The sequence below is a fragment of the Corylus avellana genome, chromosome ca7 (assembly GCF_901000735.1).
Source record: "Corylus avellana chromosome ca7, CavTom2PMs-1.0".
NCBI lineage: Eukaryota > Viridiplantae > Streptophyta > Magnoliopsida > Fagales > Betulaceae > Corylus > Corylus avellana.
The window spans coordinates 1,312,322-1,364,020 of record NC_081547.1 but is presented as its reverse complement, the minus strand read 5'-3'; the positions used below and the strand labels follow the sequence as shown (position 1 = coordinate 1,364,020).

Here is a 51,699-nt window from a genome sequence, read left to right as displayed (position 1 = left end):
ATAATATTTTGAGCAATTCATCTCTTAATCAGACAATAAATTTTATAAAAACGTTATTATATTTAATATTGTTCGACCTTTCAAAACAACAAATTACTGAAAAGTGAAAATATAATTTTTCATTACGACAAGGTTTGAGAATAATATGATATGCACAAGTACCAAAGAGGACATGAAATCGTGCTTATCTGTGTGTACAGCCGTACATTGGATTCGAAATCTAATTTTATTTATTTATTTATTATTTCTTCAAGGTTGAGTCGCTTTTTGTAAGTTATTTTCAGAGGAGAAGTATTATTTATTTAATAGCGAAGAACTTATTGATCATATTCCAAATTGAAATATAAAAAATGGCACCTATGTCTATTTATTAGTCGGTGCTTTTTGAACTGTAATTTTCTCCTTCAGGTCATTTTAGCTAGCTAGTTTGTAACTTCACGGTCATGAAAAGCCAACATGATTTCTGCTCCATCTTTTAATTTAGTCCCATGCTAATTGACTCACACGTGTGAGTCCATCCATTTACATAGACATATATGTAAAGAAGCCTGGTTAATTTCGAGTTGAGTCGGCAACTCTCATTAATACTTGTTGGCTTAAAGATATTAATTTGTGTTTGTATGTCAGATTGAGTCATATATATATATATATATATATATATAAAAGTAAATTATAATTCAATCAATTTAATTAAACGAATTAAACCCATAAATTATAACTTGTTAATTTCGTATTAAAATTTTGCCGGGTTCACATACGCTGTGTCAAAATTGCTGTATATTAGGTTTAACCATCTATATAAGATTATATAAATTCAGCTTAGATTATAAATAGGCATTGATAATGGTTTTCAAATTCCAATTGTTTGATTTCCCCCCATTTTGTCTTGTTTTTCATTTGATATATTTTCCCTGCTTTCCTTGCATTGCTTTTATAGATTAAAGAAAACAAAAATGCAGAGAAACCGTACAAGGCCTGACAGAAGAAGTTGGGTGGGAAGTGAAGCAAAGAAAAATGGGGAAGAAAAGCATTTAAAACATACATTCCCCAAAGTCTTTGACTGATGACACGGTTTGTTTGGTGTGGTGTGGTGCACTGCACATCTTGGACCCAGTGTTCCCTTTTCAGTCTCTTACAATGATCGGAAGTTTCCCACTTGTGTGAGGCAAGGTGATGACGTCACCTACATCACTGGAATGCAAATCCCATTCAACATTTACTTTGGAAAAAATTGCATGTTTTTTAAATGAGATTGCTGTACTCTTTCTTTCTTTCTTTTTTTTTTTTTTTTCTTTTTCTCTCATCTTTTCAATTTTTAAAATAATTATTAAATTTACCATGCTCATGTATTATACCACATTAACTTCACACATTCAATGATAATTTTAAAAATTAGAAGAAGGAGAAAGATTCACGAAGAAAAAAATCATTTACCTTTTTAAATTTTGTGAATGAATTATAGTTGTGGGTTTTCAAAAAAGGCTTATGCTTTATGTTAGCTTGTTTTATATAGGATAACTTTAATTCAACCTATTTAATTGAATAGGTTAGACTTTTTAACCATAATTTACTAATTTTGTATTAAATTCGTGCTAATTTGCAGATTGTGTCAAAAGTTATCGGCTTTTATGTTGCGTGTTGGATTTGGATTGTGCAAGGCATAGTTAATGCTATATATATATATATATATATAAAAAGCCCTAATCAACTATTTTTGTGTTGAATTTGTGTCGGATTTACGTTGCTAGTACTACGGAAAGGTGAAAACAACTTTTGTGTTTTTATGAATGTTTTGTATGTTGAGTTGTTTATTAATACTTTTTATTTTGATTAAAAATAAAAATAAAAAGCTTTATCATGACACTCCACCTAAATAACTTTATCATACATTTTAACTGCCCCTTGAATTATTGGACCTGGTTATTGGTATAGAATATGAAATGAGCCAGAGTCCAGAAACTGACAGAACTTGCAGGGCCCAGTTACAGCCATGCCCACAGCCGCCATTGGATTTCTTTTTCCAGAGAAGAAGAGTCCATGATGGCCAATGGCCAAATGGCCATAGACCAAGATTCAAGTTTTCTTCTTGTAAATTATCAATAAGTATGATCCACTAAAATTATCCAAAAACAAAACATAAACAGGAAAAAGAAAAGAAAAGAAAAGAAAAACACATGTTTGGATATTTCATCGTGTAAGAAATTATAAAGCATATAATTTAGAGAGGCAGGCAAAGATGAACGATAGAAGAAGATTATTCGATTGGTTTTAGCATCCTGACAATCCCGTCGGCATTTGCATGTGCTTGATCATTGCAAGGACGACGAAATTGTTAATAATTGAAGCTGGATTTCAACACGTCTTTGTTGTATAATATTCTTTTGCAAAGCAGCCTTCTTTACATCTCTTATGAGTCTTACCTATAACCATATAATATTCCTTCACTTTAATTTGCTGTCTCCATACCTACTTTTATCATCACCCTTTGAGTAATTTCTACCGACAATTCTCAATTGAATTTGTAACTTTTTTAATAACTCCACTTTTTAAATAATTATTTTTTACAATCTCATTTAAAATCACATTTTCAATCCACAAGATCCTAATGTTAAATATACTCCTATTAGTAAATTACAAAAACAAAGTCAAACCTTTCACATCTCAACTTGATTTGATTGAAAACGATTTGAGAACAACAAAAAACTTTTAGTCTACATGATACTAAATCCCATCTCTCTACCCTTTTTATGCTAACAAAACACACTCACCTATGGGGGTTGTTTGCCAATAGATTAAAAAAACCCTTCATACTATTCATCTCAAATTCAACTTTCAACATTCTTACTTTTTACATTACATCAATCACATTTTATTACTATTTAAATAAATAAAAAATCACTACAAAATCTTTTTTTTTTTTTTTTTTTTTTCACTTTTCCATATTACTTTTTCACACATCAATCAAATATTGCTATAGTTTCACGCCACTTTCTTTTTCCAAGCCATGGGCAAACAGAGCCATAAACACATCTCGTAAACTGCATCCTATTTGCTCAAAAATAAAGCACAAGCCAAATCGGATTGAAATTCTTGCAATTAGGCATGCAATTGATGGGGTCAAACAGTTTGAACACCTGCTCTAACAAGTAAGAAAAACTTCTTACAATTACTAGAGAGATTGAATTATTCTTATAAGAAAAATGCTTGGGTATTATAGATTTTATTACAAAACTTCGTACAAATTCACATAACAGTCCACGTAACATTAATTGCGTCAGCCACACAATCCTAACCCTCTCTTCCATTCTGCAAAAACTTGTAAAAAACTTTGACCAAGTGGCTTAACAAAACACATTCATCCCCTGCAAATTTCAGTAACCCTTTCTCCACCCTTCATATGACAGATGCATTTTACAAAATCTACATATTCGTAAGTCAAATCTGCTCTTTCCTTGTGCAGATTTAAGCATCATACAAGTATTTTCCCTCCCGCCAAAAGGATTTTGCCCCCTACTCTCCACTATCAACAAGCCTCACAGGCAGCCTACGTACAATGCTAATTGTATCATCACAAAAACATCATTCTAAAGGTGTCGACAACATTGTTTCCAATTGCAAAGAATGAGTACTGCAATTATTGGAAGTACTACAAATCCATTCTCTAAGTTGCTTACTTGTAAAAGAAACTATTCTGAAAGCATACTAAATACCAAAAATAGACTGCATTACAATAAGAAAGAGTCTCTTACAAAAAGTTTGCATCAAGAAACATTGATTAAAACCATCTTTCAACTTGATGAAGCCTTTGAAGCTTTACCGTACATGCGTCTTGCAATTAGATCTGGCAGCTCTCGAATGAGAGAATAATAATGAAGACAGAAAACTTGAAAGCACGATCCTTAGGATGAAGATGTTTAAAAGACCACAACACAGGCATACATTAGAGAGAGATTTTGTCAGGCAACTTAAGAAAAAGCGTACAAGTCCAAATTTTAGATTTCAAAAACATCGAATTGACAATCACGAAATGAAGTCATCAAGCCGCTAATGTATATACAGGACAGAACATCGACCGCTGTAGAAATCCATCATCAGTTTAAGTTTGAGAGGTAAAAACAAATTACCAACAAAGAAGAGCAACGATGACAAAGATGCCAATCAGCAAAAGAAGATTCTTCAAAACAACATCAGCATGCTGTCCTCGACTGACTGGTGGGGGGAACCTGTGTGCATGGCCCCCATGAAACGTATTAAACCCACTGGGAAAACCAGAAGTCTGCCCATACACAGTAGCATCTGGGAAGCCTTGAAACTGAATATTTAGCAAGGAAGGAATCAGACCACCAAAAGCAGAAGCCAGAGTGAAGTTACCAATCCTAGCTGTCGCCATTGGCGCAAAACCCCCTCTAAATCCAAAGCCATGATTGCTAAAGTTAAACTGATTTGCTTCTGGGGGAGGAGGAGCAGCAGTTTCGGGCCGTTGCCCTGCCGGACGGTTAGGAACGTCAATACCTGGATACGACTTTGATCGTGGGTCACTCTGTGTTTTGCCCCTTCCATATAGAGGAACCAATTTCTCCTCTTGTATGACGGCCTTGCAAACTGGGCATTCCTGGCAATGAGAGTGATGGTGGAGCCATCTATATAGACACGGCCAACAGAAGAGGTGACCGCAAAGTGTAACAATTGGGTCTTGAGCTAAATCAAAGCAGATATTGCATTCAAAATCGCCCACATCGTTGGCGTTATTGCCCAAGCAAGACGGGTTTTGCTGTGGCACGCTCGTTGTTGATCCCCCAAATCCACTTGCCATCTCTCAAGCTCCCAGAAACTCCAAAATGAATGCCTGTAATATCAGACAAATCCATAATCAACACCGCAAGAAAAATAAAAAAATACCAACTCCATCGGTATAAGATAAAAATTTCTCAAAAGCTAATATACAAGAACAAACCAAAACGTGATTATATATATATCATGAAAGCTAATACATACATAAAAGAATGATCGCTAAAAAAAATCATAAAAATATAGACTTTATATTAAAATGAGCCCAGGGGGATCAATATGTCTATTGTTGTTTCTGGAACGAGCTAAAAATCAGAAACGTCTCCTAATCAAACCAATACCCTAGATTTCTTCACGTCCCTCAAATAACAATCAGATCAAAGTAAATAAGCAATCAAGTTATATGTAAGAGACCGAAAAAATATTTTATATAATACCCAATTTGAAAAATCCTCAAAATTAAGGGTCCCAGATGAATAAGAAGAATCAGGATAAACATGTAAGCTTAACCAACGAAATTCAGAAACTCAACGAACAAAAAAAAAAAACAACGAAGTTCCCAGATTTAGATTCGAATAGTACTGACCTTTCTGATTGATATGTAAACGAATTGGCTTCTCCTCGGAGATCGAATTTGGAACAATGGCGGTAGTCTCGGAAAACCTAATAAGCCCGTGGAAAATTCCAGGCTTTTCCGATTTTTCCCAAGTCAGACGGTCAGAGTCATCGCTATGAAGTCTTTCTATGGGCTATAGTGCCGACGAAATGCTTGGGCTATGAAAGAGCCCATATGAATTTCACATTGGGCTTTTGGGTCGTATTCGATAATATTAGTTCTTTGACTACATGAATGGTCCAAAACGGCAAAAGTACAAGTCACCCTTGTAGGTCAATGATTGATACCTTTTTTTTTTTAAAAAAAAAAATAATTTGGACCATATAATTTTCCTTTAAAAGTCACTGGGAAAGTGGGATGATTCAATTTTGGTGTCAGTCTATTATTTGGCTCTCAATTGGAGGGCTGCTCAAATTTCCAAGTCGTATTGACTCAAAGTCCCACGGCCATGATTATCTCCTCACAATTACAAATGTCATCAGCATCCAACAGTTTTGGTTGTTTCTCTTGTGCTTCTCAGTTTGTTTAGAGTTCCAATTTCTCTTTGTGCTTCTCAGGTTGTTTAGAGTTCCAATTTTCTGCCAATTTTAAGATACCCCATTGAAAAAGGAGCCTAGTTGGTCATTTTATGGACCTGCACTATTTTAGTGATTTGTAAATTGTGCTTTAATTGAAATTTACGAGGCAAAGATCATCAAGGTGAGAACATGTATAATGATAGCAAAAGCACCAAGAAGAGGACCCCATATCCTTCGTAAAAATCTAGCTTTTATCTGGTCCAACTATGTCCACTCTCTCACCTATATCTTTACAAGGAAGATGCTCTTCCTCCAATTCCATACTTATGTGCCGACACTCACAAGTCAAATTACACCTCCTTTTTCCACCTAGAAAACAAGAGGGTGTTACTCACCCACATTTCCAACCAAAGAATTGTCCATTGCGTGTACCATCACAAACTTGGAAATGGAGCTTCTTCAAGGACCACCCAAGTATCTAAGCCAAGGAGTTTTAGAATATTTCATTCATTTTTTTGGTAAATATTTTCGTCAAAATTTGAGTCCATATGAAAGAAAAGAAAAAAAAAAAAGAATGTTAAAATACTATATATATATATTTTTACATGTCTACACAAGGGTAGAGGGAAGGGGGATTTGAACTAGTGACCTCTATTTTATGAGGTGTGGTCCACAGTCGATTTGAGCTATTCCTTAAAAAATATCAAAAAATAGACTTTAATTTAATACGAGGAATGGCTTTGTCCTAATAAATATAAACCTAATCCATTATGATAATGATGCTTGACTATATATATTGAGAATAACTTGTATACTAAGGTTGCACAAAAGTTCACTTTTGTGCCAACCATTCATCATCTGACATCTCAGCATGAAACACATTACCAAAATAAAATCAAACTACCTGATTATATCGAGTTTACATTTAAAAAAAATTAAATAAATAAAAAAAAAGTTTTGCAATGGAGAGGCCTAGGCCATCATGTGTGGCTGCGAGCCACCCCCTGTGGCTTGGGGGTGGCCGCAAGCCACTCCCTGAGGCCTGAATCTCTCCCCTCTCTCTCTCTTCGTCGGAACTCTCTCTTTGGGCAGGGATGACTTGTGCAGCCACCCCCACTGCCCACTTGTGGTGGCTGCCCTGTAGCCACCACTTCTAATTTACTTCTAATTTGTTTTTTTTTTTTTTTAAGTTAATTTTTAAAGTTTCTATTTCCTCAAACCTGGTATAAGTTGGTGCAATAGGTTTTTTTCTTCTAAAATTAAGTCTGATAAAATTGGCTTAGGTGTCACATTTTAATTGGTACATCTCATTGTTTGGGACTTGATTGCACCAAACAATTTGATTTGGGAAACACTTAAAAAATTATTTTCTATCTATATCACCTAGACCACTTTTTGGTCTTAAATAGGAATCAAACGAACCGACTTGAATGGGTATGGTGTGACAGTCAGAGTCTGGTGGGGTGTGGTCCTGAGGGGACATTCATTGGAATGGTTTATTATATTGGGGTTCCGTTGAATTTTGCTGGATTTTTATTTTTATATTCAGAGTTGAGATGAAGTGTAAATGTCACCCAGCTAAGCCTCTCGTTTAAAATGTATTCTCTTGAACCTTTGAAATAAGGCCCATCCCACATTACTTTTTTTACAAAAATATAAAAATATAAAAAGGCCGACCCGCAAATCCCAAGCGTTTTCTAATTGGATTTATAAACCTTTTCTGGATGCAGATTCAATTTTATAATACAGACCACTTCAATATGCTCTTTCAACATTCCATGCACATAATAATATAATATATAATTTACAAGCGAGTCAACAATTGGCCTCTTTTTTTTTTTCTTTTTTTTTTAAAAAATAAAATAAATAAAAAATTCCGTGTGCTGTTAATTTAAAACAAGCAATTAACAATCCTCCCCAACTCTACCTTTGAGTTCCCACTTAATTCATCTTGGGGTCTCTCCTCTTTCTTAGAAGCTTCTTAGGGTACGGGAAGTGTCCCTAATTATTGGGCCATCTCTCTTGCATTTTTATCTTCCTTGGTGGTCGGTACGCCTCATTTATACTCATGTACCAGCAATGCCCATCTCGACCAATCATTAGGTACAACATGTTTGATTATGATTGTATTCAAGACGTATTAGATTTATTCAATTCTACATGTTAATTTAGTATTGAGTTTCTATTAAATTAAAATTCTTATAAGAAATTAGAAGTCCCAGCAGCAACAATATCCAATATCCCAACAAGAACAATGGTATATAACTCATTGAGAAGTGAGGATTGCTAGGTGTTCTAAGAATTATTTTCAAAATTCTTCCCAAATGATGTAGCAAACATTATTTTTCCTTAAAATATCATCAAAAGAGAGAATGAAAAATTACAGGGCACGGCACGGACGAGGGTCATTTGACTGATTTGGTAACCTATTGGTAGCACAAGTTGCACGTGTGAAATATCTAACATATCGTAAGTTATAAAACCAACCTGTTTCAAAAAAAAAAAAAAAAAAAAAAAAGTTATAAAACCAACCCCACGCATCTCCCTCCACGTGGCCCACCAGTCACTCTCCTCCTCTAATTTTAATCCTCATGCCAACGCCCTCCTCCTCCCCCCTCAACGCAGAACGCGAATGACTCATCGCCAAGAAGACGAAACGCAGCCCCCGCCCCCGCTCCCGCCCGCCTCCACCGTCCAATCACTCCACCGTATCCACGACTGGATCAACCACCGGTTATGATCAGCCAGACCCTGACCTACTGGCTCTCAGAGCACCCTGCCATCGTGGGGTTCCGGTGGAGCCACGCACAGTCGTGGGGTTCCACCTGGTCCTTCCTCTTCACCTCCATCGCGTTCTACCTGATCCTCTCGACGCTGCTCCACCTCTTCCTCGCCGTTCTTCTCCGGCCTGGCCGTGCCGTACCGCTCGGTCCCATCCCGGCCCTTCACAGCCTCGCCATGGCCCTCATCTCCGCCACCATCTCCACCGGAATCCTTCTCTCCGCCGCAGCCGAGATCCGAGACACCCGATGGTTCTGGCGCGGCTCCAAGACTCCCTTGCAATGGCTCCTCTGCTTCCCCCTCGGCACCCGACCCTCGGGGCGGGTCTTCTTCTGGTCCTACCTCTTCTACCTCACCCGCTTCCTCCACATGCTCCGGACAATTTTCGCCGTCTTACGACGTCGTAGGCTCGCCTTCTTCCAGCTCTTCAATCACTCCATCCTCACCTGCATGGCCTTCCTGTGGCTCGAGTTTTCGCAGTCGTTTCAAGTCCTGGCCATCGTCTTAACGACGTCGGTTTACTCCGTGGTGTATGGGTACCGGTTCTGGACCGCCATCGGGCTGCCCGGCGCGTGCTTTCCCTTCGTTGTCAGCTGCCAGATGGTTCTGCTGGGTTGCAATCTGGTGTGCCACATTGGCGTCCTGTTGCTACATTTCTTCAAAGGTGGGTGCAACGGGATTGGCGCGTGGGTGTTCAATTCTGTCCTCAACGGGGCTCTTCTGTTGCTCTTCTTGAAATTCTACGTGACAATGCACTTGAGGAAGAGAACGAGCGGGTCCAAGGTTGCGTCAACGGTGAACAAGTGTAAAGATGAGTAAAAATCCCACCTTGTTTCTAAGGAGGGACGATGAATCAATAATGCTTTTATAAACTGTGAATTAAAATACTTTTTATGCAATTTTTTTGAGTTAATTACCTAGATTGCAGAGTAGTGTGATCATATATATATAGGGTTTATACTAGCAAATTGAAATCCAAGTGACTTCTTCGATTCTGCATATTTCTCTTTTTGTTTTCAACATTTTGTGAGAAATTTGTCTCTGCCCCTTTGGCTTGGTGGGATTTTGATTGATTACCTAGTAATACTATCCTGCTTCAGATATTTATAGACTTTTAATATGATATGAGCTATGAGCAGGACAATGGACATGGATGACCTCCACGCTTTTGGATTGGTAAACCACTTTTTTAATTATTTATTATTAATTTACTACATATACCAATCTAAAAAGGTCTGTCAAAGGGGGTCTTTCCTTTCCCATTACAAATTAACAAGGGGAGGAGACATGGGAATGCATTTTCTAGCCCAATTTGCCACATGATGAACACAAATTAATGTGTTTTGCACTTTTGTTTGCTTTCCTATCCTATTCCTATCCATATAGAGAGAGAAAAGAGGGATGGTGGTAAAAGGCTATGTGGCTATAATACACCCCATGATTTTGCTTTTGACTTTAGAGAATAAAGGTGCTTTTGCTTAGCACTGCAAAAAGCGTGTGTTCAAGAGTCATATATCATCCTGCAACCATTTCATTTGAGAAGACAAATTTGGTTCTTCCTTGGGTTGGGTTGGGTAAAGATGAAGCCAAAAAAATAATCATTGTAAAATGTACTGTTGCTATCTATTTGTTTCTAATATTTGGCTGCAGAGGATCTAAACAAAGTGGAAGAAGAATATCCTCCACAGAACCCACCTAGTTGTGCTAGCTAATCAGCAGAGTAATGTTTTGAGTGCGCCAAAATGAGCGGTCAAATTCATTTTCTTCTTTTCTGTTGATATATAAAATTCAGCTTATACAAAAAATGACACACATTTGACAATGAAAGCTGATGATAACGATGGTCTATTGGTCTTTAACTCTTAGGCCCATTTTACTACCCAAGTTTTCCTGGTAAAAGGAAGGGAGGATTGGGATTTGCTGTAAATTTTTTTTCTCTTCTTGAATTTTATGAAATTTGGACCAAAAAAAAAAATAGGAGAGGAGGTGCAGGGTTCGGTTGCACCTTGAACTACTCAGGTCGCCTGGCCAGGACTCCTCCCCTGGGCCTCATTCCGAAGTAAAAACCTTCACCTGAAGCCCAAAAGAGGAAGCATCTTCGCCCAAAACCCTTTTCTTGTTTCTCAAATCTCAAATGTTTGGGCCCAACATGTTTTGGTAGTTGCTGGGATGGAGTAATGTTATCTTAAACTAGGACTGTTATCAATCCTCATCAACTAATTGGAATCCATCCGTCATCTTTTTACAACATTCTATTTCATAAAAAAATCATACCCTCTATTGCCTTCTTAATTAATATATATCATTTTTCGCTATTTTTACATAATATTATTTTAACCATTCCTCTACCTCTTTTTATTCCATCAAACCTTCAGGGGATTGCTCTTAAATTAATCATTATTCATTACATCATGCCACACCATAGGCAAATAACAAAATACATAACACAACTTGTTATTTAAGATATAAAGAAAAGATTGACTAGAGAAGGAGAAAAAAGAGTCCATAAGAAAGCCCAACGAGTGATATGCTAATCTTCATTAGCTAAACAGAGAAAAAGAAGTGAATTTTTAAGCGGCAGACGAAAAAATGTAAACAACCAAAATAATCCAACTCATTTTCTCTAGGTGTAGGCATTACTCAACTAAGAAGGGTTCTTGTCAAATGTTCACGTGCTGTAGCCCATGCTTGAGTAATAGTCTGCAATATTAGAAAAGAAAGATAAAAGGGTTTAGATTAGAAACATATAAAATGTGCCAAAATGGAGTTGTTTGTACAAATAAATAACAAGTGTGCAATATTAGAAAATGGCTATATTAGAAAAGAAAGCCATCTTCTTGCAGTTCTTTGTACAAATAATTAAAAGTCCGCCAAAATGGAGTTATTTTCAGTTGGTTGATATCACTTAGGTATCTCCTATATTTGGATGGATTAAGATCAACTACACTGTTTACTAGTGGGGAAAGAGGCCGAACAGTCAACAGAAAGATAGATAGCTGCATTACTTGCTCAGACAATGGTGCTTCAGCATCCATGCTATGGGTAGCCACTTTTCCTGCAATAATGCTGGCATCTGTTTCAAGTACGATCCTGCCAAAGAGAGAAACTTGCCTTAATAAATATCTTCCTTTACCATCACAATATTGTGGTAAATAGAGTGATGAACCAAACAACAAACTGAGCAAACAAATTTGCAGCTAAAATCCTCCACGGAAGAGGAAGCATGGTGGTGTATGTTGTGAATTCCACCGAGTATTTTGATAGCAAGACAATAATTAATGCAGTATGGTGAATAAAGTCTATTCCTCTCTGTTACCCATATCCTTTTGATCTACCAGACCAATCTCACATTCATTATTTTATTTTTGTTAGTACTGATATCAAATTCATTGTTGGAAAGTTGAAAGACAGAACATGCAAAGATTGATTAAGTGCTTTTATGCTTGAGTATGTGAAATTAAGAAGTATGTTAGATACCCTCCATCAACAATCTCATCAAGGCATAAAAGAATGAGATCCAAGTTCTCAAGTGCCTCCCTTTTGTCAACATTGCTCCTACAACAAGGACATGCAAGAGAAGCATAAGTTAATAAATCTCTTTATTAAAATCACAAAAAAAAAAGAAGGCAAAATTTATGATAAAACTACCTCAAGAGAAGGGCAACTGCATCAAAGAATCCCTGAAGAACTGTGGCTAAGATGAGTTCATTTTCTTCGTCACCTCCAGTCACAAAGAAGTGAAGGTCCTGGACAAACTTGTAGATAACAATGTTGTTCTCGAACATAGATATCTCCGCTGTAGATCATAATACAGCAGTATATTCAGGTCTCATGATATAACATGCCATGTAACATATTACCGGGCTTTAAGAGGAGAGTTCTAGGGCAAATATATTATTTTGTTTCTGCCTAGTGCCAGCAAAAGGAAACTTTATTTTCTGGTAGAGCAAACTTGATGAAAGACATAGCAGATAACTAGTATTGTAAACTAAAGGAATATGTTTGGCCTTTTTAAATTGTATATTCACAAGAATATGCGCTTTAGTGGCTTCAGGCCTGAGGATGGGTAGAATAACTGAGAAATGCAGAGAGGTCATCATTGTTTTACTAATCCTCTTGATGCTGATAAAAGATGGTTATATCATTATTCTCAAAGCTTTGGTGCAAGTAGAAATAAGATATCCAAACCTGTAATATAATTTTGATGCAGCAGTTTTATAAGGCTAACTGTTGTTAGTACACAAAAAGCATATAGAAACAATGCCCTTGAAAGTTAGAGATGTTTTTCAATTCAATGGGAAAACTGCTGATCACCAATTTAGCCAAGATTATTTAATAAGAAAGTCATTAGCTTACCCCCTTTACCTGCAAGTGGGTCGTAGAGAACATTCTAAAAAGAACAATGATATTGGTCATTTTTACGGTTTAAAAAAAATGCTAGACAGTTGATTTGCCAGGTAGATGTGCATTATGTAGAGCATAAAACGTGTTAATTGCAAGATGCTGTGGTTTAAACTCAACAAAGACGATTTTTGAGGTCTAAGGCAGCTATACAAAATCTTGTCATTAAAGAGTGGACAAAGGTTTTGCATGAAGAAGTATAGCTTGCGGCACTGAACAACTCAAACCTGTTCCAGGGCTCAATATACCATTGCAGGCATGAATTTACAAGCAATACATGCTTGTTTTGGTTGTACATTTATGTGAGGCACCATTTTTTCTGAAATATATAGGAGGACACTTTCTGATTCAGTTCAAAGACAAAAACTGCATTATAGATGAGCATAAGAAAACAGTTTCTAATGTGAGAAAATAGCAAAAAATTGGCTGTAAATGCAAAATATAAATGAGTGTGTGTGCTTGCCAACATATATAACTAATCGTTTTTTTTTTTTTGAAAAAAAAAAAAGAAAAAAGAAAAAAAGAGAAAAAGCAGTTTTGCTATTTAATGTTGAGAGTTTTATTGACAAATAAATTATCAGCCAGGGATATGGCACTACATATCCTTGACAAAATTCGCCAACCTTTGAAAGATGACAAGAGTAGAAACCATATTCCAATCCAAAAAGTGTTGGTTATATGATATATATTGCATCATACCTTCTACCCGAGCATTGGACTTCAGAGTCTTAGTAAACACAGATTTCTCAAAAGCTAATTTTGAACTATTTGTAGGCCAATCATCTGAGTAATACTTGACTGCTACACGCTTCCCTTCGGAATCTAGAAGAAGAATGTTTTTTACTGAAGGGCACAAATGCTGTAAAACACAGAAAAAAACTAGATTAATAGAGTAATACATCCCTTCACATTGCAGAGGGCATGCTCAAAACATCTCACACAACCAAGAAGTGACCTCACACTTCCCCGCAACTATAGTGGTTCTAGACAGCACACCAAGCAGGCTGCTACAACACTTCATGCAATTCTTATGCATTTGTCCACCTAATACACCCAGATGTGATTCCCATCATCCAATTACTACTACTACCCACTTGACAGAATCACACGATCTGACCTAAATCAACCACATCATTTTTAAACGTCCTAACTAGGGTCATGATGTCCTACACATTAATAAAAATCCCAAAATGGCCAACATTTCTAAGGTCTAACAAGTGTTTCCTTGGGTCAGGTAATATAACAAACAATTCATAAACATTCAATATCATCATAAAATACTAATAAGTTATAGATCCAAACGTATTAACACAAGGACACAGCGAAACAAAGAGGGGCATCTATGCTCACACCCTGTTTGGATGCCGAGCAAACTAAAACTGTTTTAGTTTCCAAGCCACCCTCAAACAATCCAAACTAGCTGTGCCAAACAAAATTACAACCAACATAACCATACAGAATTTGTGACATTTTTATGGATCTAATCATAGTGAATGAATTAGAGACTCAAAATTTTGATTTGATCTCTCTTTTCTCTTTCATCACATTTTCTCGGCAGCCAAACTAAGATTTACACTCCCAGTTGTATCACTCGGTAATTCGAAGTTAAATCTTCAATAAATATTATATGCTGCGAAATTATGTCGATTCGTAATCACAAGAGAGAGAGAGAGACTTACGCGAGCCATTGATGAAGAGGTGAGAACAGAACAAGCAGGCTATCAAAACTGGTACCCCGTAAATCTAAATCTATAAGTGGTTCTTCTGGACGAAACCAAGAGACGGCGAGGCGAGGACGGCAGCGAGAGAGACGAGAGAAGAGACGACGGGAGACGAGAGACTGGGAAAGAGACGCAGAGTGACAGCGTGAGCGTGAGACGGTGAGGGAGAAAGACCGGAGAGGAGCCGTCCTCCTTTCTAAAATGCTAGAATGGAAGTAAAAAAAAATTTTTTTTTTTAAAAAAAGGTAATGACCAATGTACCCTCGTTAAATAACGACGTCGTATAGTTTAGTTTTAAAAAATTGTTGAAAAAATGGTTCAATTTCTTTTTTCAAAACATTGTTCAAAAAATACATTAATACTTCAATTTTGGTTATCAGTAACATTGTTGAATCAAATGTTTGTTTGTTTTTTTGTTTTGTTTTTGTTTTTTTTTTTTTTTGAACGAAAATTTGAGGATCTCATTGATTAAAGATCAAGAGCATAAAACTCTTACAGAACAAAGCGAAAAGCTCTTACAGCACAAAGCATAAAGCTCTGCAAAAATTATATGCACATGCTATGAAGTTACAAAGTCATAGATACAAACAAAAATTCTTACAATCAGGTGCTATCTATGATTTCAATATTCTGCTAACTCATGTACAAATACAATTAAAGAGTAAATTTGCTCTAAGCAGACTAAATATAAGACATGGGTAGCCAAATTTCCTAATAAAAATTATTAAAACCGGCCGTAGGAGATAATTCCTTACACCTAATTATCTAGGCCGTGAGAAATAACATTTCACACCTAATTATTCGTCATCACTCATTTTGGCAGATCTAGAGAGAAGAAATCTCTTATTCAAAACAAAAAACACAAACAAACAACCAGCAAGCAGCAATAGCGGCTGGGGAGGAGATGAATGATACAACACAATAAAAGGTGGACAGACGCATAGCTGAGAGGTCGAAGTTTCTGATCTGGTCGAAGAACACTTCCAAAAAATAAAAAGGGGGGAGGGGGAGGGTAGGAGCGGAGAGTAGAAGGGGAATGAGAGAGGATGAGGGAGCAGATCAAAATTGTTTTCTAAGCCTTTCAGCTGTTGAATCCAATATTAATTACTTAATTTGATATTATATAATCATATGATCTCATTAAATTATATCATATGATTAATAATTTAAAATATTATCATATTAATTTTATTTTATTTTTTTTGAATTGAACTTATAATTTAATGGTAATGCTCAAACTCCTATCTCCAAAATTCCTAATAATTTAATGGTCATACACTCACACAAAGGCTGAGGTTGAGACATGTGATTTTAGAGGGGGATGCATTGGAAGTCATAAATATCTTCAAGATGGACGAAGGCTGGCTAGGCAGTTATAGGCAGGTCATACAAGATGCAAAAACTATCTTGGGGCATTGTCTATGGTGGAGGGTTAGCCATACTTTTCGAGAAGGTAATAATGTAGCTCACAATCTTATAAAACTGGCACTATCATTAGGTAGGATATGTTTTGGGTTGATGATTTTGCTCTTTGTATTCGAGAACTTGTATTTATTGAGCAAGGCTCGAATTAATTCAATAAATGTTACCATTTTCTTCTTAAAATATATATATATATATATATATATATGATCATATTATCTCACAAATCACAATTTGTATTAATAGAATAATATTTTCTTAGATCTAAGATCATGTGATATCCGTTTTCGAAATATAAAGTATCTCATAATGCTTTAATTAAATGGCTGATGGCACAATAAATTATACAGTTATACCATATGATATAATGATTAATGAGTATATCAAATATTTATTATTATTTACTATATATATTTTATATTTCTTATATGTGTTTATATACTATAAGTTATATAGTATATTAGTATATTTGTTATTATTGACTATATATTGTTATTTGTTACTTAATAAAAAAAATAAGAGTCGAGCCTTATACAAGCTTGCTCACGAGCGTGAATCGAGTCGAGCTTGCTTCGTTTAATATTTGAGTTAGGATTTGTGTTCACTAAGCATCTTATTTATTAATCGAACCGAGCTTATACGAGCCAATCCCGAGCTCGCTCGCGAACACCCTTGATTAGTCTCCCTGGAATCAAATTCCATTAAAAAATGTGACGAATCAGATTGCAAGTAGCAAAAGAGATATCATGGTTACATCTAAAATTAATTCAGAACAAGAGAAGATGAGAGAAAGAATGGATGACAAAAACTTAGAAGACCTAGTGGAAGCAAATATAATGGCTCCACGTATATGAATAATGTTATGTAATAGACTGCAATACGACTGTCGCGTCATCTTAGTTATATGACAAACGTATAATAATCTACTAAATAGTATTACTCATATTGAAACAAATACGAGTATAGAGAGTAAATGATAAGGATTATCACAAATACAATAATGCTCCACTCCAGCAAGTCATACTACGGAGACATAGATACAAAAAGTGATCAAATAAACCTGCTATAATAAGCTCAAACAAGAACAGTATATGAGATGCAATTTCCTAATTTGTCCATATTAATAGAATGTTGATGGGTCTCACCTTCTCTTAGATGTTGAATGGGAAAGACGTGATCTATTACGAAAATAGGAGTAAAGAGGCCCTGCTAAAAAGAAGGCTAAGAAGCTAAAATGCTACTTGGGGAATTTGTTTCCTAAAGATTAAGTTTCTATTTCATAAAAAGATATGTTCATCCAGACACCATTAAAGGCTGCTGCTAGTGCTTGTTATTTAATAACTAATAAATTTGTAAAGACAAAATAACAAAAATTTCTTGAAATCAATAAGCATAAATAGAGGAGAAATTGGCACAACTTGCCACAATAGTTATATGATTAGCATCATATATTGGCAAATCAAGTACCACCCGAGATAACAAAGTCCATATCAATGAATGGACACCAATAATACACTGCAAAATGACTTTAGTATTTGTGAAAAGGAAGAAAAATAATTCACATGTAAAATTGTAATATAGGCTAATTAAATATATAGAATTATAATTCAGAAACAAAGGGAACAATATTCACATGTGCCTACATTGTCTTACAAAATTGTCTCACTAAAATATTACCATGTGCCAGTTAAACAAGTAGGAGACCACTAAAATATTACCATGTGCCAGTTAAACAAATAGGAAACGCATGGCTAACTTGATGTGGAAACCACTATCCTATCTATAGCTGAATTGTTTTCATTAATGAACGTGCCAACTGATTTGAACCAACGCATGAGATTCCGGTGATCCCTCACATAAAGCCATGCTTGAAGAAATGGAAAGAGACTCTCATTTATTCCACGCTCTTCTATGTAACTGTGAAGTGCATCTCTCATACCTTCATCAAGATCTCTGTCAATCAACATAGATTCATTAAAAAATGCATAATAATCTGTCTAAGAACACAAACAAGATATTGGGGTCAACTAAGACGAACATATAATCATGGGGCCATTTGAGCACACTTCCAAGAAGAAAATGCATGATAAAGTTATTTTTATTCCGTAAAATTTGAAAAGAACGCATTAAATTCAGTTTTGGCCTTGCATACTAGGAAGTATAGATATGAATACAAGATACAGGAATTGATAGAATACAAACATTTTGATGCAATTGTTTAAATATTCAACATCTATAACGTGTGATTGTTCAATCAAACAAACATGCAGAATTCATACGTAAGTCAAAACATATGTCATATTCATTTTGATTCAGGTACATGTTTTTTTTTGATAAGTTCAGGTACATGTTATACCAATTCTACACTGAATAGGGCATTATCCCACTGCTCAATGCTCCGAATACTAATCATTTCAATAGGTCAAAATACTCGAGCACTGATACAAAATTGAACAAGTGATCTCACCCCCCGGCCTTAATGATGGGTGGAAAAGATGTCATTTGGTCCAAACACCATTGGCATCAACACATTCCTCCAAGGGAAAGGAGTGTTATCATGAGAAACACTAATACTATAGTAAGATCTAACCTCAAACAACTCTCTTGGAACGTACCCAACAAAGCTTGCCTTCGCCACCTCCTCTCAATCTGAGTACAACAAACTAAACAACAAGATAAAGAGATCCCCCTCCAATCATAAGCCGCAATGAGAAAGTTAACATTTCATTGATGAGAGTCACTCGAAAGCACCAAATGTTTTGCCACAGAGGCGTCCTTACATCGAGCCAAATTGAACAAGTTCGAAAAAGCTACCTTAAGAGCCATGGGCTTTATATATAATTGGACGAAGTTTATTTGATGATATTATATGCTACTCTTTTGAAATAGAAACCAATTCTCTATTTCTCTATGAATTGTGGAATGTACACTTAGTATTCATTGCCTTCCGTCATGCAACTCATATTACCCAAACTAGTGGTGGTGGTCATTGTGTTGCACCTCCACCTCGCCTCCTCCCCTTCACTTTTAATTTCTTCTCTGCCCTGTCACATGCAAATGTTACTACCAAGGAAAAATGAAAGTTGATAGTAGTCCATAGAGACAGGATAACATCATCATCTCACAACAACTACCATCATCATGTGAGTGAGATTATGAACTGGGTTGATAAAAGGGGCCGCAAGCCTATTTTGCCGACTCTATGTTATTAATGCTACAATTGAGACTACTCCAGTGGACATTCTTGGGACCGATATACTTCGTGTACACCTGTTGGGTAAGCCTCAAACCCATGTAAAGTGCCCCCTCTACACGATCAGGTAATACTCCAACTTCGCCGACGAGTTAGTTCTAAGGAATTGTTTGTACCCAGGGGGTTTAAACCTTAGATTTAATGGAAACAACATCAAGACCAAGGCCTTTACCACTTGAGCCAACCCCTTGAAGTGGTAAAAAATTAATCTTTAAGGGGTTATAGGGGTATTTAAAAACAAAAAACAAAAAATGGGGTAAGCATGGTGGCCCCAAGCAATTCCGCCCCTACATGAGGAGAGGTTATCTTGTTTATATGGACTACTATCAACTTCCATTTTTCCTTAGTAGTAATGTATGCATGTGATAGGGGGGGAGGTGAAATTGAAAGTGAAGGAGGAGGCGAGGGGTGGAGGTGGAGGTGCAACATGACCACCACGCCTAGTCTGGCAATACAAGTTGCATGACGGAAGGTAGTGCATACAAATTGTTCATACCACAATTCATATTGTCAACTCTTCATCATACAGGTTTAATGAGACTTCTAGGGCCATAGATCCTATGTACAAGAGATGTACCCCCTTTAGGCCTCTTTAGAAGAATAACCCAATTGCGAAAGCTATATATTTTGTAGATGTATCTCAACAATGTCATGAACAAATGAAAACATTTTTTTTTTTTTAAAAAAAAAAGAGAGCCTCTTTTCCTTGTTTTGAAAAGTTTTGGATACTATTCTCAATCAATTATCAGTCTTATATAAGCAACTTATAACAACATGATAATATTTTATACCAATGATCTCTAACTCAAACGGCATCTTCTCCTCTTGTAAAAGCAAGGTGAAGGTCAAGTCATGTGTTCAAGAATCAAGATCCACTCAATACATGTGTAAACTTTTATTTTTTATTTTTTGATAAGTACTCAGTTCATGTGTAACTTGCCACTCAAAAAAACATGATAATGCTCTATGGTGATTTTCTAAAACAAATTTCCAAGTTTACTCTTATTTAATCAAACACAGTTTTAAGTCTCATATGTCCTTTGGTAGTACCATTCTTAAGTTCATTAATAGTGGCCAAGAACCATTACCATACCTATAAAAGATGAATAAAGTCAAAGCAATCAAGGGAACCTGTTAAGAGATGTCCCCAATGTCATGATCATTATGTATTATAGGAATAACTATGACAAAAGCCACTCCACTCCCCATGTTTGTACATACTTTGAAATTCGGTATTTATGCATGTATTTGTGTCACTCACACAAGGCCCTCTATCTTCCATGGATTCCCTCTCAAGTATTATTCACAAGTGATTTTCCTTCATTTTGTTTGGCACTATCTTAAAAATGGCATGCTCCTTCAACTGACCCTACCAAGAAATCTTTACTCCATTTATCATCTTCCACAAAGCTCAATCCTTTTAGAAAAGACAAACTACACTTACCCAAGACAAAAACCAACCAGTCCTCAACTCTCTCCATACTAGATCCCTCAAGAACATCGTCTTGAACCTTGATCCCTGTGCGTATCTTACAGTAGCTAATGTCATATCTCACTTTTTGTTAAACAACCAAAAACCTAAATAGACAAACATCTCATCAAACTGAACACAATAAGAATTCAGTCAATCTATACAAGGAAAACCCATCTAGAATAGGCATAGAAAAGATTTTTGTTCGGCCCTTAAACAACCAGTATCATCTCCATCATACGCAATCTATCAAAGCATCATTAATGCAACAACTTTAACAAACTTACTAGTATGGTGGAAACTGAACCCGGATCACTTGAAATACTACACTGCTTTCAGCCTCTCCCCAAAACATCCCTAAACACCTCAATCACTAAACGTCCAACTTAACATAAATCCAACAATGTCGCGTACTCCTAATGTCATTCCAACATAAACTCTACATCAATCAATGGCCAAAACGTATTGCAATCATATAAATCGCATTTACAAGTAAAACAATCACAGCCAAAGCAGAGCACAAATTTCACTCACTGAAAAACCGGCCCGGCGTACTGATTCGGAACGACAAGGAACCCCGAGTTCTCGGCCTTGGACCGCATCGAAACGGAGTGAATCCCGAGCGCGTCCGGGTACAGCCCACACAGAAAGTGCACATTCTCCGACTGCCCGGGCTTCGACACATCCACGTGAACAAACAACTGGTTAATGCCATCATCGCCATCGTCCTCACCACCGCCACTGGGGACTATGCTCGCCAATCGCATCACCGAAACTTTGATTTCCTCGCCGTCGCCGTAGCTCCGTTTGAGGACCGGACCGTTTCCGTCCAACGAGCCCTTCAAAACCGTGAACGGCGTGGGAGGGCTCACCTTCTGTATTTCACATTTCAGATTTCAAACAAAATCAAAACCAGTCCCTAAAACCCCACAAACAAACACACACACACAGAAAGAGGGTTTCACACACACACACACACACACACACATATATATATATATATAGAGAGAGAGAGAGAGGTGTTACAGCGGGAGGGGACATTTTGGAGATTTCAAGATAGTGGTCCTTGAGGGATTTAAGAAGCATGGAGTTGATGGCGGTGGACAAGTTGGAGAAGTTGGTTGAGCAGCGGAATGCGGTGGTGCGCCACCCATGGCGCAATGCCATGCCAGTTGCGGCTGCCAATGGTTTCCTCCACATTGGTCAATTGCTATTTTGGGGTTTCGCTGCTTAGACAAAGGAATTCGGACCTTCGAGTGCTGACATAATAAGAAAATTGCTCCATTATTGTTAGGGTAAATATATTTCCCTATTATAAATTCCTGAATAAACTAGCAATTTGAATTTACTCCTTTATTTCTAATTTCTTTAATTTCTAATTTTTATTTTTAATTTTTGATGCTTGGGTGAATATAATTCAAAATTATCTTCAACAATTGCTGTGAACTACCAATTATTCATTGTGATTTAAAGCCGAGCAATGTTCTTCTTTGACAATGACATGATTGATTGCTCATGTAAATGATTTTGGTTTATCAAGAGTTCTATTGGTTACACTGCTCTAGGTAATTAACTTCTTCGATCTTAAATCTTTTTATTTATGATTTTGATTAATGATCAAGATGGCAGGCATCACTACCTGTTTTTTTTTTTTTTTGCCTCTACATATTCATCATTTCAAAGCTTGAAAATTCAATTATTACCAGCTTCATCATTCTAATGTAGAAAGACTGAAAATTCAAAACTACAAATATTTTCAAGATCCAAATAGACTTATAAGATACATTTGAAAATGAATGTTGGTCAAGAGTAGACAAACAGTAAATAATAACACGAATAATCCAAAACACAAAAGAATACTTGGATTGGATGTGAAGCTATATAGTTATATGATTAGCATCATATATTGGCGAATCAAGTACCACCCAAAATAACAAAGTCCATATCAATGAGCGCGTCATCTCAGAGAAGGAAGGACAAGACTCTTGTGTTGTAACGCTCTGTATGGGTTATGAGGGATTTTAGTTTGTGGGTGTCGTTTTGGGGTGTTTGTTTGAAGGCTTTTGAGTGGATTTGTTGAGTTTCTCTTATGGGTTAGATTTGGCTTCCCCTATGTATACTTCATGTGTACTTGGGGATAATTTACGCTCTTCTAGGTAACTGTGAAGTGCATCTCTCATACCTTCATCAAGATCTTTGTCAATCAACATAGATTAATTTAAAAATGCATAATAATTGGTCTAAGAACACAAACAAGATACTAGGCGTCAACTGAGAAGAACATATAATCATGGGGCTATTTGAGCACACTTCCAAGTAGATAATGCATGATAAAGTTATTTTTATTCCATAAAACTTAAAAAGAAGCATTAAATTCAGTTTTGGCCTTGCATACTAGGAAGAATGGATATGAATACAAGATACAGGAATTGATAGAATACAAACATTCTGATGCAAAAAAATAAAAATAAAAATCGGATTTTATATAGGGGAATACAGTAATAAGCAATATTTTCAAATTGTTTAGGGCTAGTTTTGCAAACCCTCCCCTTATTTTTACTTTTCAAAAATTCAAAAAAAAAAAATTCAAAATTACTTTTCTCATTTTTTCCTTACAGAATTAACGTATTATTTCACTTTGATATCAAAGAGCACAAATTTCAGAGAACTTTACAAAAGCATAGAGAGGGAGAGATGGTGGAGATTACCAGTGGGTTTGGGTTTGAAATAGTGGGAAACAGAGGAAGAGCCGTCGTACTTGATGGAGCAGGGGAGCTGGTGGACCTTACCGCCGAGATCCACCAAATCGGCGAGAGACGGCGAGGCGAGGACGGCAGCTAGAGAGACGAGAGAAGAGACGGCGGGAGACGAGAAACTGGGAGAGATATGCAGAGTGACAGCGTGAGAGTGAGAGACGGTGAGAGCCCGAGTGATTTCATTTAGGTCTAGGGTAGGAAGAAGAGAGAATAGTGAATACATAGAGCAAAACGACGTAGTAATATAATAATATTACTTATAATTTAGGGGAAAGTCCACGTAACCCCCTCAAACTACCACTCAATTGACAATGTCCCCCCAAACTTTCAATTGTGACAATGTCCCCGAACTACCAAAAATTGTCAATGTTCCCCCATTGACGAAATTACCCTCAGTAAAATTAAAAATTAAAAAAAAAAAAAAAACAAACTAAAACTTCTAGGAAAAACCTAAAACTAACAAAAAAAAAAATATCCGAACATTGGCCAATTTTTTTATAAAAATTGAAAATTTTAGTTTTTTTTTTTTATTTTATTTTAGTTTTATAATTTTATTTAAATAAAAATTTTCGTTTAAAAAAAAATAAAATTTTCGTTTAATAAAATGAAATTTTTTGTTTTTTTAAAACTAAATAAAAAATAGGTTTTTTAAAAAAAATAATAAAAAATTCCGTTTTAAAAAAAAATTAAAAATTTTTGTTTAAAAAAAAACTGTTTTTTTTTTTAAATATTATTTTTAAATTAAAATTTTTCCTTTTTTAAAAAAATCAATTTTTTTTTGAATTTATAGGGGTATTTTTGTTTTATTGAGAAATCTATAGGGGCATTTTTGTCTTATTGCTAGTTTTGGGGGGGACATTGACAATGTTTTGGTAGTTTGGAGGGGACATTTTCACAATCGAAAGTTTGGGGAGGACATTGTCAGTTGGATGGTAGTTTGAGGGGGGTATATGGACTTTACCCTATAATTTAAGTATGAGTGATTTTAAATAATAATTTGTAGTTTTTTATTTTATTGATTTTTTATTTTAGTTTTTTAAAGAATAAGGATATTATTGGAATATAAAGAAATATGTGGCATTTTTTAACCAAACAGAGAGTTTCTGCTTACGTAATCAATGTCTACAAGCAAAAGATTTCCTCATAATTTTGACAAAAATTTTATATTTTTAACTGTTTGTTAATACTTGCCTGTTCGGACACTTGGGTCTTTCTAATTGCTAAATTTAGGGTTCGTTAAGATGTGAAAAAGAGGTAAAAAGATTCAAATTTTTCTGGGAAAATCATGGGGATGGATAACTTTTTTGTTCTCATCTCGCTGCCTCCCCTATTAGCAATTTCAGTGTAGTGGCGGACATGTTTTCCTCCAATTTTTGGTTTCTGTTAGTCTACTTAATTCTACGAAGATCTCTTTACTTACAATGCTTGGATTTGAAGGGTGGGTAGGAAGTAGATATTCTCTGACTAAGAGCCTTTAAAGTTGAGCCTTAGAATAATTCATGCTTAGGGTTTTGTATTGAAACTTCAAACTGCTGGGTGATTAAACAAGAAAGGTTACTGATACTAATTGCTTGTGGCTTACTTGTTAGTCTCTATTTTTGTCTGGTTTTCATGACATTTAGGTTGTTGGGGTCATATTTTGCTTTTATGTATGTCTATCATTGCCTCAATGTCAGTTGTCAGTTGTGTCCTTGCCTGCATTGAAATTTTTCTACAAAAAAAAAAAATTTACTTATCCTGCCTTGATCTTTTCGCATAGAATACTTTATACTTCCGGTTTGAATTGTGTATTCCTTTTTGTTTGTTTCATACAGAATTTAGAACTTCTGGCATGACTTGTGAGTTTTCTCCAGTTGGATCATTGTTATTCAAGTCTGTTGTGCTTTTCGGTTGGAGTTAACATTTTTTTCTAGTCAAGTGGGAGGATGCAAAGGCGGGCATCTTATATATCCTGATTCCCGTGTGAATCCAGCTTACACAAATTCCCAAGCAAATCCATTTGTTGCTTCTCAAATGCAGCACGTGCCTACACACAGAATGCAGCACATGTCCACACAAAGAATGCAGCTGAATGCTGCAATGAAAGATTTTCCAGGACGTCCAGATTCTTTTTCTACCGACTACTGAGGAAGAGCATTCATATAAGTCTTCAAAAATAGAGCAGCAATGGAAATGGGATAGAGTTGCACCAAATGTATCAAATCAAATATTGCCCCATTCATTTAATGAAGGCAAGTACTGTCCTTAAGCTCACAATATCCCTAAAAACTGTGATTATATATCATTTCCTTAAGGAAATTGACACTTTGCTAATGTCATTTATGTACATCCATGCAGGCTTGTAATTTTTAGTCATCTTTGTTATTTCTAATTTTGGGCTATATAAAGGTTTTTAAGGCATATTAGATATGTAATATGTTTGTGTAGCACTATTATTTACAGGAATAACAAAAAATTTAGAATTTACCTTTAGAAAATATACTAGGCACTGGGAAAAATAGGGTTATCAATGCAACACATATTGAAGTGATCAAGGACATGCATGCCAGAGAGTTAGCTAGTATGAAGATGCTTGAGTATGTTTGGCCTACATCTATGCAATGAATTGGCTAGGCTTGGGCATGCTCTCAAGATAAGGGATCACAGTGGGTGTCTGTGTGTGTTTTCCAACAATGTGGTGTTAGTTGATGAGATCATGCAACTAGAAGAAAGCTAATAGTTGGGACTCGGGTCATGATATTGTATCTTGATATTTGAGCTCTTATTTGTGTTTTATCTGTTGATGTTTTACTCTGCAGAAGAAAAAACTGGTTAAATTTTTTCTTAATAATCATAGGTTCTAGTATATGACTTTGAGAGCAGAGTTGGGATAATTGAACTAATAGATCTCAACACCTTATATCAAGGTCATTGAGGGACAAAGTGTCTTGCCGTCATCACAGGAGGGTTTCCATATGAGAGTAAAGTACCAGACAAAGATTGACAATATCTTGCTATATGGGGTTCTATAAATTTTCCATCCATGTCTCTAGTTCTAAAATGCATTCTCATGTGCAATTCGATAGTGGTATGATCTTTTTCTTGGTTCATGTAAATGCTACAATTTGATGATATTTTGCTATATGACATTCTTGTACTCTAAATGATAATTGTGAAGTGTTGTACATTCTTATTTGCTGACAAATGGAGGTAGTGCATCATACTTTGGATATATTTGCTTATGCGGAATTCTAGAAATTATCCATTCATACCAGTAGTTCTAAATAATCTATCAATGTATTTTACATTATCATGAGCTGAAAGATGGAGGTAGTATGCCCTTCTCTTGGTTCATTTGATTCTTACACTTTGAACATATTTTGTTGTGTGGAGTTCTGGAAATTATCCAGCCATATCTGGAGTACTTTTCTTGGACACCCGCTGTAGGGGCAGACTGCTCTACGTACAACCATGCCATAGTGACCCCTGAAGCAATAGGGGCTTATTCCAGCATGGAGAAGACTATGGCACCGGTGAGTGTCAATTATTGGCCCCAAAATGCATCGAGTTCTTGAGCAACTAGTGATGAGGTGTTAATTGTGTTAGTAAGATGCTTTTACGAAAGACTGTTTAAATGCGTTTTGTTACTGGCGGTAAACATGCATGATCTATTTTTGTGTGAGTACTAGCAAATAGCTATACAACCTGATTTCTTCTTCGTCGTCATGAATATTTTGTGTGTTGCATTTAGAGACCATTGGTCCATATGTGTTACTAATTTATTGATTTACTAGGTCTTGTCCCTTTATTAATGGGCAAGTAATTGGCTAGATCATTTGTTGTCCATGTGCCAAAGTTTGGTTTTGGTGATCATTCTTCAGAAGGTCAGCCACAAACCATTGGTCCACTGCATGGCTGTTGGCTGTGTTGAGCAGCCATGTGGAACTGTCCGGCGGCCATCGCCAGATCTGTAGCGGCCACAAGTGGAGGCCAGCCTCCAGTAGGCCCAAATTTTATTTTATTTTGTTCTTTATGTTTTGAAAAAATGTTTTCAAAACCACTTTCAAAGTAGTTATCCAAGCTAGTAGCCTACAATGTTCTTTTATGTTCAAGGCCTCGTTTATCTTGCTACTCTTGTAGCCTAAAAAGTGATTGCCTTCATCAACGAGTCGATGAGTGGGTTTGTGGACTGTAACGAGTCCATGCTAAGCTACGAATGGATTTTGTAGCGGATGCAGAGGAGAAATAGAGAAAAACGTAGGAATCATTACACAAAGGAATAAAATCAAGTAAGATTTGAGGTGAATTGAAATTAGGGTTCTTGAGGGAGATGGTTCAGATGAATGTAAGAGAAAACTCAAAATTGAACATACGACTGAAATGAAAAGAATGAGCTAAAGGAAAGGAAAGAAAAAAGGGGTAGGCTCGACAGAATTGAAGGGTTGGGATTAATGGAAATATCATCCAAGGGTTTAAAAGAGGGAACACTTTCCAGAACTGTTGCACAGGTCACGTTTTGTGGAAAATTATATGTTGTAGATAAGGGTTTAACCGCTCAGATGGGGTTGGGCAGATCCAATGGTGCAGGTTGAGGCTTGTTTTTTTGGGTGTGTGTTAGCTGGCCAAATAATTAAAAAAATAAAACTTGATTTTAACCAAGATTAAAGCATCCAAGGCTTATATATATATATATATATATATATATATATATATATATATATATATATATATAAGTTATAACATTAAGTTAAAATATTAAAATTAAATATTAGTGTATATAAAATCGGTGATTTTTTCTTGAACCAAGATCTATAACTTTCATCGATGAAATGTCATGATTATAAAACTCTTACATTACAGATTATAAAGTTCTTACAATACAGAAAATAAAGTTTTGAAAAATCATAGACAAATGCTCTGAGATTATAAAGTAATAAAAATGACTTCAAACTTATCCTAACACATGTACAATTACATTTAAATAACATACATGCTTTGTGCAAACTAAACCTAAGATATGGATAACCCAAATATAAAAAAACAAAAAATCCGACCGTAAGAGATAAATTTCCACACTGACCCAAAGGTCGGGAGATCTACTCCTCCTTGACCCAAAGGCCAGGAGATAACGTCACGTCCTCGACCCAAAGGCCATGACGAAAAGAAACAAAAAAAAAAAAAAATTTTAAAAAAAACAAAACCCCGATAGAAGCAGCAACAGCGGAGAAACCCAGCATTGTAGACATTACCGGAAAGACACGCCTTAGTTGGTGAAGATGAGTAGACTTGAGTTTGAAAGACTATATATAAACCAAAACCGCCAAAAACGGAAGCCAAAAAAAAATTACAGAGAAAATGCCAAGCACTACTACCAAGGAAAGAAGAAGAGGAGGGAAGAACAAGATCTCTGGTTTTTCTTGGTGATAGGAGAAGCCTCCTGAGACAGGTTAGGTGAGTGCTTTTGAGATAGGGGAGCCCTTTATTTGACTTGGAGTTTAACTGGGTAATTATGTAATGCTAATATACTATTATACTAAGTTAATAAATTTTTAATTTTTAATGATAAATATTAAATTGTTAATACTTATGATTATATTTAAATTATGATTCTTAACAAACACATTGTTGATTTTAATTTTAAATATTATTATACTAATAGCTTAATTTGAAATTTCAACATCATATGATAATTATATGGTAGTATCTAGTTATATTCATATTATGTACCAATTTTTTATTCTCTTATACAAACATATCAAATAAATAAATAAGAAGTATATATATATATATATATTCGAGTTATTTGATCGTTATCTGAGCTCCAAACGAGTTGGGCTAGTCGTGCGAGTCAAGCCTTAAACGGGTCGAGCTTACGAGCCCCCACCGAATTTAGTCGAGCAAGCCAAGTATGTGTCATTTGCTAATCGAGTGGGTATATACAGTAACAAGCAGGCTTAAACAACATCAAATTTAATTTCCAGTCAAATTTAACCAGGTGAATATTGAACGAATTCACGAGCCGGCCAGCTTGTTTGCAGCTCTCTACCTAGATGAGAAATGCAAAGAATAAAATAAAACAAATAATACGAGACAGAAAAACAAGGCCACTATTTGAATAGCAAAAGAAAACGACACGACACGTGGCGCCCCTAACCCTCAATTCCGCCAATCACATCACCTACCAAAAATTGAGCGACAAAATAACTTATTCTTTGGACCACTATGTGCTTTGCGCCCCCACATAAGCAGCTACCAACTAATATTTGTCCACGTCACACATTTATTTGGTCCATCACTCTCAATATAAATGTCCACATTTCTTGGCAAAAATAAAAAAAATAAAAAAATGTCTACATCAGTTTAATAAAATTTAATTAAAAGAAATTATTCCAACAAACTTTAATATTTTAATAATAAGTGATTAGGGGTGCTAATTATGGACTTAACAGTAGTCAATCACTTGATACTTTTCAATCAATCCACCTATAAATCAATTTAGTAGGCAAATGCTTTTTGGCATTCTCTCACCCATCTCCCTACCATCTCCTCTCTCTTGTATTTATTTATTTATTTTGAAAAAAAATCAAGATGTTGAAAGAAAAAAGATGGTGAGGAGATGGGTGGAAGAATGCATTGTAGCAAATCTCAATTTAGTAAGAGTCCAAAATTGTGTTGTCATTCAGACGATGTAGTCTGTGTGACGTGTATGCTGAGTAGGATGACATGAGGCCACAGATAAGAACCAATAGTACATTGCATTTGTAATCGGACTGGGAACATTGTGGGATCATTATATTAATTAGGAAATACTTTTCGTGTTTAATATTACCAATAAAGAATTCCAAAAACAAAATCCCTACTTGACAACCAATTTAGACAGATTGAGCTAACCCGTATTAGATCAGGATCCTCTCTAATCTCCATCTTCATATATATAGTATCAAAAAATTTTAAAATGATATAATATCATGTATAGCATTAAATACAATAAACAAATATTTTGATAATAAAATAATTCCTTAAAATGGAGAGGATTCTATCTCTCGACAACTACCATTCAATTCTCAAGTCACAAACAATTTTAAATGGAGTGTTTTCTTTTCCCGCTATATACCCCAACCACATCCAACATGGAAGGGTAGACTCAAGGAATTGGGCGGTGGGATGCATCTTTTTTGGGGCTTCATATTTAATTAGGTAGGGCTTTCACTCCTTGGTGTTTAAAAATCATTAATTAGGTCTTTTTACTTTTGAAGAGACAAAAAATATCCCTCTAATATAACTAATTAGATGTTATCTAGTTTAAATGAATTAGGGATGATTCTAATTCACAATTAAGAGCTCAATTTGTTGTTTAGATTGTTAACAATTTTAACAATAAATACGAAACAGCTCATATGAAATTTATCTGTCTAAACAGGTGGGTAAGACTGTCTAAAATATGTGATGACAAGTGAGCTATAGAGGTTTATGCTAACAATTCAAGCAACAAAATTGTTAAAAATTTCTATCCATAGGTCTAACCATGTACATGAAATTAATCAGAAGATAAATATATTGTCACGTGACGACTTGATCCTGAAATGGAAGAACTTTGTCCGATGCATTAGTTTGGGAAGGGGTGCGGGATGCAGCGATGTAGCCGATGAATGGACGGTGGCTAATTGGCTATATATGCAAAAAGTGAGCCACAGTGAGCGGACCATTCTAGGAGTAGGAGGTGGTGCTTTAAGATTAATTTTAGATGAGCAAGCATTGAACTTGGACTTGAAAAGTGGACCAAACGACACGGTTTCAACTTTCAAGGCCATTAAAAGTCAGAGCCTGACAAGAATACATTGAAGGATGAAAGACTTGGCCTGTCCAAGAAAAAACCTTCCCCAGGAATATGTCCTCTGAATTGAATGCCAAACACATTGCCCGCATGCATCTCCAAGATAGCCTTCCCCAAATCACCATCCACCAACAATTCCCATACCATATGGATGCCATACACATTCCTATCTTTTTTTTTTCTTTTTTTTTTTGTGAATAATCATTGCCCTCAAAAAAAAAAAAAAAAAATTGAGATAAGCATCACAATAATTATTTGTCTAAATTGCTATTAAATTGAGCAAATAATGCAAAAGATTTCATATAGAACTTATGTGTCCAAATAAATTTTGAGTTGTCTACTTACTTGGACATGTAGATCTTAAATAGATTTCTTACATTACTTCCCCAAATAACTTTTTTGGAAGGTCTTGTATGAATTAAGTGTTAAGGAACATCAAGCAGTTAAAGAACAACCAAATCTCTTCAATCAGATATAGTTGCATCCAAATATAACTCTTGTAATTATTTTTAGGGTAGTTTTATCTGTTGTAATTATTTTTAGAGTAGGATTATCTCTTCTTATTAAGTTTTTTAGTTGTATTAGTTCTCCTAGTTGCTATCAAGTTTAAAGTTGTTAAACATGATTGCAATTGTAACTCTTCTTCCCGTATACACAATGAGAACGAAGCTAAAAATTCATTCCGCCAAAAGCAAGTTTTTTTGCTTACTTTCCTTAAGAGTGTTTGGTAGTAACTTATTGGCCTATAACAATGGAGCCTACCCTGATTGTTAGGTACATTATTGTCCTTTATTTGAGGCAATTTACATGGTAGTTATAAAGTATTAGGTCCCAAAATTTGAATATTTTATGTTTGTATTGAAACTGCCATTTGGCCGTGGGACTTGAAATTTGACTTATTTGCCACATATATGTCACAGCCGTTACCTCTTACTTGTGCTTCCCGACAAGGCAAGAAAATGTAGTTATGTTCGACACGGATCGGGATCACGAGATGGGTTGTTAGAAATTGAGAGAATAAATTTATATGAAATTTATGAGATGGGTATAATTTGTATTAATCTTACTTACGGCTTCTGCACAGACTATATATGACTAATATATATGAGATCTTCGTTTTCTCATATACCCATCCCAAGATGGAGTTGAGATACTCGTAGATATATGTCCAAAAAACTAAGAACACTCAATATTATATTACTTTGGTAGAAAGCCGCGTGATCTGTATTTTAGGTTACATATGGGACGGAAAATAGGCCGGGGAAGGAGGGGGGGTGTCCAAATTATTGATTTAGAACACTAAACTCAAGCTTTTGATGACCATTTCTGAACAATGGAGCAGCTGAAGAGGCTGCTGCTGCTTGTTCTGAAGACGATGAATTGGGTTGATATTGATAACAAGCTCTACGGAGCTCGTTGTACCTTGCAATGTCAAAATTGTGAGCCTCCATGAGTCGCTTCTGCTTTGCGTCGAACCGGCTCTGATAGAACCCTTCAAAGGAAGGCTCTTTGGATGTCCTGAGGAAGAAGGCATAGCCGGCCATGCAGTACATGGAGGTGACGTAGAAGCAGATGGGCTCCATGACATCCCACGAGAGTTCCCAAAATGTGAGCCTCATGAACCCGGCTGTTTGCGCCACCACGAACCCCAGCCCGCACCAGAGTTCCCGGCGAACCATGGCATCAACCTTTTTGTCGATTTCCGCCCTCTGCTTCTCCATCTCCGCCAGCTCCTCCCGCCGTCTTGGCTCATCTGGGTTTCCTCCGGGTATAGGAATAAGGCTTTGAATGGCTTTTGCCACCTGTAATCAAAGATTTTGAAACGTTTGGGTAAAGCATAGCTCAACCTAAGCTACATCACACTTGGGCTTTGTTTTTTCCTCCACTACTTGGATGAGACCACAATTTAAAGCATCACAGCTCAAATTATAAACCCAGTTGCATTAAAAATGGGATTTGGCTTAGATTATATTTTTTAACAGTCCTGATTTATTTTCCAAATTTGCTTTAAAATATTGGTCCTTTTGTGGGTCAGAAGCTCAAAACTCCATTGGCATTGTGATGTCTAAATAAATGTCTTCACTGACAGACTCAAAAAAAAAACAAAAAAAGTCCTAAGCCATGACCTGAAAAATTAACTACATCAATCCCCATCTTACCATGTAAAGCTTAGCAACCCCAAAAAATAAAAAATTAAAAAAAAAAAAGAAAAATCATGTTTTGTAACACGTTCTTTTAAACACAAAAACAGTTTTTACCGCTGCCAAAACACTTTTTAGAACCAAAAACAAAAAACACCCCTTAAAAATAGATTAACAAAGAAAACACATGCAGTTAGATCATGCTTTCTCATCCTTTTTTCCTTTTTTTTTTTTTTTTTTTTTTTCTTTTCTTCTTCTTCCTCTTTAAATTGATATCTCTCTATCTCTCTCTTCTTCAGCACCAGATCTCTTTTTCATTGTCTCATTCACCTACTCTGTCTAATTCTTGCTCTTTCCTTTTCCCACTTTCCCCACATTTTCCCATTCTATATATAATTTTTTTTTGTTAATTTAGTTATTTATTGCCTTAATTCTGGGAGAGGGCAGGCCATGGGTTTTTTATCCCCATGACCTGAGTTTGGGCCCCAGGGTGAAACAAACTTTGTCACCGTAGAAACTGAAGGGCATTTTTGGTCCAACACTCCATCTCAAACGTGGAACCCTTTTACATGTTTTAGATCTGGCGTGACAACATAGTTTCACTTTCCTGTCGCAAAGAAACAAAAGCAAAAATAACCATAAAAAAAAAACAAAAACCATATCAGTTCTTGGTAGTCCCCAAATTAAATTTAAAAAAACAAATCTCTTAGCTGAATCTGACCCTTTCAGGACCATCATTATTATAATATCTTATCTGTAAAAATAAACCCAACAAAAAGAAAAAGCCCAGAAAAAAAAAAAAACAAAAAGAAATTCGAGTTTTAATGAATGGATAGAGGAAAATAAAAGAGGGGAAAAAAAAAATGAATACCTGGTCGGGTCTGAGGAACACGACGTTCCCTAAGACGATGACGTTTCCGGACTCGTCGAGCGTCTTGGCCAACCAGAGACCCTGATCCGAATCCGAGGAGCCCTCTCCGCAGACCCGAACAAAGTCCGAATACGGTATCCAGCTCTTCTGGATCTCTCTCAGCCTTGCTTTCACAGCTTCCAATTGCGCCACCCTCAGCAGCTTCCTCGCGTCCTCCACCGTCAGCCCATCCGCCGGACCGGTCGGCGCCGGAGGAGGAGGGCTCAGACCGTCAAACCGGATCCGGTCCTGGGCAATGCCCATGGACTTCAGCTTCCCCATTAGGTTCTCCCCGACGGAAAGCGGCCGGAGCACCGGCTCTAACGATGCTGACCGTTTGTGGAGAAAGCGCCGGAAAATCCCGCCATCCCCGGGATCGGAAACAATGGAGGCTTTATCCGGGTCGGGTGGAGCCCGGGTCCGGACAGTCGACGAGGAAATCCGGCAATTCGCGAGGGTTTGGGTCGAGACCTTGGTAATATTGAAGAGACGCTGTGCTAGGGTTTTCCTAAACGCCATTTTAACAGAAGAGAGAAATTTCTAGAGAGATTGAAGCCTTTGATGATAGGAAGAATCGCTTTGATCGTTTTGCAAATTGTAAACCTCCTCGATATATATAGGTGTCCCATTACGCTGGAGATTATGACGAAAAAAAAAAATAATAATAAAATAAAGATAAAATTGAAAACATCTCGATATATTGAGATTGGCACGAGAAGCGAAGAGAAATTCGACGTGCCGTTGTGAACGACTGAAGGGGAAAGGTCTGTGGCTTTCTTGCCTTACGTTTTGGCATATTCGTTTCTAGCGCCTGGTTGGCGGGGAAAGAGATATTCGATATTCCCACGTAAGTGACTGGGTTCATTATCGCGTAGCGCGAGAAGATCAAAAGAGTTGGGGGTTCAGTCACCACCGTCCGATCATTTGAATAATGATATGGGCCCGTTGTTTTGTTTGCTGATGTTGAACACGTGTCATGATAAATGGTTGTCATGGAAAATCGAGGTGTAAATAAATAAAAAAAGGCTAGGTTTACATACACGGGATGAGTTAATAACGTTAAAGTTGTACAAAAAAGTGCGAGAAATTAGGAAGTGACAGCTAATTAATGGGTCTTGCTTCCACGCAAACGTGTCGCCACATAGGCCCTGTCGTTACTTCATATCTGAAAAAAAGTGGTTTGCTTGTCACGGAAATTCCTCGCTAGTCAATTTACTCTTTTCTTCTGAGCCTCTAGTCAGTCAATTTACTCGCCACCAAAACTAAAAGCCATTGGGAAGATTTCTCAAAAGGAGTGCTCGATCGATAAGACCTCCACCGGTTATGTTACGTTATGGTAACATTTACTACCTCTCGCCTCCCTAAAAATATCAAATTTATAATCTTTCCGATTTTGAGTTATGTTATTCTTTCCTAGTTATTTTCCATTGTTATGTTATTAATTTAAAATATGTTACATTAACCGATTTAAAGTTGTTGGGATAAATAAATGTAAATTGTTACCAACTAATTTGGATTAAAATTGTTGTATTTACGCTGGTTTAATTGTGTATATATTGTCAAATTACATTATTTAAAAATTATAAATCATTAAATACAACAAAACAAATAAAGTTGTCTCTTACAAGGGAGGGACCTTTCATATTAGAGGGACAATGATCCTATTAGTTTTAAATTAAATAGATAGTATCAATTTTATGGTTAGGATTTAAAGTGTGTATATTGGCACGTCTTTCAAAAAAATTAAATAATGTAAAAGTATCTAATCTATTAAATGCATCAACTTTAAACGTTGATAATGGACTCCAATTTTATCCGATTAATTATATTATATGGGTATTTTTATCTTTTTTCACTTTTTGAGTGGATAAAAATATCCATTTAATATAACTAGCTAAATATTATCATGTTTAAATGAACTAAAGATGGTCCTAATTCGAGATATATACTATCCGTCTCATTTTAAATGGAAAGTCATATTCTCTCATAGAGAGGGTTGGTCACTTCTCATTCGTAAGTGGTGATGGTCGACCAACCCTCTCACATGTCTCTGTTTTTTTTAGACAAAAAAAAATAATAAAATAAAATAAACATTTTATGGTATATTAATTCATACATGTTGTGTCATACGTGTTGTTATTAAATTTTGAGATATGATAGGGGCTTAACTGAACCTCATTTAAGACTTAACTTTTGTTGACATATGTTTTGATTTCTCTCTCTCTCTTTTTTTTTTTTTTTTAATTTTAATTTTAAACCTGACACAACTTTTGTGTGACTTTGTGCCAAGTAAGTAAAAGTTGAATTTTATATGAGGCTCAGTTGAGCCACTATCATATCTCTTAAATTATTGGTTTGATGTGTTATACCATTAATTAATAGGATAGGACAAAAGGTTAATGGAGGAACTTATTTGAAAAAGGACAGAAATTTCCTCTAAACTGGTTTAGAGGAAATTTCCTTCAACCCACTGTAATAAGTGACAAGTGTCATCTCTTACATTTTTTTTTTGAATATTTTAAGTGTCATTTATTGTCATTCAATTAATCTAGAAACTTTTTTTAAAAAAAAATTAATCTAGAAACTCAAACATTAATTTTTTAGAAACCCAATAATGTTAAATGACACTTGTCACTTATTGGAGTGGGTTGAAGGAAATTGTTTGGAGGAAATTTGTGTCCTTTGAAAAAAGAGGAAAATGTAATGACCTAATTGTCAAAATTAAAAACTAAAGGGCTAAATTGAAATTGCATGAAAAACTAATGGCTAAATTTGATTTTTTTTTTTCCAAAAATAAAAACCAAAAAGCTAATACCAATATACCATGAACAATACGGTCTTTATTTTCAAGCCAAAATCCGGTTGGATTTGGTGGGTTAGTGCAAGCTGCAAGGTTACTTAAAAATAGAATATTGGGTACTTCAACGGCATTATATTGATATCTACACTTTAGTAATTATTTTGGTAACTACATTGTTACTGCTATTATCGACGACAATGAATTAAATTAAGTATATCCATTAATCACAAGGTATTATTATTATTTTGAAGTAATCCATTCACACGGTTAATATATATATATATATAAACAAAAAATTTTAAATAACCATTGACTAATTCATGTGTGGGATGTGACAAGTTAACAACATCATTAGCAAGAGCGGAGGAAAATGTAGATATCGCACTCTTATTATTGTGTGGGTCAAAGTATATAATTAAGTTAATTACCGCACATGTGATACTGCGAGTCCTCTATTTCTAATTTGATGGTATTGACTTTTTGGCCGACTAATTTTTGTTGTGCTTAGACTATCATGTTTTTAGCATGCAAAATTAATTAATAACAAAATTTATGATCACTAGGGCTAAAAAGATACGTATCCCAATCATATATTTTCATGTGATTATGCTTAGTTTGTGTCAAAATTGGTTTGATTTTAGCGGCCGGAGAAGGTTTGAAAGGTGGATGATCTGTTTTATAGTTTAGATTATATTTTATTGTATTTAATAGTACATATAGTAATAATACATAGTCTAGATTATATTTTATTGTATTTAATAGTACATATAGTAATACATCATTTAAAATTTTAAATGGAGTAACGATTATATATATATACACTTAGGGGTGTTAATTGAGCGAAGCCCTTGCGAGCAAGTTCGAGCTCGGCTTGATTATAAAATGAGGCGTTTCAGGAACACAAATACTGGCTCAAATATTAAACAAAACAAGTTTTGCTCGACTCAGTTAGACTCATGAACAGTTTGTATAAGGCTCAAATTTGTAGTTGTTCGCATAATTACTCATATTAATATTAAAATTTGATGATTTTTTTTTTCTAATCGCATCATTTTACTATAAAAGGATGCATATCCTCTTTTCGAAATCAAGTGTTTTGCTGTATTGACTTAAACTCCATATTCGGATAGCCCGGCTAAGCAAATACTCATATGCAAGCTGGCTTCTTGAGCTACTTAAGCGTACTTGAAGTTCAAATTTATAATAAAAAAATTTAAAATAATAAAAAATTTAAGTTAAATTAAATATAAGAGCTAGCTCGTAAGCTGACTCAGCTCGACTTATTATGAGCTCGAGCTCGGGCTCAATTTTTTGGCTCGTCCTTGAGCTCAAGTAAAATTTAAACGCGCCGAACCCAATTAAGGTAAGCTCGCTCAAGCTCAGCTCGTTTAAATCCCTATATACACTAGATATGCCATTATATTTTGTTGAACTAATTAGATGACATATTTCTTGAACGAGATGTTGTGTTATCTTCTGCTATTGTGTGATAGAAAATGACAAGTTTAATCATTTATTATAACACTCGATATATCGACTCAAACTTTTCCTTAATAAGTTAGGCACAATATGTGAAATGCTGAACTAAAATGGGAGATAAATTACCGGAGATATTATGTTAAACCATTAGTTGTTCAAATAAACTTAAGCTAATAATAAATGATAAATTCAATTATTTAATTAATATTTTTACAATAAGATAACACATTAACATCATTTATATTGATTCGAATCAAAAGTGTGTTATTAATAAATTGTTCACATGGATTTTAGTATCAATTAAGAGAAAATTACTTAAGATCTTATATATATATATATGCGATATCTAGAAGATCAATAATGTACAAAAGGGACATCATCAAATGCTCTCCACGAGTTTCATACCTGTTTTTTTAGCATACACGACATCTCTAATATTGCACCATGCCAGCAGAAACATGCAATTGTCGTGGATCTAAATAAAACATCATATGCCAAATGTTCTTGCATTTAGAATTGCGGTTGGGGATAGTAAACAAAATGCCAAAAATCTCTTTGAATTTTCATTTAGAATACAGGCATGCAATATGCCTTTAGGATTTTAAACCATATCCTCCTTAGTTTATCTAAACCTAATAGTTTACACCTAACGGCTAGGTTTATCTTCTGAGTAATGTTAGGGGCCGTCTTTTTATTCTCTTGTTATCATCCTAAAGCTGATGTGACTTTTAAAATCATTATTAAATTTTAGATGAATAATACTTGAATTCAATGGTGATTTTGAAAGCCACATCAGCTTTAGAAAGATAAAAAGATGGTCCCTAACATTACTCTTATTTTCTAGTCTCTAGAGACCTAAATTCGAGCCCCTTTAAGTTCCTTCTTTTAAGGAAAATGTTAGAATATTTAAGAGAAAACTTCACAAAACCCTCTTAAACTTTCACGTGTTTTGAAATTACCTCCCAAAATTTTAAATTAAACTCTCAATTTATGGTATCAAAGTTTTAGTTTTTTGCAATGCCCCTCATAGATTAGGATTTTTCGTTAAATTTTCTCAAAATTTTCAAAATACCATTTTTTTATATATATAAAAAAAAAACAAAAACAAAATTGCAAATATTCAGACGTAGGTAGTTTTGCAAATTTTGTTAAATTATTACCAACGCCTGAATCTTTGCAATTTTTTATTTTATTTTTTTATAATAAAAAACATGGGTATTTTGGAAATTTTGACAGGATTTAACGAAAATGTAACATTGCAAAAAAATTTGAAGTTCAATACATTAAATTGATCAGAGTTTTTTTAACTTTAAAAGGTCATTACAAAAGTGATAAAAGTTCAAGGGGTTAAGAGTGAAATTTTCCCAATATTTTATAGTACAGTTTTCTTATAGGTTTATTTCCTTTCTTATTTAATTAGTCTAGGGCGAATTTCTTATTCACCACTCATAGCCTCTCTATAAATACAGCCAATTATAAATATAAAATGTAGCACTGATGCTTCGTGATTCATCCGTTTCTTTTCCTGCTTCTGCTTGTTTTTTTCTTCTCTTTCATCATATTATACTTTTCAATCATTCATTTCTACATTTAATAACCAGGGAGCTTACGAGGCCAAGCCATGGCCATGGCCCCATCAGCCCCCTCTGCTTCCATCTGATCAAAATAATTCATCTTATTGTCAGCATCCAACCGACTTGGTGAACTGTCAGAAGTTGACGTAGTCTGCATCCTTATCGACTCTGCAACTCCATCCCATGAGTTCGATATGATTCAGCCATTAATTTATTATTATTTTATTTATTGGGTGTAAGTTTTTGAGCTACAATTATTAATATTCCAAGTACAATTGGGAGCAGAGGTGGGGATCAAAGCATTGCAACTAATCGAATAAATTGCTAGCTATAGTCTTATAAAAATTATTGATATCCACCCAATAATAATCTCCAATATTCCAACAAATGTGTATTTCTTTTAGTATAATCTTAAAATATACTCTCTCTATTTCCGTTAAATATTCTACCTGTCGGGTCTTATCATACACTTTATATTCTTTGTGGGCATCTTTGAACATCAATTTTATCTCCAGGATATATCAATAAGAGCAAAAATATGATTTTGTCAAAAACGCAAGTGCCAACGTAGGCATCGTCATCTTCTCTAGTATGGTAATTACGTGAATACTGTGGAAAGGTTTGCCGAAATGACGATGGTGCCCATGGCTGTGATAAATTTGAGTGGAGTGGTTGACTTTGGCTAATTGAGGTGAGGCAAAGCTCAACCCCACAAGTTGGAGAATCAAAAGGAAGAGGTACCCAATGCTTTTTTCTTTCGGTTTCTTTTTTAATTTCATTTGCAGTTCACCGCGTTTCGTACTAATAAAACGATGCCAGAATCATATTGAAGAAACGTCAGCCTCCTATATATGGAGTATGCAGCAATTATTGGTACGTTAGTATATATTCTATGCTATTAATTATTTCCATACAATGACGTGTGTGATCAGACTAATTTTCACCCCAGATTATTTCTTCTGTCGATAGCAGGTGCATGTTGATGATCATCCTGTTTCAATACGATCGCAAATAAAAAAGCAGAATTTATTATATGCTCAACCTCCCTCACATGCCCAACAACTTCCCACCAGTGCAAACTCATTATCATTGCTATATATCTTTGTCGTGTAGGTGTTTCTTTACACTGCCGTTCTTAGTGGCCCATTCTTTTAACCCATTTTCGGTTGATGTTATGTAAAAACAAAGCGTAGGACTAGGCTTCTCTCCACCCCCTAGAGATATGGATTCAAATAAGATGGTATCAATAAGTGAGTTCAACGGGAACATAATTCTTTATATTGACGAACAAAAAACGTGAGAGCGGAAGAAAATGATGGAAGCAAGGTGGTTGAAGGATTAATGAAGAGGAAGCAATGAAAACACACTAATTAAGAGAAGGATCCAATGCTCTGATACTATTAAAGAAATACCCAAGGAATGAGTTGGTTTTGACTAGAGTAGTCATTAACCCAACTCTCTCTCTCTCTCTCTCTCTTTATGTTAACTTTCCTTCCAAAAAATATTAAGGGAAATAGTTGTGAAACACTACTATTTTTGGAGACAACACAGGGTGCTAGGTACACCAACTCCCATAAATCTACACACGATGACCCAAAACTTTTTGAATTAAAAATAGAATAATGCTAAAAATTATATTTTTATTTTACAACTATCCCAGATTTTTTAACAAGGATTGATCTAAGGGTTGATAAGAACTACCACCGCCACCGACAACATTGTAAGATAATTATGAGATAAGAATATGATTTCTAGCATTACTCTTAAAAGAATCATGCATATGTTGTTCACTATGCTTGAGTGTGCTTGAATAAACCATTGATATATTAAAAACAAATTATATATAAAATAATTGTGTTTAAGTTTCTTGACTGAAATGCCTAACAAGAGGTCCATATATATATACATATATATATATATAAAGGACATGAATTACATGCATGGCTGATGTTTACACCAACCAGCACAATTTCAATTTCGCAATTCAAAAATTGAAAGAACAGATATAGAATATGAAGCAAAACATGCACATGAAACTGTCAATCTGAAGAAAACATTTTAATAAATGCAGTGTGGTTTGCATCCTCATGCGGAGGGCGTGAACAGGAATTAATCTCACTTCTAATGTTCTCAGGATTGAGTCCTTGGATTGAGTCACTAAGGAGCTACATCTTTAGATGGTTAGAAAATGAAGTTTTAATGGATGATATCCACCCTCCGTATTGACTACAAATAATTATCACATGAGAAGGCACCTTGTAGACAGCCTAGACTCGACTTGTCATCCACTGTAATCCACAATATTTGCAGTATATATTTGATTACTTTTCACGTACCTTGGCTATACTTTTTTATTTTCTAGTTTTTTGGTTCAAAGGATAGGACCTAAACTGACAGCATTCACCCCATAGAGACTATCACCTATTTGGACCAGGGCTTATTTCCTGGTACAATTCATTTCCCGACTCATGTTTTTCTCAATATTACTCGAGCGTAGTTCATCCTCAAGATTACTTGAGCGTAGTTCATCCTTAGATATATGTTTATTATATAAAATAGAAAATGCTTTCAATGTTTCAAATGAAAACTCACCATAATTCCTTTTTATTCCTTCTACTTCATGTTTCTGGATAGGTAATACATCATTTTTTAATAAGATATTAAGACATCATGCTTTTCACATAAGTAAGACGATTCACAATTTACTTTGGCTTACCCATAGCCAGCCCACAGTCCACAGATACTCTGCTTTTTTTGCATGTTGGATCTAAGCATATGCTCCTGTTCTGTATTGGATGCTAATTGAGGCTATCTATATCACAAGAGTAATCACATCTCAAGCTTGTTTACTAGATATGGTTTTGAGAGATCTAATTTATTTTTTTGTCACGCATTATATTAAAGATGGGTTTCTATGGTGGTTTTAGTCACTTATGCTACTCTGTAATGATAATCTGATTGCTAATGCTTTACCCTGGTACTATTATGATTGTAATTTTTCATCAGAGTTATCAGAAAATCACTTTCGCTATATCAGAACAATATACCTACTCTTGCTGCTATGTCACTTTTGTAGTTTCCCCGAAAATGTCAAAGATCGTTACTCCAATTATAATTTAAAGTGATCTGGAGATTTTGTCTCCTGATAATAATATCAACACCAATCTTTTAGAGTAATACCAATTCAAATTGATAGGTGCAACAGTCAACTTCAGGACTGGACAATCATGTTTTATAGATTTGTATTGAGCAACTAAGAAACACAAATTTTGTTATAGAGTTATAGTACATCTATTAATCATTTAAGCAACATTCTTATAAATCCCCATCCCCACCACACAGAAAAAGGAAAAGCCTGCTCAACAACAAAACTCTATATTTAGATTCTTTGATAAGGGTCTATGAAGTTATTCCATCAACGATTCTTTAACTGCTGTATAAAATTCACATAAATCCAACATAAGAATAGTTACGGTTTACCAGAACAACATACCAAAAGGGCTTTTCAGTTAGTTGGGTGTCTGATTATCCTCTGCAAAATCACCGTCCTCGCCCTCCTTATATCCCGGCTACACTTATCAGCATGCTCACTTAAATTCTCAATGGTATCCATAAATACTTCCAGCTTCTTCTTGATCTCATCCATCGCAAGCTTCACTGCCTCATCTTCTCTAAGAGCAAAATCAGCATTCTGTAAGAGCGACTCAATCTGAATTTCCAATTTGTTGACAAGTAGCCGAATGTTCTCCAAGTCCTTCATTGTAATGTAAGTTCCAACCTGCATTGAGCTGATTACCTCCCTTTGTCCTTTCAGTGCATTCTCATAGCGCTTCCAAAGTGAGTTACACCATTTTCCCACTGAGCCTATTGGAACAACCAATGCACCCGCCAAAGCTGTTACAAGGGGTGGAGCTGCAATGGCAGCTGCCACCACCGAGAAAATCAGCACAGACACAAAAGCAGCAACAAAAATGACATTCGCCACTCTCCTCCACGTCTTCATAGATTTCAATTTCTTATCTAGCTTTCTCTTTCTAAGCTGCAATTTTTCCAACATCGATACATGCTGCTTATAAACTGATTGAAACAACACAACAAACTCCTCCGTAAATGGGTCCCTAGCAGCCTTAAATTTCCTTAATTCTTGCAGTGTCTTCATGTACTTCACCCCATCATCAACCCCATCTTCTACTTCTTGCTCAAAATGCGTCACCGCAAGTTGAATTATCAACTGGTTATCACGAGTGCGCTTCAGGCAGTTCTCAAGGGCAGTACAGAAGTCCAGTGTCTTGAGACTATTCTCAAAGTAGTCCTCCACCAATGAGAACAAGTCTTGGTTGTTCCATATATCTCTCTTACACTCCAGAATGACTTTCACCACTTCCTGGTCCATCTCAAAGAGACTATTGGTGACCTCTCTGAGTGAGCCAAAAGATAACGACCGAACCTCTACCCCAGTGGCAAGCGAGTTGATAACCCGGCTGGTGCGCTCTTGGATGGTGGCATCAAAGGATTGTAAGTCCGGATCGAGCATACACGCCGCCTCATAGGAGCTCAGATCGGCCGTGAATTGGGTATTGGGATTCATCTGGAGGAGTTGGGCTGGCGGGGCATCACCACCACTCTTCTTGCTTGATTTTCCTCCCATCATTTGCGGCTTTGAAACGAAATGAAAAATAAGCTAAAATAGCAAATACACGATTTTTTTTTTTTTTTTCTTACTTCAATTTGATTGAAGCAATTTCAAATCTAAGAAAAGCACCAGCAATTCAGCTAACCAGATCGCACAGTCCAAAGAAAATATACTCCAAAATTTAACAAAATTCAGCTAAAATCAGGAAGAATAGGAGCTTGGGGAACAATGAAAGATTTTGAGAACCCAAAAGCTTATGCTTCACTTAGCGATACAACCTAGATCAAACTCAATATAAACCCCAAGCCCCAAAATCAAACAGTCAAATTTCCGGCTGAATCTTTCTAGCCGGGTTTTCTCTCAGTTCAACCCACCACAGAGAGTCCACAATCCCAAAATCCAAGCCAAAAGTGGCGATCTCCAGAGGCTAAGATCTTTGTGAATCTGAGTAGTACAATAATCTTGAAGAATACGAAATCTACTAGATGATAATTATATATATATATATATTTTAAAGTAATAAAGATGATGGGTAGGATGAGTAGGAAAACTTACTGTGGAGGAAAAGTGGACCAAGGCGAAGGAGTGTGGTAATGAGGCTAAGCCATGGCGTCAAACGCGTTAATGGCGCATGATGTTGGACTATTGGTCGTTCTTGTGTCTACATAAAGAAAGAAAAATGCCAAACTAGAGTGACAAAGGTCTGGACAACGGAGGGGGAGAAAAAGTCAAAGGTTGTCTTTGTTGACTACTAATTATTAAAACTGAATGTATTTATAAATTTTTGTTTCTTATTTTTTTAATTTCTATTGTATCACCCGCACTCATATAAATTGTCATAAATTTATAAAATCAAATTATAGTAAAACCTACCGTAGTTCAATATTTTTCTTTGATGTATATTATAATAATAATAATGATAAATCATAATAATAAAAATTTCATAATTATTTTACAATGTTTAAAGTGTGTTTTTTTTTAACAATGACTAATATAAAAATTGTTGAAATTGCCGCAGGATTATGGTATAAAAGTTTGGTTTTTAGAAATGCTCTATCGGTAATGAAAAGATTCTAGTCCAAATATCTCAATGCCAAATGAGTTTGTCCATTTGCTTCTAAAAGCAATTTTGGAAGGGCATGGAAGATAATAAAAGTCACCAATTATTTTGAGAAGGGGATGTGTGAGGATATAAATTTCCTTCAAACCGGTACGGAGTAAATATCATTCAACTCATGTGATATAGTGTCAAGTGTTTATAAACATTTAAAATGTATATTAAATTTAGTCTAAATTAGTAAACTGCTATTAATGAGATTAATAATTTAATGTGCATTTTAAATATTTATAAATACTTGGTACTATTTTACATGAATTGAAAGATATTTCCTCTATATCAATTTAAAAAAAATTTATGTCCGATGCGCAATGGGACACCACGAGTGAAAAGGTGGGAAAAGGGCTTGACGGTGATAAAAAGATGGTGAGAAGTAGAGGAAGAGGCAACAATGAGCGGAGGGTAACTACTGATAAAGGACAAAATTATTTTTTACATGATAAATCATGTATTCATTTAAAATGAACTGATCAAATATGAGTTATTTTTACATAATAATGAACCAATCTAAATATGGATCCAAATTGCTACTGGTCCAATCCAAGCCTGACAATAACGAATTAGGTAAGTTCCTACGTTGAAATCTTTTGAATCTATGGAACCGACGTATGAAAATTTCCAATAGTGCAGAGTGTTGTTAAAAGGAAAAATTATGTGTTACCTTGCCATCAAGTCGTTGTAGTATAGTGGTAAGTATTCCCGCCTGTCACGCGAGTGACCCGGGTTTGATCCCCGGCAACGGTGCTTTTTATGTTTTACGGCTAGCATTTTTTCTGTGGTACCCGCTCAAATTTGTAACTTGTATTTTTCTTTCTGTTTAAAGAGAAAGAGGTTCAAGAAGCCCTTTATCTCTCAAGTTTCAGAGATGCTTTAGCTTCTATTTTTCTTTTTGTTATTACAAAATGGATCAAAGAAACACTTCACACAATCCATATCTGATATTTAATGACCTGGATACAATTATATGGAGATCCCTGTTTGTTACCAGCCAGCCAAGTTCAAAGAGATGCAGATAGGAGAGAAGGTAATAAGGCATCCGCAGTGCAACAAAAAGAACTACCATGGCAATCTGATTGCTTCTGCTTTACCCTGTTCAGAAATAACAGTGTGCTCATTGCCATTGCTGCTATGTAAATCTTGTATTATCCTTTTCACCAACTCAAATTGATTGAGCAAAAGTCAACTTCAGGACCGCATAATCATGTTTTGGCAGCTAAGAAACAGAGAAATGTAGTTTAGTACATCTGCTAATTATTACAACATTTCTCCCTCTCTGACGCAGAACAAGCCTAATGGGACAGCAATTTACAATTAAGGGAAAAATACAACAGAAAGAAGACGGCAATGGAGTCTCACCAAAGCCTAGAGAAGTCTCATCTCTAATAAAGGAAATAATCCTTAAAATCTCCATTTCATTCTGTCATCCATTCCAATTACAATGCTAATATAAAAATCCGACTCATGTGCTGTTGTAAAAACGTAATTAACTCAAGGTGTTGATTCACATAAACACCAACATGACAAGAGTTTTCAGAACAACATAACAAAGGGTTTTCAGATATTTTCACGGCTGAACATGGTTCTCAAAACTATCGTCCTCGCGTCCCTTATATCCCGGCCACACCTATCAGCCGCCTCACTTAACTGATGAATAGTTTTCATAAACACATCCAGCTTCTTCTTGATCTCATCTATGGCAAGCTTCACTGCATCCTCTTCACGAAGAGCAAAATCAGCAATGTCCAGAATTGACTTAATTTCAATTTCCAATTTGTTGGCAAGTGCCTCGATGTTACGCAAATCCGTTATTGTAATTCGAGTGCCGACCTGCATTGCGCGGATTACCTCCCTTTGACTTTTCAGATCATCCTCATATCGAGTCAAAAGTGAGCTAAACCATTTTCCCACACCCGCAGAACCTAATGCAGTCAATGCACCAGCCAAAGCTAAAACAAGGTGTGGAGCTGCAATGGTGGCTGCCACCAACGAGAGAACCAACCCAGAAATGGAAGCAGCAGCGAAAATGACATTCAACACTCTGCTGCACGTCTTTATAGATTTCAATTTCTTATCTAGCTCTCTCTTCCTAACCTTCAATTTTTCCCACATCAATACATGCTGTTCATAAACCGATTTAAGCAGTACAAAAAACTCCTCAGTAAAAGGGTCTCCAGCAGCCTTATATTTCCTCAATTCTTCCAATGTCTTCACATGCTTTACCCCATCGACCCCATCTTTTACTTCTTCCTCAAAATGCTCGACAGCAAGTTTAATTATCAACTGTTTATCACGCGTGCGCTTCAGGCAGTTCTCTAGGGCTATACAGAATTCCAATGTCTTGAGACTATTGGCAAAATAATCCTCCACAAATGAGAACAATTCTTGATTTCTCCATATATCTTCCTTGCACTTCAGATTGAAATTGGCCACGTCCCGGTGCATTTCAAGCAGACATTCGATGATCTCTCTGATTGCATCAAAAGAAATGGACCCAGGCTCATTAACCTCTGCCGCAAACGAGCTGATGACACAGTTTGTGCGCTCTTGGAGGGTGACAGCAAAGGACTGTAAGTCCGGATCGAGTGCACACGCCACCTCATAGCAGCCCATATCATCCGTGAATTGGTTCTTGCTAAATATTCCTCCCATCCCTGCAGAATTTGCAGCCAATAATGAGACAAACCTAAGCTTTGTAATTGCATCTTCACTATCCAAAAACGGTTATTTTGTTGTAAGGTAAATTATCAAATACATGATTTCTTTTATCACTTCAATTTGATTGAATCAATTTCAAATCTAAGCAAAGCACAAGTGATTCAACTCATCAGGTCGTAATATCCAAAGAAAAGACAATCGAAAATTTAACACAATTCAGCTAAAGCAGTAAGATTAGGAGCCCGAGGAACAATAAAAGACCCTAATGTCTAAACTTTGGCTAAGATTTGAGAACCCAGAAGCTTATTCTTCACCTAGCGACACAAGCTAGATACAAAGGAAAATAAATGCAAAACCCAAAAATCAAAATGTCAAATTTACGGGTAAATCATGCTAGCCCTCTATCTGAAGAGTGTTGGGTACCTGGAATGACAAGAACTAGACGGTTTTTTCTCACTTCAACCCTCCACAGAGACAAAATTCAAGCCAAACCCCACTGATCCTCTCCAAAAGCTGAGCTCTTCGTGAACCTGAGTGAGTTGTACAGTAATCTTGAACAAAACGAGAAACGATAATCACAGAAAGATACCCATGAATTAAAATAATGACTTGAATCAAGACAAAAGTATCAAGGAAATGACAGGTTTTTAAAAGCAATTAGAACGATGGGTTGGAAAAGTATAGGAAAGGACAAAGTGAGAGAAGGCGAAGGGAAATGGTACCGAGGACTAAGCAATGCAGTCAACAGCGCTTATACGACACAGTTTCGTGTTTGAACGCTGCCTCAGGTTGAACTTTTCTTGTGTCTCACTCGCGCCTAGACAAGACTGTGTCTGAAGACGGAAGCCGAGCACAATGTCAAGAGGGATAAATAAGCACAGGACGCGGGAGTGAAGGAAACGTCGAAGATGTTTCTGCTAATGACTCATTTGCCCTATTCACTCTTTCGTACTCAGGAAGTCACTCTTTAGCAAAAGGAGTTTGATCTTTATTCTTTACAGGACACTCTTTAATTCACCAGGGACAGTTCACTTTCCCGTCGACCTCAAATGTCACGTTTTTTCAAATATCTATTTAGAGTTTAAATTTTTTTAATTTAATGTATTAATTTTTTTAATTTTTTTCAATTAACTCCTCCTGTTAAGATTTTCTGTTAAATCAAAATATCTTTAATTTTTTGTTATCACCAAGGGACAAAAATTAATTGGAAAAATCAAAATTGATACACGATAGTTTTTAAACTTTGAGGGAGTGTTTGCAAAAAAGACGACATTTCAGGACCTAAAAATTTAAGTTTTAATTTAACTTACCAAAAAAGAAAAGATTTTAGTTCAATTATCTTATCTGACTGCCAAATAGGTAGTTTCATGAATGGTAACATGATATTTTTGGTTTATATTTGCAACTTATATTTGAACTGAATTCTCATTAGTTTTCAATTAGAGCCGATAATTTTTTATATGATTTGTAAAATTGCCACCTTAATTCCAATTAAATTTTAAATTCATAAAATATGGTAAAAGTGGCGGTAGGCAAATTCCCTAGAAATATATACTGAAATGCCAATTTCTCATCAAGTCGTTGTAGTATAGTGGTGAGTATTCCCGCCTGTCACCCAGGTTTCTCATCAAGTCATTGTAGTATTTATAGGCAAATTCCCTAGAAATTTATACTGAAATGCCAATTTCTCATCAAGTCGTTGTAGTATAGTGGTGAGTATTCCCGCCTGTCACCCGGGTTTCTCATCAAGTCATTGTAGTATAGTGGAGAGTATTCCCGCTTGTCACCCGGGTTTGATCCCCGGCAACGGCGCTACTTGTTTTTTTACGGCTCGCAGCATCTTTTCTTGAAACAAAATGGATCAATGAACCCTTTTTCTACGGCTCACATATTTTTTTGGTACTCGCTCAAAGCATCTTTTCTTGAAACAAAAATGGATCAAAGAACCCATTTTCCATGGCTCACATATTTTTTTGGTACTCGCTCAAAGCATCTTTTCTTGAAACAAAATGGATCAAAGAACCCTTTTTCTAGGGCTCGCATATTTTTTTGGTACTCGCTCAAAGCATCTTTTCTTGAAACAAAATGGATCAAAGAACCCTTTTTCTTATCTGCCTCCTAGCCATGAATGGACAACGCAATGAAAGCCTTTTTCTTGTGATGGATGTTTAGTGAGGGAAAAAAAAGCAGACAAGTCACATTTCTAGAAGTCCCTTCTGCTTTTTGCTAAATGCATGTCTACTGACCTGGATTAAATTAGAAGAGATGAAGACTAGGAGAGCAGTCAAGTTTAAACAATCAATCTAGGCCGCCACTCGGAGATGCACGGCCGGCTATAGCTGGAGCCCAAAAGAAATTGAAGGGAAAGGGGGACCAAAAAAAAAATCATCAATGATGAATTTATGTCAAGGAATGCAGAATGCTTACCAGACTATCTTCTGAGCAACTTTTCCATCAATGATGAATTTATGTAAAGGGTAAAAGGTTGCAGGTTTCACGTATGATTAATTGCTCAAGGGAATTCCAATAACTTGAAAGAGATCACCATGTCTTTATTAGAAATCTAAAGGACCAAAAGTAAATGTGAGAGTGACAAATCCGTCCATTTGGGATTTGGTGAGAAAATGTATCATTACTCATTAGACACATCTTCCAGATTCTAAAACTAGCAAGGAAAAGAGCTAGCCATGTCTTGCATATTCAACCGAGAAAGTTGAAACCAAAAATCAAGTATAGCATGTATTCATGGCTATAGAAGAATATTCCTAGATTTAATACAAGCTCACCTGCAAATCTCTCAGCCTTTCCTCAAACATAACAAGCAAGCTAGCTTTGCTTATAAATTTTTTT

At 35.7% G+C, this 51,699-nt stretch overlaps 7 protein-coding genes across 8 annotated transcripts; 1 reads left to right on the top strand and 6 right to left on the bottom strand.

Moving 5' to 3' along the window:
* Positions 1-3,705: 3,705 nt before the first annotated feature.
* LOC132186790 (uncharacterized) lies at positions 3,706-5,527 on the bottom strand. Its single transcript, XM_059600852.1, has 2 exons — positions 5,375-5,527; positions 3,706-4,846 (listed from the first exon to the last, which is right to left on the bottom strand). Exon 2 carries the CDS (start codon positions 4,811-4,813, stop codon positions 4,121-4,123), a length of 693 nt encoding a protein of 230 aa, XP_059456835.1. The 5' UTR covers positions 4,814-4,846; positions 5,375-5,527; the 3' UTR covers positions 3,706-4,120.
* Positions 5,528-8,492: 2,965 nt separating this feature from the next.
* LOC132187433 (elongation of fatty acids protein 3-like) lies at positions 8,493-9,702 on the top strand. Its single transcript, XM_059601744.1, has one exon. The coding sequence runs from the start codon at positions 8,659-8,661 to the stop codon at positions 9,520-9,522; it is 864 nt and encodes a 287-aa protein (XP_059457727.1). The 5' UTR covers positions 8,493-8,658; the 3' UTR covers positions 9,523-9,702.
* Positions 9,703-11,088: 1,386 nt separating this feature from the next.
* LOC132186788 (coatomer subunit zeta-1-like) lies at positions 11,089-15,014 on the bottom strand. The gene is made up of 6 exons (XM_059600850.1): positions 14,784-15,014; positions 13,804-13,963; positions 12,352-12,499; positions 12,181-12,258; positions 11,709-11,793; positions 11,089-11,403 (listed from the first exon to the last, which is right to left on the bottom strand). Exons 1-6 carry the CDS (start codon positions 14,790-14,792, stop codon positions 11,344-11,346), a joined length of 540 nt encoding a protein of 179 aa, XP_059456833.1. The 5' UTR covers positions 14,793-15,014; the 3' UTR covers positions 11,089-11,343.
* A 2,798-nt stretch (positions 15,015-17,812) lies between these two features.
* LOC132187803 (uncharacterized protein At2g39795, mitochondrial) lies at positions 17,813-23,926 on the bottom strand. Its single transcript, XM_059602241.1, has 4 exons — positions 23,680-23,926; positions 21,998-22,230; positions 21,506-21,846; positions 17,813-18,200 (listed from the first exon to the last, which is right to left on the bottom strand). Exons 2-4 carry the CDS (start codon positions 22,169-22,171, stop codon positions 17,999-18,001), a joined length of 717 nt encoding a protein of 238 aa, XP_059458224.1. The 5' UTR covers positions 22,172-22,230; positions 23,680-23,926; the 3' UTR covers positions 17,813-17,998.
* An 8,725-nt stretch (positions 23,927-32,651) lies between these two features.
* Positions 32,652-35,174, bottom strand: LOC132187610 (calcium uniporter protein 2, mitochondrial-like). Its single transcript, XM_059601974.1, has 2 exons — positions 34,553-35,174; positions 32,652-33,342 (listed from the first exon to the last, which is right to left on the bottom strand). The coding sequence occupies exons 1-2, from the start codon at positions 35,108-35,110 to the stop codon at positions 32,824-32,826; spliced, it is 1,077 nt and encodes a 358-aa protein (XP_059457957.1). The 5' UTR covers positions 35,111-35,174; the 3' UTR covers positions 32,652-32,823.
* An 8,629-nt stretch (positions 35,175-43,803) lies between these two features.
* On the bottom strand, positions 43,804-45,743 carry LOC132186415 (UPF0496 protein At2g18630-like). Its single transcript, XM_059600385.1, has 2 exons — positions 45,633-45,743; positions 43,804-45,101 (listed from the first exon to the last, which is right to left on the bottom strand). The coding sequence occupies exon 2, from the start codon at positions 45,093-45,095 to the stop codon at positions 43,950-43,952; it is 1,146 nt and encodes a 381-aa protein (XP_059456368.1). The 5' UTR covers positions 45,096-45,101; positions 45,633-45,743; the 3' UTR covers positions 43,804-43,949.
* A 1,669-nt stretch (positions 45,744-47,412) lies between these two features.
* LOC132186414 (UPF0496 protein 1-like) lies at positions 47,413-49,748 on the bottom strand. Of its 2 annotated transcripts, none has more exons than XM_059600382.1 (3): positions 49,572-49,748; positions 49,273-49,400; positions 47,413-48,845 (listed from the first exon to the last, which is right to left on the bottom strand). In XM_059600382.1, the coding sequence occupies exon 3, from the start codon at positions 48,841-48,843 to the stop codon at positions 47,749-47,751; it is 1,095 nt and encodes a 364-aa protein (XP_059456365.1). In that variant the 5' UTR covers positions 48,844-48,845; positions 49,273-49,400; positions 49,572-49,748; the 3' UTR covers positions 47,413-47,748. The 2 variants fall into 2 exon arrangements, with proteins under 2 accessions (XP_059456365.1, XP_059456366.1); XM_059600383.1 differs by having other exon boundaries at positions 49,273-49,379.
* Positions 49,749-51,699: the final 1,951 nt, after the last annotated feature.

Excerpts from the sequence above, each read along its gene's own strand:
- LOC132186790 (XM_059600852.1), bottom strand. The coding sequence starts at position 4,813 with ATGGCAAGTGGATTTGGGGGATCAACAACGAGCGTGCCACAGCAAAAC.
- LOC132187433 (XM_059601744.1), top strand. The coding sequence starts at position 8,659 with ATGATCAGCCAGACCCTGACCTACTGGCTCTCAGAGCACCCTGCCATC.
- LOC132186788 (XM_059600850.1), bottom strand. Across the intron at positions 11,794-12,180 it reads GATGAGATTGTTGATGGAGG|GATCGTACTTGAAACAGATG; the intron begins GTATCTAACATA and ends TCTCTTTGGCAG. Across the intron at positions 11,404-11,708 it reads AAGCACCATTGTCTGAGCAA|ACTATTACTCAAGCATGGGC; the intron begins GTAATGCAGCTA and ends CTAATATTGCAG.
- LOC132187803 (XM_059602241.1), bottom strand. The coding sequence starts at position 22,171 with ATGTGGAGGAAACCATTGGCAGCCGCAACTGGCATGGCATTGCGCCAT. Across the intron at positions 21,847-21,997 it reads CCAAAATGTCCCCTCCCGCT|AAGGTGAGCCCTCCCACGCC; the intron begins GTAACACCTCTC and ends TGTGAAATACAG. Across the intron at positions 18,201-21,505 it reads TACGCCGGGCCGGTTTTTCA|AGATCTTGATGAAGGTATGA; the intron begins GTGAGTGAAATT and ends GTTGATTGACAG.
- LOC132187610 (XM_059601974.1), bottom strand. The coding sequence starts at position 35,110 with ATGGCGTTTAGGAAAACCCTAGCACAGCGTCTCTTCAATATTACCAAG. Across the intron at positions 33,343-34,552 it reads TGTTCCTCAGACCCGACCAG|GTGGCAAAAGCCATTCAAAG; the intron begins GTATTCATTTTT and ends CTTTGATTACAG.
- LOC132186415 (XM_059600385.1), bottom strand. The coding sequence starts at position 45,095 with ATGATGGGAGGAAAATCAAGCAAGAAGAGTGGTGGTGATGCCCCGCCA.
- LOC132186414 (XM_059600382.1), bottom strand. The coding sequence starts at position 48,843 with ATGGGAGGAATATTTAGCAAGAACCAATTCACGGATGATATGGGCTGC.